Raw genomic sequence first — 72,089 nt, forward strand, 5'->3', positions numbered from 1 at the left:
TATTAACGTGCTTCTTCCAGATATGGCTTTATGTTTGTGCTATTTGTTGTAGAGTATGACAAGTAAAGATGCTGACTAAAATCTAAAATGCTACAGAGAAAATTAAAACCATCTAAGTATTCAATAAGTGCCCTTTCAACTTGATGAGTTGCCAAGAGGAGCTAGCTGGCAAAACCATGACTAAACATCTTGTGACAGAATTGTCTCACTTTCTGAAGCTAACATTTATCACCAATAAGGTTTTGTTGCAGCAAAGAGTATTTTCTTGCCAGTTTCTCTCTCTCCTTCTCAGCAGTCTAGTCTGCCAAAAAAAAAAACCTAATTGATGTTTCATTTGTTATCTCAGGGCTGTTGAAAAACCGATAGGTTACTTCACTTACTGATAGAATGTCAGGGCTCTGTTTCTTTTTGCAGATGGGACTTGCTTCTGTAGGCAAACAGATTTCAAAATATGAAAATTCTCTGAGAGAGGATACTTCCTTTTTCCACATAGCTCTATTGCCAAGGTAACCTGGCCACAGAGTACTTCAAAGAGATTGGATGGTGCTGTTGTTTAGGAAAAAAAAGCACAATCAATAAGGATATCTAAGCATGAAGTGGTGAGAATGTATTGCTTTATGGAAAAACAATTTTCATTTTGATACATTGAGAAATGAATGTAAAATAAAAACCCTCAGGGCTGACTTAATGAGATCTCTTAATGCCTGTGAGATCATTAGACTCAATTAGGTGTTTGACTGGCAGTTACACTTAGCCCTTCAGAGATGTCATGTTAACATACTGGATTACAAATACGGGTGAAGTTACCTCATATTGCTTCATGACGAACAGTTCAGCTGCCTCAGAGCTTTCAGACAACAGGAAAGGATTCAAAGACTCATTTTACTTTAAAAAGAATTTTCCAACAACAAGCAGACAAAATGCTGATGGAAAATCTCTGACTTGTGGAAAAGACACAGAATTTTGCAAAACTTCCTGTAGGGACCAGGGCCCAAGGAATCAGATTGCTCATCTGGTTTGCTCACCCCAGGCAGATAAGTACATGTGTGTCTCATGACAGTTGGTGTGAAAACTGCTGCAATGTTTTTTCAAAGAAAAAAAAAAATCTCAAAACTTGGAAGAGAAATTATTTTTTGTCCCTATTTTTTGAAGAGACATCCAGATTTTGGGTTAAAATGGCATATTTGGTAAGAAACTTTATATAATTTTATTTGTTTGGGAAGCTGGCTGTCCCACCAACCAAAAAATATCTGAAATGTTCCTTTCTATCCAATGGGTTGTTCCCTGGCATGAGAATTTTTGACAGAGTCTGTCTTAGGCTGTTACCATTTGGCCAGTGCAAGTGTCTCCTTGACTGGTAACAAATGAGTTCTTGTCAAACACAAACAGGCTAATGATTCCATTTATTTGAAGTCTGTTTTAGAGAAGCCACTATGAAATCCAGAAAGAAAACAGCAATACAGCTGTCAGTGCCTTGAATGAAAATTACGTGAATGAACTTTGACTGTATTTCAAGGAATCAGCCATTGAAACTGCAGAACTATGAGATGAAATGTTTGTGCCAAATGCATAAGACTTTTTTTTTTTAACTGAATCTTTTATCTGTCTCAGAACCTTCATAGCCATGTTAAAGATCTTTAAATAACTATTAAATACTTCTATTATACCAGCAAAGTAATGTTGAACTTTTGATTGTCCAAAGCATTTAGATAATGAACACATTGATTCACCAAAAAGGAATATGGCGGGGGAGAGATTCTCAGTTCTGAATTACAAATCCTTCCATTTAAAACACAGCAACAAAAAGAGCACTCACAATCTGTACATTGGAAATGGCTTAGTTGATACATTTTGTATTGCTTTTGTTTTGACTTAATGGGAATGCTGTTAAGGGCAAAGTCTCAGTGCCATAGGAGCTGCCTAAATAGATGCAGAGAAGCTCTTAGGAGGGAGGGGGAGAGAAAGGAGAGAGGAGGTGGAAGGCAGGCAGGTGAGCAGGTGTCAGAACCCAGGAAATTCCTCTGGCTGCCCTGGAGGACTTGAAACCCTGCCTGGGGGCTCAGATACCATGGCACAGACCTCAAGACCCCTGTGCCTTTGATCTTGACCCATGGAAAAAACTACCAACCTTTATATGAAGAATTACAAGTCAAGAGAGTTTAGGTAGAATAACAGTTAGTTTGTCATGGGGTGAAAAATAGATTTTTGGGGTTTTTAGAACAGAGGTTCAGGAGGAAAGATGGAGGAATCTGGGCGTGTCCAGCCTTTCTCTTTCTTCTTATTGGCCTCCATCTTCCGCTGTGATGTTGGCACTTTTGGATTGGTTAGGATAGAAACTCACTGTCTAACATAGGTGATAGGTATTGGGAAGTTATGGTAAATAATGTACAGGCAGTTTTTAGTATAAAAAGATAACACTGTCCCGGACGGGCAGTGTGCCTCAACCCGACCTGCCAGACAGACCTCGGCGGGTCGGAGAAAGAATGTTATGGGTAAGAAATAATAAATAACCTTGAGAATGAGAACAAAGGAATCCTGACTCTTTCTTCAACTGCTGGCCTGGGAAAAAGAAGCTTGTACATATCTCAGAGTCACTCTGACCAGCAGAGATTCTGAGAAGCAGGCAGGACCCAGCTGTCTCTGCTCCCCAGAAGAGCATGGACTGTGCGCTGCTGATCGAAACCCCGCGCATCCAAGTGGAAACTTCCTATTAAGCTCCAGGGGCACTGTAGCTGGCCTTGTGTTCAAAATTGTGACCAAATTATGGACCCAGTGCATTCAGTCTGCTAACAGCAGTATGCTCTCATCAAAGAAGAGCCACAAGAATGAATAAAGCCCTCAAAACACGCGTTATGGTCAGACTCCAGTGGGCACAATCTGTTTACCCTAACAAAGACAGGGCTACGGGGGGACTTAATCACAGTTTGTAACTAAGTACATGGGGAACAGCAATGTCATAATTAAGAGCTCATCAGCTTTGCACATGAATGCATAAGGAGAGCTGATGTCTGGAAATGGGATATATTTAGACTAGAAATCAGGTACAAATATTTGGCAGTGAGGTTATTTAACCTTCGGAAGGACTTACTGTTACCAAAAAGTGTGGTGAACTTTTAATCCTTGCAATTTGTTTTTTAACACAGATCTAATATAATTCAGGGCATCTCTATTGGCTGGGCTTTGCAGGACATCAGGCTAATGAACAGGAATGTCCCAAATACTAGGTAGGAACCTATGCTGGTGGAAGCACAGAGAATTCTGCCTCTGTAAAAATCAAGAAACAGATTCACGTGCCTGAACATAGATTTTGGCTAGAGGTAGTTGGGAATTTTTCACTAAAATTATATCCTGCTGTGAAGTGTAATTTCCAAGGCAGGAAAAAATGTAGGATAACATTTTTTAGGTGTCATATTTTTCTGATGGAGAATTAAAATGAAAATTGCTATTTTATTTTATGTTAGTTGACCTGAATATGAGTATTGATTTTGTTTTGACAGTGATCTAAACTATTTTCCTTCAGATCAATATTAAATAAATATAATATAAAATAGCATTTTGCCATAGATAAATTTTACTTTTCTAGAACTTGCATTCTTTTATGAGCTGAGTTTTTGGTCAAACACATATTCAGTAATACATTTTTTTGAGTCATATGACTCACCTTAGGTAATATGTGCTGTTGATGGATTAATCTGGTCCTAATGCCTGTCTGTCAGCCTGCAATGGAAGTAGAAGACACCTGGATTGAGAGAATAGGAAGATGAAATTTAATGCTGAAATGCAACATCTAAATTTCTAAGAAATTTAGATTTTTTAACTGATTATGTAAAAATGGGACCTCTTGACATTTCTGAATGCATTTCATTTCTTGGAGTTAGTTAATGCTCTTATTCTGCATCAGAATGATCCCAAGCTTTGCAGAGGCTTGACTTTGCATTTTGCCCAGTTTTTGTTTTCAGATTAATTTTTGAAGCTTCATCATAGAAGACTGGAGCTCATGGCAATACCAGGTCTACTATGGTTATGCTTTTTCTTCATTAAAAAACAACTTTTCTGGATGGAAGGGATACTGATTCTATATTAAGACATATAAAGGCTGAAAAAATAGGTGAACTTGAAGGTTGAGCTGCCATAATCAAATCACAAAAATTCTTAAACACCTTGTTTCATCTGCCCTACAGTATTTCCTCCGAAAAAAACCAGTCAGCTTTCAGTATTAACTCTTTCTACTCCAATTGAAAATTCAAACAATTTAATTTAAAATGCCTTCATTTCATTTTCCTTGAAAATATTGTAGGCACCTGCAGGCTTGGCAGTCTCCCCAGGAATCAAGACAGAGTTTATTGGGTTTTTGGGAACACAGAACACTAAGAGTTATTGGGTTTTCACAAAGCACTTCTGGGATAGAGACTGGTGTGAAGTGTAGTGACTCTGATGGTGGATAGAAAGATGAAGAGAGAGAAAAGAAAAAGTGTTGTTGGATAACTGTTGTGGCAACCAAGCCTCACACAGCCACTTGCTCACTCCCCAGCCATGGGACTGGGCAGAGAACTTGAAGAGTAAAAGTGAGATTACTCGTGGGTTGAGATAAAGGTACTTTAATTGGGAAAGCAAAAGACATGCACTCCAACAACAAGAAACAAGGAATTAACTCCCTGCTTCCCATGGCAGGCAGGTGCTCAGCCATCTCCAGGAGAGAAGGGCCCCATCACAGACAATGTTTACTTGAGAAGACAAACACCATGACTCCAAATGTCACCCCCTTCTTCTTCTTCACCCCACTTTTTATACACAGCATGATGCCACATGGTCTGGAATATCCCCGTGGTCAGCTGGGGTCACCTGTCCTAGCTGTGTCTCTTCCCAAATTCCCATTCACCCCCAGCCCTCTCAGCATGTGGCAGTAAAAAAGCAGAAAAGGCCTTGGCTCTGTGCAAGCCCTGCCAGCAATAACAAAAACATCCCTGTGTTATCAGCCCTGTGCTCAGCACAAACACAACACAGAGCCCTGCAGCAGCCACTGGGAAGAAAATTAACCCTGCCCCAGCCAAAACCAACACTCTGTGTCACAATATTACGCCAAAGAGCAGTAATGATGGGGGAAGAGATGGCATAAGGAAAAGTATTATTAGAATTAAAAAGAGAAAATGTCTGTTTTGAAATAAATTAGCATCTTTAATATCTGTTTCCTGGAGGATAATATTCCTTGGTTTTCTTTTATTTATCTCTCTCTATTTCTACTTCTTTCAACTTTTTTGATGATTTCAACTAAACTTAAAATGGACAAGAATTTAAAAAATGAATTTTCAGAAACATCACCAATTGTATGAAATTTCTATAGACTGGTATTCACAGAAGTGGCTTTTGTGAGAACAGTTCTAATCTGAAGAAAATTCTAAGCTTTTAATTTTTTTTTTTTACTTGATCAGTGTGACAAATTTTTAATTATTTTGTGAAGGAAAGCATTCTGATTTTTTAAATTATTATTTTATATTACCTTCCTTATCATGAATATGTAAAATGTAAAATTAATGTTGAAGTCCCAGTGTTTATTTCTTTTCTTTTTTCAATTTTAGGAAAGATCAGTGCTAGGGTGCATTTTGGAACATTTTGAATTAGTTATTGCTCTTGTTCAAAAGGTTTTTCTTTATATTCCTAAAGATCTAATCAGTCTTTAATTCCATTCCAAACCTTATTTTAAAAACTATGTGTTTGAGGTTCCAACAGAAAACAATGCACAGAATGCAAAAATAGAACAATTCAGTGTGGAGCAAAAGCATATCAATCAGCTTATTTGACAGGTTACAATTTGCAATATATCTGGTCATATCCTTAGTCTTATTTTTCCTAAGAAACTGTAAACTATAATATCGTGTCTTGTGGTTGTTTGGTAAGGAACTCAGGTCACTACTTTTCATTCATTTAGGGTTATTTTTTCTTTGTGGTTGAACTATTGAAGTAAAGAATATTAATTATGAATTCCACTGTTTCTTCTGCTTGTGAATCATTCATGAATTACTTCTGATTTCTGTGAATGCCATTTTTATTTGTCAGTAATCTCTGAATGTTTTCAATGAATAACTTACCCCTTAAGGCTGTTTTTGAGGACTGTTTGCCTTGAGATTATTCATTATTGATGCTGAACTATGAGAAATATGACATAGTTTAAGCAACTTGTCTGGAAGACCAGCATATTTTAATTATGGAAAAAACAGACACAACCTTCCCACATAAGGAAAAAAAAAAAAAACCAAAAAAAAGAAAAGCACCAAAAAAAGTTGAATCTGGTAAAATGCTTCAGTCCAATAGACTTTTTTGCAGAATGGTGAACAGAGCGTGCATCTGGTCTCAGAACATTTTCTGTGAGGAATTGGTAACTTTATAGCAAACAAAATCTCATCTTATTGATCAAATAAATTTTTATAAATCATCTATCATGGTACAATTTTTTAATGGGAGTATGTCAATTTTGTAAATATATTTTTATAATTGTGTTCATGCAATCTCTTTTGTATGATGGTGTTGATTTAAGACTCCACTGAGGTCCCCTTTGGTGTTTACATTTGCTTCCTTCTGTTGATTTGTGCCTAATTATTCATTCAAATGTGCATTATTCAAATGATGGCCTATTGCTTTCATTTCTGCTTTACTTTCTTCCTTTGGAGTTAATAGCACCATGACAGTTTTCCCAGTGAAGGAGTTAGGCATGTTTAATTCTCTTGCGTCAGAATGTCACTTCACTGTCCTCATCCTATCTCTCCAAATGCAAAACAAAAGCAGCAGCAGCTCTAAAGATCCAAACTTTAATTTCTTAACTACAGAAAATAATGTGACTTCAGATGCAATCTGCTCAGCAGAGGAGAGATTGAGATTATTTCCTGCTATGTGGTTTAAAATGTTAAATATATTGAAAAGAAAAAAAACAAAACAAATACCATTTTGAAATTCATAACTAGTTTTAGCGGTAAAACCTGTTGCATACGGTGTCTGCTTCAGGGTATTGCACAGCCTCCTGAGATGTGACCCAGTGATTTTTAAAACCTCTGAGGGCTCTAGCAGGTTCAGACTGCATGCTATTATCTACCAAGCTCTGCCAAGATACATACACAGAGAGAGCTTGCATCCAAGAACAAATCTTTGACTGTTGACACTAGAAAACAACTCTCCAAAAGATTAAAAGACCTAGGCACTTTCTAGACATGCAAAGCATTTCCTAGATATCAAATATTTTGAAAATGTTTTGAAGCATGTTCTTTCTGTGATTTATTATTTGTTGAAGAATTGTATTGGAAATACCTATTGTGTTGTGGGAGATAAATAACTTTCAAGTTATATGAAAAAGGGTGATTTTTTTGGTAAAAATTGAATCACAGTGTATATGGATTTTTCAAAAGTCCTGATCATTTACAGTTCCACCAGAGATCAATGAAAGCTGTAACTGCTCAGTACCTCTGTAAAGTCAGACCCTTCAGGAATCAGGATAGTAATGGCAATTATGCTATCAAGGATAAAATTACCACACCTACAAATTCTTTTGTTTCACTGTTATATTCTGAAAAGTGATTTAAAAAAAAATTATGTCTTGGGGATTTCCATTTTTCTGCAACTCAGTGACTTTGTAGTTTAGTTGTTCTGTTCAAGGAAAGATCACATTGCTACTAAACCAGACACCTGAAAATTAATCCATCCTTTCACCTTTTTCTTTCACAGGTACTATCAATAGAAGTTTTGGGGAATCAGGTTCTGTCTCCTAGTTGTACCCATTATCAATGGCCTGTTACAAGGGAAAAGAAATAAAGGGCTGTAGTTAATGGCACAATAAACATGACACTTTGGTACCAAAAAAAAAAAAAACAAAAAAAAAAAAAAAAAAAAAAAAAACCAAAAAAAAAAAAACCCAAACAAACAAAAAAACCCCTCTTTACTAAAGATGTAAGCAAGGTTCATAATTGTTACATCGTGTACTTGTGGTGTAATTGTACCATCCTATCCAGAACTGATGGGGCAACAGCAAAACCATTCAGTCTAATCCTGGGTGTTGTGGTTCACCAGAGATTTGAGTTAGGAGAAGATGATCTGGGGAAAAGTGAAGAAAAACATTAATTGGGACATATTGAAGGAAATGGGTTATTTAGTTGCTGCACATTGGAGCAGCTGCCAGGAGGACCGTGCAGGTGGGGCCAATCCTATCTGGAGAGAGGAATTTTACCAGATCAACTTTTTGGGTCCTTTCCAGCCCAGTATTGACTGATTTTATGCTTACTGTAGAAAAGCCTTCCATGGATAAATGTTGGAAAGGAGATTCAACACAGGCAGGAGGAGCAAAATCTGCTCCTTATCTGAACCTGACTTCCTATCCACTCTTGCTACCCTGAACTTGCTGGTCCTGAGCAAGAACATTTTCTCCCTCTGCTTCATTTTCTCATGAGAAGTTTTTAAATGTCCTGGCTATATCCTTGACCTGTTTATAATTTGTTTTCTATTAAAAAAAATAGAAATAACCCCTAAATTTATGCAAGAGAACTAGTTTCTATAATGCTCTGAAGTGTTAACAGCGGCTCTGTTCAGATGGTTCTGTTTCAAACCAGTTCTGACAGAGCTGTGCAGTGTTTAGTCACTTGCAGACTGTGAAGAAAAACAATTGTGTGTGAAAACAGACTTTCTGGCAACAGTGGAATATCCTTAGTAAAAGAAAACAAAAGGGGGCTTCCTGTCCCAATAGGTTTCAGACTAATTCTTATTCTGAACAGGGATGTAATGCTGAAGTTCTCAAAAATGTTTCTAAATTACTAACCTGGACAGGGGAAAGGACTTGGTCAGCAGAATTTTGTCTTAACTTCCTAGGAACTCAGAGCACAGTATCTTTTTGACATCAAGCTTCCAAGTGCTTCGGTATTTCAAGGCAGTCCTTTTGAACTAGAATATCTCTACAGTAAAAATAATAATAAAGAAACAGCTTTTAGGAGTGAGGATCCTTGTACAAACTAGATTCTTTGCTTGCAAAAAGTTTCAGTTTTCATGAGCCAACAAAAAGTTTATTGAACTCTCTGACTTTGTACCTAATCCTGGAAAGTTGTTTCAATGAAATAGTAGACTCTAACACAAGCTGATGTACAGGCGCCCTCTTGACAACGCATGGATTTGTCACCTCATTCATTTCAGTGGATGTCTTGCCAGCAGGATGTTGATTTCCAGATTTTTGTTGCAAATTACAGCTCTCCAATGTCAGCTTTAACCCTGCCTCTGTCCTTTAGTATTATCTCTCTCCTTTTTAATTAGGTGGTGCAATTTATTCCTCTTAAATCAGGGTGATGTGGTAAAAGGTCCTTACTCGGTGGCAAAATGCTGTTAGTAGAATTGCATTTGATTCCCAATAAATTGTGTTGTCCTTTCCTTGTCATGGTCCATCCCACAATAGTTCAGACAACATCTCTGCTGACTTCATGCTTTGTTATGACAGCTTGTTTATCCCTCTCAGAGACAAACATCAACCTTTTTCCCATCCCTAGCTATTCCTTGGCATTTTCAAATTTAGATGGCAGCTGTGTTAAAATACACACAGAACCTTTTTGTGCTATTATCAGAGAGACCTCTCCCTCTCTGTAATCATACTTGTTAAATCAGGTTAATCACTCTTGCCCCTGGGCTTGGCCTGCAATTCTTTGCATATTTGGTTCATCTCAGGGAGCATGCAAATGTTACAGGAAATCTCATTCCCAACTAGCATTAATACAGAACATTGTTTTACTGCCCTGTGTACAGGCCACTCAAATTTCTTATTTAATCAACTGATAAGAAGAAAGGGAACAGGAGATACAGGCACATTTTTTCACCACAAAGAATGCATTAAGCAAAATATCCCAGCAACAGATGACTTAGAAATAGTATGGAAATGTGATTCTGCAAATGGTCTATCTGTTTTGATGAGGCTGTCCTGAAGAAGCTGGAATTAGGATGAAGCCAAATAGCAGCAAGTACTCAACATTAAAAAAAAAAAAAAAAAAAAAAAAAAAAAAGAAAAATTTTTCCAGTATTTCCCATCCCATTGTATGACAGGCTGTGTCATTATATTGCTATCATGTTGAATATAAAGGCAATATAATTTAATACACAGTGACTTGGGAGGAGGGAGGAAATGGAGAACCATGCTGTGAGTCCTAAACAAAACCATTTTTGTTGCTCAGAATTGAAATAGATACTGTGAAGTTACTAGAAATAATTCATGGAGTTTAAAAACATGTGAAAACTTGTTGGATTTGGACTTCATGGCTTGCTAGCTTGGGAATGCAAAAAAAATTATTTATGTGTAACCACTACATTTCTGCCAGTTTGCTTAGAAGACTGGATGTAATTCCTCCGATTACAAAGTGAGATTGCTAAGAGAAAGTCTTGGTGAGTTCCATTGTGATAGATATTGGGATAGTGAAACAAATGCAACTGTAGCCCATATAAATGTCAAAATAAATGAATAAACCCTTGCCAGTGGAAGTTATAATGCTGTTAAACAAATGAGATTAAATCCTGAAAGCAACTAACATAAAAAATCTGCAGTTCCAATCAAAATAAGGAAACTGCCACTGAAACTATTGGAGCAGTCTGAAAATGCTTTTAGGGAATGTTGAAGCTGCCTCTTATTCTAGACCTGTATGTGAATTGTTCTAAAATGCACCATCTGGTACAATAATATGCCTTGTTTCATTGTTCGGCACCTTTAGTTCCTGTAATTGTTATACCAGGACCAACCTAGATAGATGAAGCAAAGGACAATCCATTCTCTCTGTCCCTGGAGCCTGGCAGGGACATTGCATAGGCCTATCTGAAATAGCTCCCAATCATTAGCTTTTATCAGCTCCAGGAGAGACTTACCAAAAAGCAAATTATTGTGGATTGAATCATCAATGCCTTCATTTAATGGAAGAAAACCAGCTGTGCACAGATCATGAAGAGAAGATTTCTGGTTAGCAGTGTGTGTTGAAGAAGATTGCATCCATGCTTTTTTTAAACATCTTCCCACAACTTGTGGCCAAGTGTTTATAGGAGGCATGTTGCTTTCTAAGATGTTTTCATTTTTTTCCTAGCCCAACAATCTGTTATCATGCAATGAATCTGTTGTATTCCAATCTTATAAATTCTTGGGGAGAGGGCCAAATGCACCAGTCTTACATTGATGTAACTCTTATCTAGAAAAGCACTTCTAGATTTAGTCCATAAGTGAGGGAGGACTGGGGAGGCAGAAATATTTGTTTTTTAACAATCCCCTAACTGGTATAACTAGAATTGTGAAATTTTAAAAGTCGGAGGACAAGTGAAGTATAAAACATGCTCTCCTATTTCATTCTTTCCTTCTCTATTATTTACTCAAACCTAGGTGGTCTTAATGTGATAAGACACATGCTACTTTTTCATTGGAATTCCACCATGGACTAGCTTCAAATTAAGCCCAAATACTGAGATCTTCAGGCATGTTAGAATTTAAGCCAATTGTTTAAAAAAATGTCTGGAAAGCTGCAATTACCTAGGCTCCAATAGGGTTCAGGTGCCTAACTGGAAAGATGGAAGTTGTGATGCTGAAGATTGTGGGAGTGTGCTTGCCTTCTATCAGTCTTCCACCAATTTTTGGAGATTTTATCCACCATCCAGGCTGCTCTGGCAACTCAGGTTTTCAAAACTGGGTTAGACAACCCTCCAGATACAATCAGTTCAAAGAAGGTGCACATAGTTTTGGCAAGGAGCCCTTTAGGACAGATGTGTTTAGAAACAGAAAGCTGGATCATTTTGAAATTCTCATATTAAAAAAAAAAAAAAAATCTGTGGCTATCTGAGATTTTTGGGATGCAAGCAGGTGCTTTGAGAGTGCCTTTTGAACTTGAGTTATAATATAAGTACCTCCCACATTGTATCCTGGAAATGGCTCATATCAAACATGTGACGGAATCAGACCCTATGTAACTGAAAAACTAAGAAGTATAAAAGCATTGAGGGTTAATGTTACAGCAACTTCAATTAATGATCCAAGACAATTATGCTGAGTTACAAACCAGTATAAAGAAGACGCAAAACAGCCGTTCTATGCAGTTGTATATAGTAGTGTTATTTAACATGTGACCCAGCAGCATATATTATCTAGTGCAGATGTTTTCAATTGAAATAAGCCCATAAAACTTGCCATCTCTTGGCAAAACTGGTAGAATGTTATTTCTGCAAGAAAAATGAATTCTGCACAGACGTTTCATCTGTCACAGCCATGATCCATAAAACTGGAAAAGTTTTCTCTGAAAACCCGCCTAACTGAAAAGGAATGAGAACAAAGTGCATTTTTTACCTTTATCTTTTATTTCTAAATGTCTCTGACATAGCAACATATACAGGTGTAGGATTTCTTTATATAGTAAGAGATCAAATACTGTCAATTTTGTTGTAACTCTTTTTAAATAAAACTTCCTCTGAAAAATTATGTGACTATAAATACCGGAGCTTTGTTCCTCACCTGTGAGAACCAACTTGATGTGTAATTAGTGTGAGGTTATATAAAAGGCAAATTATTCACTAAATTATTATTAAGTTTTTAATTTGCTCCATGTTTTCTCTCTGGCTGCCTGTTCCATAATCTCACCCATTATGGAGTGGATCACTCATAAAAGTGGCTGCATTTCTGAGTGGGTAGTGCTCTACATCAAAATTATTTTCATGCCATGGGATCTCAAATTAAGTAGAGGTTTAAATGCTGAAGAGTCATTTCCAATTATAGGTAGGAATACTATGTACTTGAAATGACTGATTATATTTTAGTAGGCAATTGTCTTACTATAAAATAACAGTAGTGAGCTATTTAAGTACATCACTAGTTAAATATCAGGAATCTTCTGCACTTAATTATTTTGTTTTATCCCACTGAAATGGTAAGCATCTGTGTTACAATGCAGCCAGCTCCTTTTCAGTAATAGGGATGTTTCAATGTGCTAACTGTTAAATTCCTGCATTTGTGAGGATTTAAATTAAGATGTCTGAGAGCATAGAGACAATCATTGAAGGAAAAAAAAAATAGAGGAGAGATTCTAATGACTAAACAGATACCTGTGAGTGTGCAAGGAAAGGCAGGGAATGTCTGTATATCACAATGCAATGCATTGTGTTCTCTTGCTAATGCTGGTGACCCCAGCCTGAATTGCCACACTGCAATTCAGTGTGGCAATTCAGGCTGGGGTGTGTATGAAAATGTCAGTGCTCAGCCCAGTGTCTCCCACCTTGCTTTTTATTTGGACTTTTGTTTGGCTGGCTGTCACTATGGGAAGTGCACATCAGACTGCAACAGGAAATTTCAAACCTCTAATTGCACTGTAGCTTGACTACCTTGGGAAGTTATCAATTAGATGTTGATCCAGACTGGCATAAAACTAATTATTAATGTGATGGTGGCAGTGTCCTGGCAGTTTGGAACAATTGAGACAATTTTTAGTTTAAATTCTTGGATGAGCTGTGGAAGTGTGAAACATGTGGGGGCTTGTAGGAGAAAGATAGTTGAATGGTTATTTTTATTTTAGATATAACAGAGCTCCTCTATCTAAGCTTGTGCTGTAGCTCTCTGCCTTAGGTCAGGAATAGGTACTGAAGTAAGCAGTGTTAGAAGTCCTTATGCACAGCAATGTTACATAAATATGAGTAAGAACTGCAGGTCAGGTTGAAAATTCCCATGGATCTGTGTCTGCCATTGCTCTCACCTCCAAATGTGTGACAAGAATTTAGATGTGCCACGTCCTTGAGTTGCAGAGAAAAAAAAGAGTCAGTGTGAAGCCAGGCAAATCTAGAGACACTACAAAAACTAAAGTCTTCTTGGCTTGTTTACTTTAGGCTGAGAGATAAATCCAAAGATTCTTAATTCTGGAGTGTTCCTACTTGATGTTGCCATTTTTATTGTGCAATGGGTTGTCAGAGTTATCTATATTCATTTACCTGCATTCAAAGTCCCCTGATTGAAAGAGAAAGCATATATTAAGACACCTATTTTGGGATAAGATCTGAGGAGGATGAATGCTCACCTTTCCTCCATTAAAGAAAAAAGGGATGGGTACATTTTTGGTGAAAGGACTGCAAAACGTAAGCAAGACTCAAGCCTCCTTTTCTAGTACTAGTGACCTTCATATGTGTTGGTTTTGAAGGACAAATTTGTAGTGTGCAGTTCCCTTTCTTTGCAGTGGGAATAATATAGCTTTTTCTACCTAACAGACTTGTTTGGATAATTGCTGAGATGCCACATTGATGTGTCACCTCAGAGAAATCATTACAAATAATTTAAAAAGCCTGAAGATACATTATTCCTATCTGAGAAACAGCAATTAGTTTAAAAATATTAGGGCTTATCAGCTCAATGCCTTGTAAAACTTTCTCTGTTACAGGCATACTCAGATGATATTTTTCATAAGGTATTTGCAATAATATCCACTGAAGAGCAGAGCTGCTCTTCTAGGGCAGGCATGAATAGCCAAGATTGTCACACAAATTTCTTCCCTCACCACCTTCTTTGGGATGCAACATTTTGCCAAGGGTAAATCAAGAACATTTGATCATTTGCAGTTTTCCATATTAAATGTGCTACCACTGACACTGGAGCTGTTGACTTTTAGTGCAAGGATTTAACAATAATTTCCCTTCCCCTGGAGTTAACTCGAACAGCTAACAAATTGCTTAATGAAATGTTGTCAGGATATATGCAGTTATGCATCTCAGTGTGAGGGAAAAGAACAAAATAAATCACTTACCTTGCTAGCTTCCATGTCCGTATCTAGGCTGATGGGCAGAAAGCTGACCTGGATTTTCTGATAAATAGAATGCTTGCTGAGTTAGTTTGTTGGGGAGTATTTTGTGGGGGGAAAGGGTTACTATATTAAAATTTAAAAAAAAAAAAATATTTTAATTTGCATGTGGGGTATTGATAAGAGCAGTATGTCCTGTGTGTGGATTTTAAGGGCTTGTTCTGGGAATGAGATCCAGCATTGTGTATTTCTCCTGTAGTGTTTTTGGCCACTGGAGTTCAGCCACTGCAATGCATCTGTCTAGTTGCCCACAAGCTCATTTGATGGCCACACTTCCATGTGTCATCTATCCTGCAGTTCTACCCCACTGACAGCTTTAGCAGGGACAAGAGGGGACTGCCCCTGTGTTCTGAGCTGAACTGCACTTCGTCTTGTGCACGTGTTAGGGGCCAGGACACGTTGCAGGAAATTTCTCACTGGAAAAGTGAGTTTCCACCCTGAAGGGAGATTGCCTGTAGTGGTGTTTTCTTTCTGGGGGCTTCTGATCAAGGCTAGCAGCTGCTCAAGCACTCTGCTCCCACCATCAGGGGAGCAAAAGCCCTGTCACTTAAAGGTGACAGAGACCTTTGCCAGGGCATCCTCCCAATGGATTGTGCTGGCATTTTCCAGATTTCCTACAAAAAATACATTTGTGAGTCAACACAACTCCTTTTTTGACATAAAGAAATAAGACAAACTCCAGAGTGTGGCTTCTACTGGGTTAGGAACATTTTTGCTCATCTTTTGAACTCACAACACACATCTGAATTTTTCTCCAGATTTTTTTTCTGCTACTGGAAGGACATTTCAGACAGCATGCAGACTCCCATGGGGAGAAAATAAAAGACACTATGGTGTGGGAAGGAGAGCAATGAGAAGCTTAAATCTGCTCTCAGTGAGGTACACATATCCCATTTCTCTTTACTTCTGCTCCTTCTCCTTTCATTTTTAGGTTTTTTTTTTTGGTTGGGGGATATGACTTTTTTGATAGCAGAGCTTATTTTCCTTTTGGTGTTTCCCATTACTCCACTTTCACATTCCCAATCTGTTTTGTTGTTAAATGATTAAGTGATTATCAAATGGGCAAAGGATTTTTCTGCACTTTTGTTGCCATGGTGACTAGATATGAGGGCCAGAGAAGGAATGGAAGTTGAACATCAGAAATAAAATTGAATCAAACTATTTTTGCTATTAGAAAACTTTGTCCACAATTCACTTTTCTCCAATGAAGTTACTTTTATGCAAAGGAAAACAAACTCTTTCAGTGAAAAAGGGGAGGAAAAGAAAACTTTTATCTTCCTTACTCCATCATTTTATTGAAGAATTTTTAATTTTTTTTTAGTTACCACATTGGGACCACGTTGATACTCGGTTCTTATGGAATCAGATTCCTGTGTCCCTTTTCATTTTGTGTTTGCAAGGGGATTTCCTCCAGCACGCACAGACTTGTACTGGGAAATTCAGTATTAGGGTCCTGGGCTGTGAATTTTCTGCAAAAAAAGCTAACCAGCAGTGTTTGCTGTCATAGAAGAGGGGAAGAGAGAAGAAGTCAGAAGAGAGGCATTGCAAGAGGTGCTTCACTGCCTCTCTATAGTGCTTTTCCCCTTCTCCTTGTTTCCTGTTATGTGTACTTTGGAGATGGGGAGAGCAGCCATGGCATGGGGATTTTCTTTCTTTATCTTCTATCAGAAATTATGAGCAAAATCCCTTCAATGAGATTTTGCTCCACCTCAGAAAGGTTTTGATTCAGGCCACAAACGTCTTTGAACCACAGAAAGACTCAGAGCCAACAGAGAACTCAGTTCTTGAACTCCTCAGCCCTGAAAGACCTTTATTCCATTTTAGGGTTGTACTTAAATGTCACTGTCCTCACAGTCTGTACAGAATAAAATCTCATGCCCAATCACCTCCACACTCTCTTCCCAGGTCAGATTTCTATGCCTAGAAAAGAGTCAAGGCTTCAGCACAGGTAGGCTTGCAAGGCTGTGGGAAGGTATATCAATCCCAGCTTGAAGGTTAAGTATTATTGGTAGGCACAAAACTCTCTCAGGTGTCTAGGAGGGAGATAACAACAAAGAGCAGAGCAACTTGCTCATTCTTCCAAGTAATCCTCCTTTTTAATACTGATGGAAGTTCAGGACTGGACAATTATTTACCCATTCACTTAGTCTGGGTGATGTCGTTATCAGGCATGCAATGTTGGAATAGTTGTGATGGGAACTAAATTAGTTGCTCACTCTTTCCAGCATGAGGAATTGATGTGTTGAATAACACCCAAGGGAATGTGATGCTTTTTAAGGTTAGAACCAGGCAGTTAAAGTGATTTTTGGATTATCTAACTGACAGGAGTGAGGGATGATAATATTTCTCTTCCCATGGAAACCTTATTTTTCTTTCTGGACTCCTGATTCCCTAACTGACCAAATACTGAAAATTTTTGAAGTTGAGGCAAGAGTAATCAAATGTGTTGTTATTGTTACATGTCATTAAGTCGTCCAAACTTGTTTGAACATTAAAACTCTGCCCCACTGCACTATTGGACTCCAGGCAGTGGGAATTATTTACCTGTATCAGGGAAATGTTCTCCATCTGCCATTCCTGGGCAGATGCCTCATTCTAGGAGGCACTGATTCCCCTTTGTGCATGTCAGGCTGTGAAAGCAAATCCTGTCTGGGTGTGTACTCTAACCTGAGCCTTACCTGACCAATTTTTCATTTCCTGGGCTGAACATGTAAGTTTTTTATTCTAACATCCAGGACAGAAGGTTTATATCTTGGCAGGGCATGACTTTAGCTGGTGCTTTGCTTTGTATCTTCCAGTAGTAAATTATTTACATTTTTTCTGTGAGTCATTCTCTTTGCTTGCTGGGATAGTTTTAGCTAGATTCATCAGAAGCATTGTTTTTTGTTGTTGTTGTTGTTGTTGTTGTTGTTCCTTACTAGTTAAAGTGAAAGACAAGAATTATTGCCTCCTGTCATGAATATAAACCTAAAAGCCTCAATGGGCATTGTTTTGGTTAACGTGGTTTGCCTAAAATATGGGTGAGTTTATGTTAGACTCTGTATACACTTTTTCCACATCACTGGTTCCTCATTGCTTCAATAATAATATCAACTGTCATGAAAGAGACCAAAAAACATCTTTAATGTATTCTGGTGAGGTATTTTTGTGGCTGCATTGAGCTCTGAAGTAGGTGCACTCTTACTTCTGGAAGAAATGAGCAATCTCATAAAACAGCAAAGAAGGAAATAGGCACAAGTACTCGAGCCATCTCTTTCACATACTTGAGATTTTACTTTATTCTGGGTATTGCTGTTTGAAACACAATAGTGTTTTCTTGCCTACAGTTTCCTTTTGTTGTTTTCTTTTCATGGGTTTATACTGATCCATGCAAAGTCTGACTGACTTTGTGCACATAGAAGTGAAGACCTGCCGTATAACACTCTGATCTGCTGCAGTGACTGAGTTGAAATGATGATGTTTTAGTACCCAACAGTTGCACTTGAAAATGTGATTGTGTTGCAGGCTGTCAGACTTTAAGTGTACAGATGGGCGCCTGATGTTAAGGCTGGTCCAGTTTCAGTTTGAACAGGCAAATATGTGCCTTCCTTAAACAGAGTCTGCCTGGTGGATGCTGAAGGTCCTGTGTCTGAGCTGCACAGAATCTCTAAAATGCTTCAAAACCATGGAGCCCACCACATAGGAATTAGCTCTCCATCTGTGTAACAGTCACTAGCAGACTGGTGACTTTAATCACTCCCTCTCCTCCGCCTTTCACTGAAGAATCGTCTGGAGCTGGAGTTCACTAAAGAAATTCAGAACTAAAAGCATGTTGCCACAGGGCTTGACACACTAGATTTCAAAGAGCCACACTGTACATCTTTACTGCCTTTCTTTTTGCAGGTCAAGTCAGCTACAGAACACTGCCTAAAGTGACAGTGATGAATTATGTAGAATTGCTGTTAGTGGGAAATGGAGTGGCTGTAATGTCATATGTGAGCATCATAAAAACATGGACCAATTCACCAATGACAGATGTGGTGATGAATGTGTGGAATGAAAGTAAATGTTGTCGTGGATAAGCAATCAGTGATTTGCAACAATAAAATTTTGTGATGTGAGCCCTTCTATTGGGCTAATAATCTAATCAGCCCTTGATTACCTTGTCTTACCTATGGCCCAAAAGCCTTGGGCCTGTTGATCTTTCTTCTGCTGCTGTAAGCCCTGTGCATGCCAGGCCAGACTATTTATACTTGGCACTCAGCTGTCCTCATAATTACCATGTCATCTCACGGCTAGAAAAAGCCAAAATTTCCAGTGTGGTGTGTCTCACCTATACAGACTAAATGATCCTCTCACTCTCTAAAGATACAAGTTAGTAGGGACAGTTACTGTAATCAGGGTAAGAACAGGTTTTCAGATTTTTTTAGGAGCTTGCTAAATGGTTCCCAGAGCAATGACTCTTTTATCTTTAAATGGATTGATGATAAGGTAGACAGTAAGCCACAAGTAGTCCTGAGGTCTGAGAACTGGCTCTTGCTTGAGAACAGTTTGGAAGCCTTGAGGTTAATTTTTCCAGGCAATAGTTCTCAATCTGTGTCTTTGGAGTTGTCTTTCGTAGGCTTTTTTTTTTTTTTTTTTAATAACAAAAAAAAAAAAAAAAACCACAACAACAAAAAAAACCACTAAAGAGACTTGGACATGTGATGCACCTTATCCATTATTTTTTCTGTGACACTCTCCAGTGTTTCCAAAGAAGGAGGCAGAAGGTCTGTCTTTAATTATTTGTTGATATGCTTATATTTTCTTTCACACCCTTCTCCCTACCCCAAATGCCAGCTATGTCTGTGGTTCAGAATATCTTCTGCCTTTATTATGTTTAAGAATTTAATGAATTAGGAAATAGGAATATTATTGCATTGTACTCAGATGTAATTCTAGTTAGGGCAGGAAGAATCATTGTTACTGAGATGAAGGAAGACTACTTCAAATAAATGAAGAGTAAAGAGTGAAATATTTTTGCAAGAATATTTTGCAGCAACATTCATTCTTCTCTTCTCCTTTTCAGTCCCCCAATTTCTTTTTCTATGATCCTCATCTGCTTTAAATGACATCCCTTTTTCATTTATTCTGTTCTTTCATGTCTAAATTTTCCTAGTTTTTCTCTGTTATTTATCAAGTGATATTGGAGTTTGCATGCTTTGCAACACCTGCCCTGTGCAGACTGGAGACTGGCAGTACTACAGAAAAAGCAGCTGCTCAGCAGAACTGTAGTGATGGATAAAGGTTGGAGGTGTAGGGAATTTTCTGTAAGCCCAGAGGCAGGACATAATCTCTTGTACATCACTGTCTCCTAATGCCAGACCACGGTGTTTTGTGTAGTTGCTGCTAGGTCATTCTCTGTTTTAGGCAGAGCACTTATGGGCACAATCATTATATTAAAAAACAAACTTCACAATAGCTGAGCGTCATATTATTTGAAAAATAGGTTGCACTTACATGGGTTAGTGAATGTAGGACTTGGAGGCAAGTGTGTGAGCAGTTTTTGTTCACCCAGGGTTATCGTGAGCCCTATGGATGTTTGCCACGGGCTGGAGCTGCAGTCTGTCACAGCCCTGCTGGATAAATTGTACATGACAACTGCAGAGATGGGCTTGGGAACTGAACTGGGGAGAGGCCTGACACACAACCAGCCCTGAACAAACTGCTTCCGACTCCCGACAGTGCTCCGCATTGGAATGAGGAGCTTACAGCCAAAAAGGGATACTACAGAGAAAAGCTGAAAATAGAGGAGGCTGTTACAGCAGAGGTAGGAAAGAACAGTGGAAATAAAAGGTCATGCAGACCAATGCAGAATAATGAAAGCTGGCACTTCCCAGTCACAACCCATTCTCTCCTAGTCACTCAGTGACCTGAAAATAATACAGATTCACGGTCTTTTCTCTCCTGTCAGTGTGGTCAGTGACCTTACAACAATATCCTGTAGTCCATTAAAACAAACCCATTAAAAAAAACATTACCGGTCCCACCCCCTGAAATTAAAGCAGGGTGGGAGAGAGTCATAAATAAAAGCTCTTCTAAAGTAAATTAGCTATCTTGGTATTTGGATGAGAAGGCAGGAAATAATGAGTGACATACCAATCTGTCAGAGGTATAAACTAAATGAGATGCTGAAGTTACAAAATGAACATGGTTGGCTGCATTTGGGATTAGATTTTTTTCCCCCCACTGAAGTATTTTTTTATTCTGGGCCTTTTAGAATATAACCCAAACAATTTTCTATTGTTCATTATAGTTAGTTTCTCTGATAAAATTTAAACTCTTGGGGACAGTCTGGAGTTGTTTACAGTTGACTGATTAATCTCTTGATGCTAATACTAAGGTCATTAAGTAAACATTCCAGGGAGATGCTTAGATTTGATAAGAAAAAGTATCCAAGAATGTGCCTGGAGGAGGATTAAAATGTACATTGTTAGAGTTTTGACTAATTTAAGCTTATACTTTCTGAAATTCTTACTGTGTCGAGGCAAATATTACATCAATGCCAGAAAGTTGGACATGGCAGATGTATGGGGGAGGGGCTTCAAATGTTCTTCTGGGCCTGTGTTTCAAAACTTCTCTGAATCAGTGTGAACCTGGGTGTCTGCAGGGTAATCTCAAATAACAAGAATTTATAAGTAACTAATTAATAATAAAGGATAATATGGGGTTTCAAGCATAGGTTAATTGGACCTGACCAGTGGATGGGATGGGATGAGATGGGATGGGATGGGATGGGATGGGATGGGATGGGATGGGATGGGATGGGATGGGATGGGATGGGATGGGATGGGATGGGATGGGATGGGATGGGATGGGATGGGATGGGATGGGATGGGATGGGATTTGCTGCTGAAATTCAGGCAAGCTGCTTTTGATGTATGTTTTTCCTGCAAGCACCATTTTTTCCTCTCCCTTTTCAAGGACCATTTTTTCCTCTCCCTGCTCTTTTACTTCCCAGACCCTACTCAACAACATCTTCAAAATATCATGTCTGCCTTTGGCAAAGAAGAAAGTGCATCTTATTATGAAATTAGTTTTTGATGCTGTGACTGGTTTGGGAAGAGGTGATCCGATAGTGGGGCCTTTCCAAGACAGAATACATAATAATAGAAGCAGACCAAAGATATGGGATGCTTTTTATGGGAATGCACATATGGATACCTATAGTTTGTTTCCAGACCAATTCTTGAACAAAATGAACAGTTGACTGATCTTTCCTTTCCTTCTTGAGTTTCCAAGTTTCTGCAAAGTTACATGTTTAACTGGTGTAATTGTGTTCACCCAGGTGCTTCCATTTTCCTCACAGAATCCTTACAATATTTTAAAATATTGTGGTTTACTCATTTAGAAGTATTGAAGCTCAGATACACAAATCACCTCTTTATTGCAGTGTCTTCACACATTTAATGTCACTCTGGATTTTGTAAGTGAACTTGCCAAACTTTGAAGTATTTGCATTCGTGCAGAGCATATGGAATAATGCTGCTGTGGATTAGGGTAAGAGTAGGAAGGAATTTGTAGCATTGTTTCAGGAGTGTAAACTAGAAAGCCCATGGGTTTTGAGCAAAGCATTTGTTCAGGTCAGACTGGACATTTCTTTTTAAGCTCAAACTCCAAAGCGAACATATCAGTGTGTCTGTTTGGGATGTAGTTTTGATACTACTTCTGTTATGGGTCAGGAAGCAGGGTTTGTTCCTATCAGAATAGTGCACAGAGCAGGTAGAAAATTGTAAGTGTTGCTTTGCCCCTCGGCATAGGGAACATCAGAGAAGTCTGCAGTGGTTAGAAATGACATTTTGAACCTTTTGGTCTGAGCTCAGTAACATCAGCAGTGAGGAGTTCTGAATTTCACAGTGAAAAAGTTACTGAAATAATTTGTGCCTGCAAATAAGCAGAGCAGAAAATAATAATAATAATAATAATAATAATAATAATAATAATAATAATAATAATAATAATAATAATAATAATAATAATAATAATAATAATAATAATAATAATAATAATAATAATAATAATATTTTCTCTGACTTCTCACTAGCAGTTGCAAGTGCAATTAAATTTAACACACGGAAGGGAAAAAATACTTTGGTTTGCTTATTTTTAGAAAAGAGTTAAAACTCTGTAATACTACGCTGTAATTGTAGGGACTGGTGTTCTGTTCAAAAAGAAAAAAGCTGAAGGACATATAACCTCCCTGAACACTACTAACAAAAAACTATTAAAAATAAATCATTGAGAAGATTGAGGGGACTGGAGGGATTACTCTATGATGTAAAGTTAGGGTGAGTAGCTGCAGTTTGCTTTGGCAATGGCAGACTTGAAGATGGAGAACAAACAAACATTGAAGAGTGTATCCATGATTTAAAGAATTTCTTGGCATAGTAGGGGGAGGGATGGAGTCAACTCAAGTGAAAGTTCAGGTGGTATGTCTTCAAAAAACTTCCTGATATTGACATTTATGAGTCTAACAATATCTCAAGGGATGTAGTTAAACTTTATCCCTTGAAATATTCAAAAAGAGACTTGAGAAGAATTAAACATATGGCATATTTCTACAGGAAAAGAAAATATACAAGGTCTTTTCCACATATAAAGATTATGTGGTTTTGTGAATTTCAGGATATATTCCTATCAGGTTCTGAAAGATAAGTGCATTTGAGCCTTGCCAGAACTTGGATTCAAATATACGGTATTAAAGAAACTTTGGAGTCCTCTGGGCAATAGGGTTCCTTCCTCAGAAGCAGTATATAGAAGCAGCTTCCCAAAACACTCTTTTATAGTGGAGGACAGAAGCACCATCACAGTCCTACCTATCACCTCAAGTAAGATAAAAGTGCCCTCTAATTTCGTGGGATTTGGCATTGTCGTTTTTTTTCTTCTCCCTCCACAAATAAAGAACTCTTTCTGAACTGGGTGGAGCAGGGGAGGGGGAAGGAGGAAATATGGGGGCTTTTTTCTTCTATTCTTTTTTCCTCAATCTTTTTGTTTCATTTGGGACAGTAGGGAAGAAAAAATTTTGTAAAATCTTGTTGTTACCTACAATGTGCCTGAGTGTACTAAAAGTAGGGAAAATTCCAATCGCATAGGGTTTTTTTTTCCTTGCAAGGGTTTTAACTTTTTGTGTTTTAACTTAACGAGTTTCTCTGAGAAACTAGAAACTTTGTCAAATTCCCCCATTGCCAAGGATTCAGTTTTAACCTAAAAGTAAGGAGACATTTACTGTCTCCATTTACTGGAGACGTTTGTGGACATCAGACGTTAAAGTCTATGTATTGACAGGTTCAGTGTATTTCAGTTGGGACAGAGCCTTATGGGGTGCCTTCACTTGCCCATGCTGTGGCATGGCTGTTGATGCTACCTGCAGGCCCTGCAAGGCCCCTGACACCAGTGGGGCCACTGCTGTGAGTAGTGCCAATCCTCACAGTCCTGCTGCTTCAGCCACTGGGATGGGTATGCTAGTTGGGCAGCACGAGTCCAACTTAGACAAGTCAACTGCAGAAAGAAGGCAAATAGTACAAAATACCAACGGATATGTGGTAATAGGCACCCATATTTCCAAACTAAATGTTCTGGCTGGAATTTTTATGATTAAAGGTCAGGGTGAAGGCTACCTGGTGTGCACCTCATTCTGTGGTTTACTCCTGCCATGAACTACAGCTTTTACTGCATAAACTCAGCCCTAGGAAGACCCAGGGAATGCAGCCTTAACATAACCCTGTTTTAATAAGGTTTCCACATGGAGGCTGTCTGGGGAAGGTGTAATCAGCAGTCACACTGTGTAGCCTCTTGCCCCTTTAGGAACTTGTGCTAAGCTTTCATCCTGGCTGCTGGTAAGGCACTGCTCAGTGTGAGAGAGCAGCTAAAAGATCTAAAGTGCTTTATCTTTTCACTGCTTAGGAAATATTTTTTTTTCCTTTCTTTTGAATCCTACTGAATGTGGGCACCCTAAAACATTTGAAGAACTTTGTATGAACCCATTCCACTGAGGTCTAGTTGCGACAAAGGAAAATTACTGTTCAAAAAAGTGTATTTTCTTCCACAGCTTTAATGATTGTGAGCAGATTACTTGTTAGAGGAGACATTCTGGCAAGGTTGGATGAATTTTTGAAAGTGCATCATTGGTTAATCTGTTACTCCAAAAATGGACAAGAAAGTTATACCTATCAATACAAATAGCTCCATAAGGGAAGAGATCAGCAACTAGCAATTTCCTAACTGTAAATTTTTGCCCTAATTGACCCAGATATTTCTGTGACATCCAGATTGTAAAAAAACTGTGCCTGCTGAAATACATCTTAGTTCTTGAACATTCCCTAAAGTGAAAAGTACCTTTTGGAATAAGACCTTAATTGTGGGAATAGGTTCTACATGCAAAGCATTGTATTATTGGCATACTTTACTTATATGTCTTTTCATTAAATTTTATACCAATGACTGTTATCTACTGAGGAGTGTAACCTTCCCTGCACAGAAAAACAGTCTGGAGTATTGTCTCACCTTTAGAAATGTCTTAGACCCCCCCCCAAAAAAGCGTGCATAACATGTTATGTAGACACATACATGTGGTCACAGTGGCTGCTTCATTAATCCATAAAATCTGGTCACCAATCAAGATGTGCCCAGGTTCGTTTTTACTCAGCTTTCAGCCATTGTGCCTTGACAGGTTTGGTTTTTTCTGAAGTCATGCAGTCTGTGCATGTGTGCGTGGGCGTGGGTGTGAGAGAGAAAATGCAAAGCACCCGGCAGACATTAGTCACTTTGTGCCGTAGTGCGTTGGAAGGTGCTCAAGTTCCAGGTTGTAAAAACATCGTGGTGCAGTCTGTAGAGTGGGGGCCCAAGAGGTTCAGTACTGCAGCTGCTGGTTTGATAGCTGAAGCACTTTTTCAGTTCTGTCTATCTTTTCTCCTTTTTGCCCTGCGTACCTCCATGTGCATGTGACAGCAGAGACCACCTTTGTTGCAATAGGTAAAGCCACAAGCTTTCCAGGCAGCAGATAGAAATCCTAGTCAATAGGACCAGCATTTTTCCAGCATGCTCTTTAATTCACTGGGAACAGAGAGCAAAAAGGAGAGGGATTCAGCAGAATTAAGGCCAGACAGACAGGTCACACATATTTGACGCTTCCATATAGGGAACACAAGGGCATAAAGGAGCAGAGAGATCAGGATCCTAGTCCCTCTGTGATAAACAGAATTTTTCTGAATGTGACCACCAAAAAAAAAGTGAAGCTTTGCAGAGGACATTCCCTCTCTGTGCTTTCCTGATTATGCAGGTTTTAAGTGTTGTTAATTCAAATGGAATATGTCATGCAGTTCTGCAGCTGGATAGCTGATCCACTTAAAGCCCTGGGGTGCAACTCAACCACCCTTGTTACTTTCTCTCTTAGCCTGCCCTTTAGGTGTGCTCTAGATTCCTCCCTACCTTGAAAGCTGATATTGCAAAACCCCTGTAGGTAGCATCTGCAGCAGATGGAGTTCCTATCCTGGGTGGAATATACAGATGGGTGCAGATCAGCCTATCATGCCTACAAATTACATTTTATCCCTTTGTGTGGTGTGTACATCTGCGAATTTTTGGTAAGACTCCTTTACGCCATGTAGGAATGTCACTGAGGTTACAAAATTATATTTCCTGTATATTCTTTTCTAGGTGCATATTGTTTAGGCAAGAACAAGAGTGAGACCATGTATGACAATGAGGTGAAACAAATTCACTTGGATAGCATTGAGGATGTTCTATTTAGATTAAATAAAACAAAGAATGAATTATGTCACCTGTGTTATAAACATCTTCATCCTTTATGCAGAATTGGTATGAGTGGAATGCTACACTGGCAGTGTTTTAGCAGATTTTTCACCTTTACACTTATTTCTCTGTGCTTGCTTTTGCACTCACCTTTTGCAGAAGCGTTATAATTATGTGTTTCATTAATAATGCCTGTCTGAGATTCTTAACATTTAGGATAATTCCTCATATTGAAAAAACATGTACTATGATACATAATGTATGAACACAACAAAAAGATCTTTCCTACCCAAAGAATAATGTATAGGTATTCACATCACTTCACAAAATCATCTTCCCTTTACTGGCAGTGGATAGTAAAGGTTAGAAGTACACAGATATAAATCATGATCTATTATCTCTGGGTGACATGGAGATCAAAACAACATGGGATATTTTGAATGATGATAGCAACTTTGGAGGACTCAGCCAAATTTGTTCTACATGCTCTAAATTCTAGCCTGGTGATGTTAACTCAAGAGCATAGCCAGGGTGGAGTTGGGAGCCTGCCATTAAACATTGATTTTCCCAGTATCTCACAATTACAACAACATCTGTGCTAAATAACTTTTACTGATTGTCTGTGAAGAGTTCATGGACAATGCATCTTACTCAAAGGTCTCCTTTCTTACGTGTGCATGAGGGAGTTGTAATGATTGTGCAGTAGGATATTCTGTGAGAGGGATTGAGATTGAAATTTCTTGAGGCTTTCCTTTTAATGACATCTTTGTGGATATACCTACATTTTCCTATCTGTACCAGTGTATTTTGCCTAGGTCTCTAAAAGTGTTTCCTCGCCTGTAAGATTTAAAAGTAGTTGATAAGTAATTTATTTTTTACCTTCATAAATTCTCAATATATTTAAAAAAACCTACCAAGCAACAGCAACAAAAGAATGAGTGTGTGATGAAGTAATAAAATATACTCCTACTGGTTGAGCAAAGAGAAGCCCGGTGACATAATGGGTTCTATAGAAGGGGTTGCTAAACTGACTCTTCCCTATCTCATATTTTGGGTATGGTGCCATGTAATACTGAAGGGAAATGAAACTGATATAGTCTGGAAAGCAAAAAACATCTCCCATTTTTTTTTTAGAGCGGAGGCTACATCCAAGCTTCCCAAAATGCTTTATAAGTGCTCATTAATTAATCAGCCTGTGCAGCACCCCTGTGAGATGGATACATGTTGTTGTCTGCATCATCTCATACCTGCAGGGAGCTGAGCTTGCCCTGGGTGATGCAACAAGCCAGCAATGTGGGTGAGGTGGGAACACAGATCACCAAAGCTTCAATTTCCATGCTGGCCAGCATTATTTTGGACTTCATGATTCAGCCAGAAGCTTGGGCTCTGCCTTACAGTACCACAGTGCAGGCCCCAGGAAACAGATTTAAAGACTGAAGGAACAAAAAGCAGGGACGGAGAGGAAAACATTTTTCTCTCACGAGAATGTATCACTCACAATGCAATGCTGAGCACCCTATGCTTTCAAAGATCCCCCAGATTTGGGAAGGAGGAAGAGTAGGAAGTTGCACCCCTTCTGCAGTGCTGAGGATTCAGGCAGAATATTGTCATATAAGCAACCTGAATTGCCTGTAAGAGGCCCAGCATAGGCATAAAAGTCTGAGGAGACAGTTCCAAAAACAGTGCAGGATACAAGAATGAACTCATTGAGAAAGAATATCCTGAGTCTTTTCCCCCTTCAGTTAATAGTTTTCTAGAACAGTACCAAGCCTTATGTTCTTTTCAGATCTTTATTTTACTTACTGCTTATGTTTTGAAAAATTGCCTAGAGGCTGCATTTCTAAATCTAAAATCATAAACTACCCAGGGATCATTCTGCCTTGACTGCATGATCTGTAATGCCAAAATCATCCAGAACTTTCTGTACTACTTTGTGGTTCTCTAGTCATTAAGCTATCCTGAGGAAGCTGCCTTTCTGAAGTATCTCAGAAATAACACAAGAGAAAAAGCAAGGGTTAGCATATCCCTTTCATGCAGTACCCTGGCAACTTCCTGTATTTTCATAGAAGACAAAGACTGATAAAGCCATGATATTTTTAAAGGCATCATCTCAATTTTCTCTATATTGTGTTTTAAAATCCAGTGTTATCTTAAACAGAGATAGTTTTATACTTAATCTTGAAACACACAGAATCTGTAATTCCAGTAAACCCCTTTATTTGCTTACAAGGTTCCCACCCTGTTAACTTTGACTGTCAGACAGGTTTATTTTTAAAGGAAACTTCAAATGAATTTGTGTCTCAAAAGCAATGAAGTTTCCTTGTGATAAATTGAAGGTAAAATTCGGTAAATTGTGGATCAGCTGTTTTTCAAACCCCCAACTGTGAACCACAGGATATTTATAGTTCTCAAAAAAGAGCTATTAAATGGATTTTAAAGTTTATTTTCCATTCATTGGTTTATAATATATTTATATTTAGCATTTCAGCTAGTATGTAGGCTTCCAAACAACTTTGTCAATTGGAAATTTCCGGATGCTCTTATAACATCAAATATTATAAGCTAAGTGGAATATTACAAGACTATTCAATCAGGCTGACTATCATGCACAACATAATTCTCTTGAAATCCACTGTTCAATCAATGCAATTGAAATGGTTCTCCCTTCAAAACAAATATAATTTTGATTATTTCTGCTTTTCCCTTACTGTTCATTCTTTGTAAGTCTATTGCATCTCTCTGTGCAAATCTCTCTTCAGCCTTTATGATCATTAGGTGATTAACTGTGACTCTCTTTGATAAGGGATGCATAATACCAGTTTTCATTAATAATAACTGACTCTTACAAGCCATTCTACTCACCAGTGAAAGAATATTAACATAAAGCATGACAACTGCATACAGGGAACATGAAGGTGAAACTCAAGATTTGCCATATATTGCTACAACTGCAGAGGAAATTAGAGGGGCAAAAAGCACTTCACTGAAGTGGGATCTGTCTGACAGGTCACAAAACCACAGTCACAAAATATTACAAGGATTTTCATAACCAAGTGAAGTTAGTACATTATTAAGGCAATTTCTTCAACTGTGGAGAGAGGAAGGTATTTATATCTGGAGGATATTGTTCCCTCCAACCAAAGCGGGAGAGAAACTGCCAGGTTGCACAGGAGTCTTGTGGACCATCCATGTTTACATCACAGCAAGGCCACATTTCCTTCCTCTGCATGTAATTTGAAGAGTAGGATGTGCCCTGGAGTGGCCTGCCAGAGGGACTGGGGATGAGTATGATCAACCCACCCAGGTTATCACTGAGTTTGAACCTTGCTACAATGCTCATACTGCAGCTGAAACCTATGAGTCTTGGTCATGGAAGTACACAGTGGTAGGTCAATGTACCTGACTCATGTCCACTGTGGGTACCTGCCCCATCCTCCATCCCCCTGCCCTTTAGCAGAAGTTAACCCTGCCATCCTCTCTTGGGTCTTAACTCAATGGCACTTGACATACCTGATATTTACTTAACCTATTCTGTTGGCTGTGCAAATAACTTCTCTTTCTCTAGCTTCCAGTAGATATTCTTTATCTACTGGAAGATACTTTAGTTATATTCAGCCCATTTCATATGAATCATGCTACAGGTTCAGTTCTTTCCCAAGACACTCTCTGCACCAGCATATTTACAGGCAGTTGTCTTTTCAGCATTCCCACCTGCTGGTGCATTCCTGTTAGCCCTTTGTTCGAGCCATGGTGTTTGTGCATTTCTTCTGCAGAACTCTGATAATATGTATTTGGGAAATGTGCCTCACAGTTAATCAAAATCTTTCATGAGCAGTAACCATGACTCCCATTGCCATGGTTGTTTTGTATGTACAGCAATAGTCATGGACTTTCTTTACCTTCTTTCTTACAACGATTGTTATAGCCTGTTGTCCTTTTTGCTTATCTAAACAATTGAAACACAAAAGGTACTAAAACCAAACAACTTTCATCTCAGAAAGGTGTTTTAAAATGTGCTTTTTTATTTGAAAAATATTTCTTCTTTGAGCCTGTGCTTCAGATTTTGCATATTATGAATGCTTGAGAGAAGGGCAAAACAAGCTGTACATTGCTGTTTCATGTATTGGCAACAAAACTACAAGATAAATCCTGAATGCAGATTTTTTATTATTGATGACAGTGTAATTGAAAGAGCACAGCTGGATTTTCAGATCTTGTTGCATAGATGTAAATGACTATATAGATTATGAAGCAGTGGAGAGTCAGCTGCTATCTCTTTTTGCATTTCCTGTTGTATTTATGTGTTGCTCTAGGTTTCTCATTTTTTATCCATAACTCTTTCCAGTTTATTTCTGGTATTAGAGGTGGTGTAGGAAAAAAGATATGAGAACAGGTATCAATGGCAACATCCCTATACAAAGTTTTTCAGAGGCAATCTGAGCACCTTCACTATAAACACCACTGGCAAAGTTGTTTGGCAATGCTGCAGATTACTCCAAGATCAATTACAGAAGATACTGAGGCAAGGAAGGGAATAACCTATACAAAAATAGTTCAATGTGTGATTTTTACAGTTCTGACTTACCTCATCCTTAATTTTTAGGTGTCTTCCTACTTTTCATTAGATTCAACTTGATATTCTCTTTGTTGTGAAAGGCTAATATGTAGGCTTTTGCATCAAGAATATTTCTTGGTGAGGCTTTTCAGAACATAAGTCCTTTTCTCTCTCACCCACATTTATGTGACTCAAAGACAGCTAAAAAGAGTTTTCACTTAGCTAAGAGTTTACTCATGTGTTATGGACTTTTATCTACTTCAGAAATACAGTATGCAGTGAAAAGATGAAACTTTAAGTAGTTTGTTTCTTGTGGTGAGTTAAGAAGTATGCCATGATGTGCTTAAGCATCAGCCAGGTAAAATCCACCTTAGGCTACCTGCAAACCTAACCCATTTTGTTGACATGAGTTTATGAAATACTTTACTAATTCACCTGTTTCTAAAAAGAGAGTAAGTTTCAGAGTGACTTTTGGTGGGTAGCCAAAAGCATGTTCTGAGTTGGACTGAGACTCTCCTTGAGACTGGACTTGCCTGCTGCTCATGTCTACAAAAGCTTTTGTGGCTTTGCTGCCTACAGACTCTGTATGTGTGAGCAAGAGGTGGAGCATCCTTGTTTGTGGCCATTCCTGAAAGCCACGTGGTGCCATGCACCCCCTCCAGCCAACCACAGTGCAGTATCCATGGAAAAAGACAAATACAGGGGAAAGAAATGATCTGGGTGTTTCCCTTCAGGGAGGAGTGTTTAAGGTTAAGTGATGTTTAAGGTTAACTAGGCAGCAAACATTGTTCTAAAATAAGGAAGTGCTGTCTTGGGAATCTCCTTGGTTGCACCATGTGCTGTGTCCGTTATCCCTGTCACTTGTCAGTGCACTGAATGATCATGGATTTTGTGTTGTCTTCAGATGTAAGCTACTGTGGCTCAGGAGCTGTAGCATGAGCAGTTCTGGCATTTCTGCAGCAAAGACTGGGCTGCACAGTGACATGTCACCCCATGTACCTGACCTTCTTATAGACCAGAGCCGAGAGTTTGCCTGAAGCTACCAGTCAGGTCAATATAAAATTGGTTGGGGTTTATTTTCAAACGAGGAAATAAAACCACTGGGATGCAGGGAAAAGAGAAGATCCCCTGACTAAAATCATACTTGCTTTTCCTTCTGCAGGGCTTTGTGGCCCATCATGCCTTGCTGGTTTTCTGCTGGTGTGAGTGGGATGGCACATTGGAGAAAGCTATCCTTTATTCATTCCTTTACAGAATAGAAATGATGCACTTGAGAGACTGAAGACAGTAACGTGGCCAAACTGTCAGTAAATCAGAATGCTCCCTAGAAGGCCATATGCCAGGTGGCGTTGGCCAAATGTATTCCCTGTGCCACCTTACTGACTTCAGTGCAGTTGCTCCAGAGATAGATTTGGCTCTTATTCCTTGGAAAACTGGTGGAAGAGAATGTTTTTATTTAACTTTTGGCAAGGCTTGTGACTGAGCTGTGGTGTGTTTTATGTCCTCTAGCTTTCAACACACACTTTTAATTATTCCTAATAAATTTAAATTGGAGCAAGTATCTTGAAATACTTAACTACAATATAAGTTATAGCTTTGATCTGTGCCAACCATTGGAGGATTTGTCAACCCAGCACTGGAAGTAGGGGATGAAGACCTCTAAAATGAAATTACAGATATTTAACAAAAATAAATAAATTATGTCTGAACATTTTTATGTCTTTAGTGTGTCACATAAATAATTCATCAGATTTTCCTCTGTACAGCTTATATTTTTAAATGCCTTTTCCACAGAGACATCCTGTTATTTGTTTTCACTGCTCATAGGTATAGATGATAGTATATCACCCTGAAATAAGTATTTGCAAATCTCAGCTCAGCAACTAATTGTCAGTAGTTGTAACAGAAGTACTATTTATTGCACACTGCAGAACAGTGAACTTTTGGATTTCTTTTAGTCCTTGTGTCTACTAACTTTTCAGTGGATATAATAATGATGGTGTCTATTTCTTTAGTCTGCAACACCTAAGAAAGAGAGGCAAAATTGACTCTGTCATACAGCAGGAAGACAAAAAATCAAGAGGGCTACCCAGTATGGCTGTACAACCCAGTACGGCTGTACAACCCAGTATGGCTATACAACCCAGTGTGGCTGTACAACCCAATGTGGCTGTACAACCCAGTGTGGCTGTACAACCCAGTGTGGCTGTACAACCCAGCATGGCTGTACAACCCAGTGTGGCTGTACAACCCAGTGTGGCTGTACAACCCAGTGTGGCTGTACAACCCAGCATGGCTGTACTACCCAGTGTGGCTGTACAACCCAATGTGGCTGTACAACTCAGCATGGCTGTACAACCCAGTGTGGCTGTACCCAATATGGCTGTACAACCCAGCATGGCTGTACAACCCAGCGTGGCTGTACAATACATTGTGGCTGTATAACCCATTGTGGCTGTACAACCCAAAGTGGCTCTACAACCCAGCGTGTCTGTACAACCCAGTGTGGCTGTACAACCCAGCGTGGCTGTACAACCCAGTGTGGCTGTACAACCCAATGTGGCTGTACAACCCAGCATGGCTGTACAACCCAGTGTGGCTGTACAATCCATTGTGGCTGTACAACCCAGTGTGGCTGTACAACCCAATGTGGCTGTACAACCCAGCATGGCTGTACAACCCAGCGTGGCTGTACAACCCAGTGTGGCTGTATAACCCAGTGTGGCTGTACAACCCAGTGCGGCTGTACAACCCAGTACATTACCGTAACTCCTAGTCTAGGGTTCTGTTCACTTTTACACAGCCCAGATCTAACAGTCTGATTCAATTTTAATTAACTTTACTTACTGTTTCCAGAAAAAAAAAAAACCCCAAACAAACCACCTAGTAGTGATGGCAGTACTGGAAATCTGATCTGCTGCTCTCCTTAGCTGGAAGAACCATCTCCAGGGCCTCAGTACCCACCAGATTTGTAGGAGTGTGGGTGGGGTCAGTGGGGATAGCTTTTCACCAAGCCTGTCCATGAGAATGTTCTCAACATGTAATGATGGCAAATGCCAAGTTACTACTAACTCAGAGCATATCAGTACTGCTCTAATTCTGTTTGGAATACCAAATTCATCAAGGATGCTCCATAAACACCAGGTCAATGCTGACAGAAGCAAGTGGATTGAACACAACCCTTCAGAACCACTGAGGGAATTTTAAAAATCCCCTAAGGCCATGGATGAAGATAGTTTTACTCAAGACCTGTAATCAACCTCAGTGTTTCTTCTGTAGCCAGGCCTAGCTCCTCACAGCTCGTCTGCCACAGGAACTTGAAGTGTGCTAGAGGGGAGCAGAGTAGCTCCCTGTGCTTGATAGCTGGTGGTATTAGACAGAGCAACCCTGGGCTTGGCAGGAGACAGACACACCCAAGGTGGTGGAGCAGAACAACATGAGGGGTTGTCTCTGCTATTCTCAGCTGCCTTGGCTGGCTCAGCTCAGGGGGAAGAGCAAGTAAGGGCATTCTCCAAAAGTAAAGCTGTTCTCCAAACAAACATGATCAGTTTTGCTGGACCCATTTGTTTCTGCAGCACCTAGAACAGCTTGGCAGTGGTACAGGTGAAAGACTAGTGCAATCTAATTAACTCCCTTAAAGCTTTTGATCTAAAAGACTGCCTCTCCTTTTACCTTGTGCTCCTTCTGTGTGAAAGTAAGATGAGCCTACGAGTAGAAAATTCAGAAATGCTGAAGTTAATAACGTCCATCCTCCAGCATCACTGCTGTTAAATTATGCTGTCATTCTGGTGTATTCACACCAATATCATTCTGCCCCATCATGAGGAGATCTATTTATTATGAGAAAAATCTCTCTCCCGTACACACCAATTATTCTACATAGGATGGATTGGAAGCAGGTCCTATAATTATACCCTAGTCAACCAGTCAAGTCTATAAACAAAATCTTTCACTCTTTTTTTACCTATTTTGCTTCCATCTATTATTCTTCAAATGTTTATAGAAGTTGTGTGTGTGTGTTTTAATTCATCAGCAGTTGTACATTTTTCAAGTACAAATGCCCTAAAACTGCGGTTATTTTTCATGAGGTTTCCAAATTCTCTTCTGTTTTCTTGTCCTGTCAGCCAGAGCAGAATAAGCCATCATTAGAGGCAGAATAAATAATACTGTTAATTAACAATATGGTTGGTGCTTCAGAAACTTGTATTTTTTCTGCTGTTATTATTGGGAAAGAGGTTCAATGGTGAAATACTCAGCTCAGTCTCTCCCTTTTAGTCCCCTTGCAGTCTGTCTGTATGCCTTAGTATGCAATTTTCTTCTGCTCAAATAATTAATTTTACAGAATGAATACCATCTCTATGACTGTAAGGTCTGGTATTTTTCCCCACGCCTAATCTTTTAATTTGCTTGGACTTGGGCTTTTTTGGTTGTTACCTTGTTTCTTTTTTTGATACCATTGCAGCTGGTATATTTACACCAAGGTATGTTTCTTTGTCACCAAATTTGTGTCATATTTGGATATCTTCAAGACATTTCATGTTCACTTGCAAATTTTGCCATTTATCACTTTTGGGACAATTAGATACCAAGGATCTCAGCAAAATAACAAATGTCTTTACAGCTCTTGCTTTGACACAACAAAATCCATTAGAGACTGTGATATTGAACTATATTGACCTGCACATCTGCAGGGGGGATTGCAAGGTCATTGCTGGTAGGAGCCTTCCAGTTCCTTTTTGTTCTCCTGCAAGTAGAAGTTCTAAGCCTGAGAGCTGTGTCAGCTGTTACCTAGTCTGGAGAAGAAATTGCTTTGCCCACCCATAAAACTTTTGGATACCTTAAAAGAAAATATTCGCTTGAAGTTGGGTTCTGCAGAGTCAGGAACTCAGATTCTTATTCTGCATTACTTTTCCATCATTACTACTTTCAAATGTACTGCCTGTTTTGAGGTGAGTTTAGGCTTCTTTTTAGAGCTCTGCCTGTACACTTCAACTCACTAGATAAAGAGTTTGAACCTGAGTCTCTTACAGAGCCATTTGAGTGCTATGAATGACAATAATAACTGTCTCCCCTTAAAAAAAAACAAAAACAAAACCAGAACAAAACAAAAAAAAACCACCCCAAAAAAACCCCACCTTAAAACGTTAGTGTTATTACATATCCCTTTTACAGCATAGGTTGTACTTAGGTCAATTCTTGCCTTGAATTGAGTGAAAACATGACCAAACTTTACATATCCCAGGAAATACTCTCAAGCTTATTTCTAGAACATTTCCTCATTGGTGTTTAGACCAATCTCCTTCCCATTGTTTCTTAGGGGGAGATCAAGATACAATTTGGCACAAAAGCTGCACAAAACAAGTTGGAAGTTTTTTCTCCAGCGCCAGCAATGCGGAGACCAATGCTTGCACCCATTTACAAGTAATCATGTAGGAAGAAATCATTCTGGAATGCTGGGGACCAAAATTAAGCAGAGTAAATTCAGGGTATAGCTTGATGGTAGAGCAAAGACCCGTAAACCTGGCAGGCTGTAGGACTCAAAACATTAAATGCCCAGGATAAGAAGCTTGAGTTCCTAGGCAGTGTTGTAAGTGAAAAGTAATCACTTTCTTCAGAAGGCAATGCATCACTTTGTACAGCCTGGAAACAGGAGTTATGAGAGTCCAGGGCACAGAAAGGTTCAAGCATGGCATCTTGCAACCCATCAGCTGTTCTCGCCCACTCTTGTTTTTCTGCCTTTAAACACTGAGCTGTTAACCTTTCAGTGAGGTAGGCACTATTGTAGCTTTTCATCTTGTATATTTATTCCAATAATGCTCTTATTTAATATATTTTCCACACTTGGATGGTTCTGCTAACACCTTCTCAGAATAATTCCCACTCTGCATTTGTCAAGGCAACTTGTGCTAAAGTAATGCAATGACCAACGAGGCTTATAAATAGCAGAAACTAGAACAATTATTCAGGTAGTAAAGTTAGAGCCATAATATGGTTGTAGAAAAAAAATTTCCTGTTCTGTGGCCTCAGAAAGTTTTCTACTGTGTCTTTATAAAAATAAAATATCCCCCTGTACACCCAGAGCTTTTGAACAGCAAGTTCTCATATACACTTCAGAAATATCCACAAATTTTAATTCATGCCCAAAAACTTACAAATTCTAATAATCAGTGCTGTGTCCTTCTTTGACTGGAAAAATCTTTTCTTTTGTCTCATTAATCTGAATATGTTAATGGAAATGGTCACACTTTCCAGCACAATGTTTAGGAACAGGTCTATTTTCTCAGGACTGCCATTGGTGTGCCTTAGCAGTGAAAACTAGAATGTCTTTCTTGGCCTGCTGTTTTAACCTTATTTTTTACTAGACTATTTGTGATTTCTTTTTATCAACATTTGTATATTGATTTTGAGGTAGACAAGGATGAGACCAGTGAGTCTCATCCTTGAAGTGTTGAAGTGTTTTGTACTGTTTCCCAACCATGTCTAGTATTTGCCTATACATCTGATTACCTGGGGTTTTTTCCCAAAAGAGAGAAAGTGTTTTGCAAATTCTTTGGGAAAACAAACATAAAAACAAACAAACAAAAAGTGGCAATTGAATCAAAGCTCTAGGATTATACCTCAGAAAATAGTACTAAGGTCATGATACTGTCAGCTGTGTGTTTGGCACTGTACCTCTCCTGAACTTTCCCCAACAGATGAAGAAATTTTGATGGAAGCAGTTTGAAGAAACTGTGATGGAAGCAGTCACAACTAAACCAGTGGTGGTATTGATGTTATTTTCTGGTAGCTCTTTTTGTCCTGACCAAAGCAATAGACACATTGATACTGTGATCAGAAAGTGCTATAAGCCAAGGAAAGGAATGGAATTTTGCTTAGAAAATTAAATAAAAATTAAGATGATTTTGCTTAGATGGGCTAGCAAGGCCTAAATAAACTAAACAAAATTAAACATGTTTATATTGTCAAGGTAGCTTTTTAAATCTTTATTTTAATTCTGCTGAAACAAATATACTTTTCTTTCTGCCATTGACTGAAACAGCGCAAAACCTCATTTGTATAGGTGTGTCTTGGCTAGGGTTATTTTCAGACACATGTACACTGTGTTGATAATGTGGCTGATTGTGCTTTTTCCCTGTAGCAGGACTTCCCTCCTCTTGGTGACTGCAGTGAAACTTCTGCCCAAAGGCAGAAGGTGTGGTTGTGAGCTATGAGAATCTGATATGCTGCCTTCTTTCAGCAGGCATTCACACAGTGAATGTGGACACTGGTAGCAGCAGGGAAACCTGCCATGAGTCAGGTTTTCAATACATGCAGAATTCAGAGTCACAGCAGCTACCTGGGCAGCTGTCTTGCTGAACGAGGTTACTGGGGAGGGGATTGTAGGACAAGTGCTCTGTGCAGTTTCCAGCAGTATTAGGTCATGTTTTACAAACTCTCCTTCTTGTTTTCCAGCGCTTTAATGGAAGGCTACAAAATCACACAAATTATTTTCAAGAGAGAGCCCTTAAATGCAGCAAGTTGACAAAGGGCAATATCTCTGAATACACGTCACAAATGAGGCAGACCAATTAAAACCCTACAACAAGGGAAAGGTGGAGATTTTGGAGACTTTCAAAGGTCAGGAACGGCTGATTCTGGATGGAAAGTGCTAGAAAACTTGTATGTGTTTTCAGACATCTTGGCCAGGTTATGGAAACTTATTTTAAGTTCCTAAACATATTTGGGCAAGAGAATTAAAATGCTTTGCTTTTCCCAAAGGCACTGAATATCCCCTGCAGAGATCAGTTCAATTTGTCCTTCCTTGGTATAACAGGGCATATTTAGTTCAGGTTCCCCATGGGGGGATGGCATTAACCTCTCAGATCAGACTGTATTACTCACTTTCCCTGGGCCACATGCACCAAACATGACATTGGACTGATCCAACACTGAGCACTCTTCCCAGCAACTGAATATCCTGAGCCAGAAGGAACCCTCTAGGATAATCAAAGAGATAAGTTCAAGCTGTGCAGGGGGAGGTTCATGTTGGACATCAGGAAGAATTTTCATTGTCAAACTTTGGGACAGGCTGCCCAGCAAAGTGTTGGAGTCCCCATCCCTGGGAGTATTCAAAAAATGAGTGGATGTGGCACATAATGCCATAGGTTTTTTTTATGTGGTGTTTGGCTAAAGGTTGGACTCTGATCTCAGATTCTTTTTCCAGCCTTAATGATTCTATGATTAAATTAATGTTTTATATTTTAAAAAAATAGCATTTTCTCACTGAGTCTTTTAGAATTGGGGTTCTGCAAATTTCATATTTCAGTGGGAAAAAAATCTATTACTTTGTGATTACAAAAATGTGAAAATCTTGTAAATGTAGGGTTCTACTTATTCATCAATTTGTAATCATTTTTCCTCTTCATTGTCTTTAAAGTCTTTCACAGATCTCATTGTCATTTAATTAGCTGCTCTCTCCCTCTCTTGTAGTTATAATTAGTGAAATATATAAATATTGCTGCTTTAGTTCCTGTTAGTTGTTTTCCAGTAAGTTTAGTATATGAGAAATAGCTGAGTGAAGAGATGAGTAAGATTTAAAAGCCTGAAAGAATAATTACAAGTGGATAAAGTGAACTTGAAATTGTTTGTTTTGCTCCAGATAATCTGCAGAATGATAATCCTCTGGTTTTATAATATTTATTACTTCTCATACAGTAAAAACTGTGATGTTTACAGTTCTTTGGAACAAGATTTATAGAGATGAATGATGAACCATGCAGAATACCATCTTCACTATTTATTGGACTGCCAAATTAAAGGAAACTAAAATAAGACTATGATTGTTCAGCAAGGGTAGGTGCTAAATATAAAAAGAAGGAACAAAATCCAGTCCCACTCCGCTTATACCTCAGGGATTAATTATACTGGAAATCAACACAAATGTAGGAAAGAATCAGCTTTCTTTTGGCTTGTAACAGCTTGTCTATGTGATGCAAATGGTGACAATGTCAGCTCTGCTGTCACTGGGGCATCTAACAAGGAAATAAGAGACTCTGTAAGCGGGAAACAAAGACAACCTGGCATTCACCCTTTTACTGAGGCATACTGGTTCTCTTTAATTTTTACATAGCCACAGAAACCAAGCTGAATAATGATCTAGGAAATCACAGGTTATGCAGTACAGAAAATAAAGCAATCTCCTTCTATATCTGTAGGTCTTTGGGATGCCCTTTTGTGCACACACCCACCCCCTAGCCAATACCTCTAATGAGTGTGTCCATCCATGCAAAGCATTTGATAGAAAGGAACTTCAAGATCATTTTCCATTCCATTCCCCTTGCAACAACTCTCTGCCAGTGTGATTCCCCAGGGCTAAGCAGAAACATACAACAATTAATCCCAGAAGTGGCTTGATGGACATTATGGATTGATAGAAAATCCCTGGATGACACAGAGCCCAAGTGGTCACACACCCAAGTTCTCAGTCCTATTTAACAGTGAGACAGTAGGGTTTTCTCTCAAAACCAGTGTCACCTGGTGATTTCTGAGACTCAGGGGAACCTTCATGCTTCCTTCTACCTGAGAATGAACAGAATGTGCACTGCTACCACATCTCCAAGTTCCCCTTTCTCTCTAAAGAGACAGTCAGTGAGGGATTTCAAAACCTTGAGGAAAGTCAGTGTTATTTGTCTCTCAATAGGAGACAAATAACAGCATATCCCTAGCATGGGTTTTTGCTTTGATAATCAAGAGTATAATTAATGAGGAAGTTTTGTTCTTGTCTTACAGTGCTACTTTATTGCTACTTTAACCCTTAACAAAAAGATTCATTTTTCTTCAGGAATTCTGAATTTTCCTGAGGTGCTATTCCAGCTGACTGCAAAGGGATAGACAGGAAGAGAGTTTGTGAAAAATAGCATGGGCAGAGATATATTTAACATCCATGCACTACCTGGGTCATCTGTAATTCTTAGATGGAGTAATTTTGTGACTAATATCTGCCATGTTCAATCCTTCCAATTTGTGTAAACTTGGGTTATCTCAGAGCCTTGCATCACATGGCAAGAAATATGTCCATAGTCATAGTGTAAGAAAATATCTCAGTTTGGTTGTTTTTAATCAATTTTGGGTTTAGAGGAAGGCAGTAGGTACTGAGGTTTTAACTCTCTTGCTCATTCTTTGTACATTTCATCACTGTTATCCTAAAACAAGAGACACTGTTTTCCAAGAATGGCCAATTCACATTCAGCACCTGTTCACAGGTGTTAACACAACAGCTCCTCGTTCATCTCCAATTACACCCTGGGGCAGAAGTGGCTGTGGTCAGCCAGACATCTACATTGTGGCTGACTTCACCTGAGCTAGTGACCACCCTGCTTCACTAGGCAATCCGTGGAGAGAAAGAGGCTGGCCAGGAGCTCGCCTCAACCTATGCAGGCACCTGAATTAGGAGGAGCTGCACTAAAAGCTGTGCTGTAAAAGCAGTGAGCTGTCTCTGACAGAGACCTATATTGTAGGCATATAAAACCTGATCAAATTATTCCACCCTAGAATTCTGTAGTTCAGTGTTGCCTCAAACTTTTGAGTTGCTTGAATTTAATTAAAAAGCCTCCCATGGGCTTGGCTGAATCCTTTGTGTTGTACTTTCTGTCCCTGAGTCCCATGCCAGAGAGTCTCTTGTGAATGCCCAGACAGATTTTTCTTTGACTGAGTTTGAATTGTTTACCCAAGTCAGATGTGTAACATGTATTTTTCCAAATCACTACACAAGTATTTGCTATAAAATAAGATTTATTTTACATACCTTAAGTTTAAGGTCTCTCTGTTGCTGGGGTCAGTTGTCTCTTTTCTTTTTCTTAACTAGAGATAAGCCCTGGAAGGCTTATTCCCCATACTTATACCAAAGTCTGGGCAATTGCTGAAATGGATTCAGACTTCTTACTGAAGGATCAAGCTTTAAAGCTCAGACAAGTTGCCCATTTGCTGTTATTTTTTAGATGGGAGTATTTTCTTATTTTGTTTGAGATAGAAAAATCTGTGTGCTTATAGTAAGACCTGCTTTTGGTCCCAAACAAAACCAGGAAATGCAGAGACAAGTAAAGCTAAAATAAAATCACCAGTGCCATTGTTACTAATTGGTATCCTTGTTACCAAGCTCAGCAGAGATGCCAGAAAATTAATGTATATATACAAGGGCACAGTGGTAGACTTGAGCCCATAATTTACAATGAATAATTTATTCAATTAATTTAGCCTGCTTTTCTTCTTAGAAAACAGATTACAGATTTCTTAAATTTATTCATTATTCAGAAGTGTTCAATAAAAAATACTTATTGTTTTCACTGATTACAAATATAGTAGTGCTGAATTGGGTTGTTAAGTTTGAAATGAGAACTTGAAGTAGAACACTTTCTTTCACTTTTTTTCTCCTCCCACTAATTGGATGGACAAGTGAGTACTTAGGGCCCACACATGTGCCAGTGGGAATTTAAAGTTTCCTGTCAGCAGATATACAACATACACAGTTTTAAAGTTACTTTCCAAGAAAAAAAATTCACCTTTTTTTAACCTTTTTTTTTTAGCAAGGAAGGGTAAAAACCAGGGGAGACCTGGCACCCTAACACTAAGGGTAGCTTTGCTCTAGTGTTATAAATGTTACAGAAACATATTCTTTAAAAAGAATTTTTAAAAAATGTAGATTGTATTTTATTTAGAACAGCAAGTATGTGACTTTCTTGAGGGGACAGCTACCCAAGAAACACAACATCCAAGCTTTGTTGTAATTATTTATGGGATGTTTTTATCTTGACTATCAAACCGGGCATTTTTGTTTACTCTCCTCAGGCTTCTCCTTTCCCCATTCTTTTAAAGTTTATAAATGTTTTGGAGTTATTTTAAGATTTATTTGAAACTTAAGGTTGCTGGTTTAGCAAATTAGCCTCTGCCACACTCTAGCAAACGCCCGCAGTTCCAGCAAAAGGAAAGTTCCATGAGAAAAGACGAGAAAGGAGATGAAGAAGTTGCAGTTGTCTGCCCTGCAGTTCTCAGCCACAGATGAATGTCACACTACAGGTCGTGTTCACTGGTGGGGCAGTGTCACACCTGTAAAAATACACACCAGCTACTGATCCTCCTCCTCAGGGAGAATGAGCCCTGTGAGGACAAGAGCAGCTGAGCGTGAGGCCCTGGGCACTCAGCTTCCCCCTCCAACAGCTGCTCCAGCTGCTCCCACAGCTTTTGGGTACAGAACCCACAGGAAGGGCTCTCTGACAGGATTTCAGTAGACCCCAAACCCTCACAACCCCCATGCCTTCCCAAAGATGCCTCTCCTCCTCCTGCTGTATTTCCAGCTCTGCTGTGGGAGCCCAGCTGGGGGGGAAGGCACGCTCTGCTGCATCCCTCCTGCTCCCAGCTATGCTGAATGGCTCTTGGTATCCCACCACTACAGCATCATTCTGCAGCCCAGCAGGCAGGCAGAACTCGCAGCCATGGCAATAGGGACAGCTGGGTCATTACACACAAACCAGCCGTTCTGTTGGTGTTTACTGTGGTTTTTAAGCAAATTCTTTTTGCTGTATTGGTGCCTTTTTGTGTGTGAGGCGGGGTCAAAGCAGGACTATTCTTCGCAGCAGTGAATAATATCAAGTCGGTAATACAAAGTGATCATTGGAAGGTTTTCTTTGGTTTTTCTCACTCAGTCATTACGATTTGCTCAAACTGGTTCTTTTACAGGCTGCACTTGGCCAGTCAAGAAGCTGAAATTAATACTGTGACCCGTGTTTAGTAAAAGCAATTGGAAATTCAAAGCTTGGCTCTGCACAAGGAACAGCGTGCAGGCAATGCAGCAGACAGGTGATGAATCTCACTGAACACTAGTGAATAATGAATACATTTTTAGGAGACTCATGGCCTCTTAGTGGACATCAACAAGAATCATAAGACATTGCTAAGAACATTTCGCATGTATGTGCCTAGAACTAAAAGCAGATCTTGACTTAAATAATGAGATCTTCAAACTAGATTAATGCTTATTTGCTAGGAGCACTGCAAAGAAAGGATCACCTTTCTATCTTTCACCCTGGAGTTTTTTAAGTGAATGCCAGCCTGCAAAGCTATAAAATAATGGATAGTCACCCTACTCAGATATTTGATCATCAAATGTAGAACCTCTGCTAGAGGAAGAGATCAAATGTAAGAAGAAAGAGAAGGGACCATAAGGCAAAGGCTACCAGCAGTCACATCAGACTCTGAAATTACATCCAAATTTTATTAAAGAGAAGAAAATAATAAAATATTAAAAAGGCAGTGCAAATGAACTTGTAAGAATTACTTGGCACCTCTAAGAAAAGCTAAAGAGAATTCTTGAATAGTCTCTGTTGGGTGCAGGACTACTTAAAGATATTCTGCCCAAGAAAAGCTTGACTTTATTTTATTTTTTCCTTTTTGTTCCCTTTCTTTCCTTTTCTTAGTTTTTAAGAATGATCTGAGTACTTTAAAACACGATTGTAATAGACGCATTTTGTGAACAGTAATTCATAAGGCTTTTCTTTTGGTGCTGTAATTTTTGGTCAAAGAGCATGGCTGCTTTTGGAAGACAAAAAGCCATCAGACCAGCAGAGCTTGCTTCAGATACAGCTTCTAGCTTTCCTTCCCTTTACCATTCCATCTTTGATTCAAAATTAAAAGGTATCAGACCATGAAAGAATGGTACCATGTTCAACTTAAAATTTTTATAATTTTTCTCCCATGTGACATAGGTATCCTCATTCAACAGAGCCAGGGAAGTCTGAATGCCATCTGTTCCATGTGAGTTCACACCAGGTAGAAGGAGCAAAGACACATGTGACAGCACAAAATAGTGCATCATTTTACCTGTAGGTGTCATGGGTTCATGTGTGATATTTTTGGATTGTTAATAGAGAAATACAATATCTATTGGAAGAACTCAAATAATGCCCACACATTGCACTACTTTTGCCAATATCTAGCCCACTTGGGCAGGATGCTGCAATTAAAACAGTCCTGTACTCTGCCCAGTGAGTGTAAGTGTCCACAGCATGAGATGGGTAGTAAATAAAAGATTCTTTGCTTTCAAGGAATTTACTACTGTTACCAAAAGTGAAGTACCTAGCACAATGATCTTCCAGTACTCTGGAAGTATAATATTCTCCTAGGAAATTAGTGCAAAAGAACTGATTTGCTGAAATTTTCCATTTTTAGTACCATCCCCATGCTCAAAGGCTTGAGTCAAAGCCCATTGAAATTTTTCCAAGGGTAGAATGGGAATGCTAGGAATATTTCCAAGTTCACCTGGGACATCTTCTCTCTTTGCATTTCATGAGTTTTCTCTGACTCTCTGTTAAGTTTTTAAGATTTACAATTTTGGACTCAGATTGAAGAACAAAAAGGATGCAACAGTTTGGGGGTGGGCACCCTGTGAAGTCTGCGGGAGTTTTGGGGCATGGACATTGGATGAGTCCATACGTAGTAAATCACTTTATTGTGAATTATTATTTTCCCCCAAAGTCTTGACCTGCAATTAATAATATTTTGCACAAGTGACTTATTAAGAAAAAAAAAAAAGGTTCTATTCATTTCTTGTTTGCTAGTTTGCATATTCCTATTTCTTCTACAGGGAGTTCAGAGCATTCACATTGCAAGTCGTGCAGCTCAAAATTCTCAAGAATTAGTATCATCACTAATGGATGTTTGGACAGATTCTTTGCTGCTTCATTTCTTGTGCTCAAATATATTTACAAGAAACATCTATTTTTGCTTCAGTCTTCTCATTGCAGCTTCCTTGCCAGTCACACGTACATATGTAACAAAAATGTCTTTTTCATGTCCCCTGAGTGGTACCATATGCTGACAAAACCTTATTAAATTCACAAGTTAGATTTCATTGGCTATTTGCCCTTCAATTTAAAAGAGACTTGTTAATAAATACTCCTCAGCACCACTACTTCAATCTGTTCCCCCTCTCCCAAGGAAGCCTCAGATCAGCTGTTTTCAACAATTCTATGATTTCTGAGTTAATTACCAGGCAAAATCTCACAGATTGATGCAAAAATCTCTTTTCTCAGGCACATTTTTCTTCTTTTTGTTTGCCCCTGCTGGCTTTCCTCTGTAAACAGCCTGCAGTGACTCTTTGCAGTCCAGATTCCGCTGCTCTTTTAGGAGCTTTAAGGCACAAGTGCCCAGAGCTGGCAAAGCCTGACATTTAAAAGGTCTTGACATCGTTCAGGAGATTTTCCCCCGGTGTGGGACAAGAGCAAGCGCTCTGGATAATGGGGCCATTGTGCCCTGTCTCTTCCATGTGGGCTCTGGTCCGTGTTACTGCAGCCCCCTCCTGACAGCTCGGCTTCAAAGGGCACGAGTTCAGGCCGGGTGTCATTAGGGCTGAGTCCCGCTATAACTTCATAGAGAATTGAAATCTCCATCAATAGCACGCAGATGTGTGGGCTGAAGCAGAAGCAGAGCTGCCAGTGAGGCAGTGCAGCTTCCAGGGCCCAGCGGTGTGCGGGTATCCTGTGTGACAGATCCTTTCCCTCGGCCGCTCCTCGGAAGTTTGTTTGGTCACACATTCCTGTGGGCTGCTCAGACACAGTGGGCTGCAGCTACAGCTGGCTCTGTCCTCTCTTTGCCACTTCTTCCACACCCCTCCGTTGCTCACTAGTTTTCCTTCACTTCTCATCTGATTGCTTTCTTTGTCTCCTCATCCAGCTTTGCACGCTGCCCCTCCTGGCTGGAACAGCTTCTCCCTTCATACATGCCAAATTCCTTTTCTCCTCACAAATGTCTCAAGATGTGGCTGCTCAGCGCAGCATCCAGCTCAAGTGCCACTAGTGCCATGCCTGCCTATGTCAGCACTGCACTGCCCTTGCCAGTTTAGTAGGGAGGGAAACCATCATTTCTTTATCTTGCCCCACATAAAGATCTCTGTCTTAACACACAGGGCATTCATTAATTTTTTTCTTTTACTCAGTACATGATTATAGAGTGCTGCTCACATTACTGAATTTGTGATTAAGAAGCTCAGATTCAGTCCCTAGCACATGAAGCAGCAATGACTGCACCCTATAGGAAAACTTCAAGCATCTCACACTGCAACAAAATCTGTTATATCCTGAAGTGCTCTGAGGCAGAATAGCTGGTGTTAGCTGGAGCTGCCACACAGGTTTGGAAAGGTCTCTTTCCAGCCTTTTTATTTTAGGACTTCTTGATTTGTCATTTTCACATTAAAACATCATATTCATCAATCCCAGCCCTGATGCTTGCTAAGAACCATCAGAGCAATCTGTTATGAGAAATAGAGTATGAAAAAGTAACTGATACTTGTGGTGTTGGATGCACATAGGTTACCTGCCACTGAGTACTTTGTTCACAACTTTGTCACTACAAAGCGTGCTATGACATCTAGAGATGCATCAGCTCAGAACTGAAATCAGTAGGATGAGAGAATACAAAAAGAAGATGTAATCCCAGGCTCTGAGAAATCAAAGCTTCTGCAGCTTCAGTAGGAGCATGACATTCAGTTGCTTCTGTTGCAACTTATGACAGAAACAGTGCAAATAGCCACATTATAAGACAAACAGAAAGGAAACATAAATAGTAAGTGCTGTAGTGAATTTGCATTTGTTGCTTTACCAAAACAACAACAAAATATACCTGTGCCACTTGTTTGTGTCTGCCTGCTTTTTGAAGCAATTTCCCATATCTTTTATGCCACTAGGGATAACCATAATGAAGGTATGGGTGGGGTTGACGGTTGTAAAGATGCAGTGATAGTGGACAACAGAGACCAAAATATGATTGGCTAAATATGATCACAGGTGACTGGCTAAAAGAGGCTTGCGTCTGATGGTGTTCTGGAGGTTGAGTCTATGAGCTGCTGAAAGTCTGAGCTAAGAGATGAGCATCCACAGGGTTCACCAAATCATTTTTTGGGTTCAGATCATTAGCTTGGTGCTTATGAAGTTTCTGCTTTTGCTCTTTCTGGCAGCTTGTGTTGGGGAAGGAGAGAGGAAGTGAGACACAGGAACATCAGAAGGCCTGAAAAACGCATCAGTTAACTTCCTTGACAGCAAGACCTTTTGCAATTTAGGAAACAAACATTGGCATACAGTCTTTTGCAGGGATTTGTTGTGCATCCTGGGATGTTCTCCAAGGGATAGCATGCTGTGTGGGGGCAGGCAGTGCTGGATGACATCCAGGACTTTCTCCCTCCTCCCCTCCCGCAGCTGGAGCTGTAGGCAGGCTGTGCAGCAGGTGCGCTACGCTGCATCGCTGTTGAATCAGGCTGCTTTCCTTCTTAATGAATCTTGTTAGTGGAGTGGTTTATTTTACTTTATCTTTTCATGAGGAGGAACACTTGACTTGGTGTTATGAAGCAACATGTCATTAATCCATCTGATTGCTGGAACCTGCTCAGGGAAATGAGCCTACTTGGGAATAGTTAGAGTAACAGTCTATAGCTGGCTGTTGGAATGTGTGCACACACATACAAAGGCCTGTTTATCCCAGCTGCAGGGACTGGTGGGCATCTGAGCTACAGGTGTCTCTTCTCTTCAGACTAATTGATCTGGTGTACAGTATAGGGAGTTTTATTTTCATGTTCATGCACCAATCTGAGATGTCACACTGTACTTAGACACTGTCGCCTAAGGATCACTGAGCATGTTTAAATAATAATTACATTTTGCAGCACCTTTTGTGAGGTTGGATTATTTTTTGGGGTGTAACTTTTCCTATTTAAACAAATATATAGGCTGAAATTAAGGGGTTTACTGGAGGTCATGTCAAGAATCACTGAGGGGAGAAAAACCAAAACACTTGTCCTTGAATCCTTTCTGTAACTATTAAGTATTTCCTAGTTGCAGTATAGGCAGCCTGGAGAGATTCAGGCATGACAAGTTATGTAGTAGTCTAAAAGCACAGAAGACAATTTCTGCCTGCCAAAGATTTCTTTCTTACAGTTCTTCTAAAGTTTAAGCTAAATCCATTAAGTTTAATTAATTAATTTAAGTAATTTAGCTTCATTAATTCCTAAACTAAATATTGATTTCAGAATTTTAAAGTCATCTTGAGAGTAATTTTAGCTTGATTCATGTCTACTTTTGTACAAATATTGGCTGCAATAGTATTATGGAAAAGTGTGTAAGTATTCCAGAGGTATTTCTAGATGACCTTATTACAACTGCAGATTTTGAAACATTTCTGTAAAATACTGACGTTCTGGGGAAAAAGCTTTTCCTCTCTCATTAGGCAAAATTCCTGTTGTCTTTAATAGGAATTTTGACTGAGTAAAGATCACAGATGATCTTTAAAGATCCTGGAGATCACAGGATTTTGTGGCCCATTTTTAATGGTGAAAGATTTTTCATCAGCAACAATGGTGCTCACCCTTTTTGTGGTTTTTTTTTAAATTTCTTTTTTTGTTAATTCTCTTTGTTGAAAGTGAAAGAAGTGCCTGATACAGCTTCTCCTGTAGACTTGGTTACTCATGGAGATAAATGGATATCTAAGAGAAAAAAGAAAAGAGAAAGAACCTAATTCACTTGGGTTTTTGAGTTTTTTTTCTCAAAATCTGCAGTATTATACTGCATCATTGATATTATTGAAAAGCTGAAAAAAACAAACAAACCCCCAGAAGTCCAAACCCTTCTGGTATTCAAATACTAGAGTGAATCAGGCCCCTGTAAAAAAAAAATATTCTTTAAATGAAGGTGTTCCATTTCACCAAAAGCAGAAATATTTTCATCCATTTCATTGTTTTTCTTAGCATGAAGATGTCTGTCATCTAAAGGACAAAATATCCAAAAGCTTATTGAACATAGCCAGGAATTTCCATTGCTAGTGTTCTTGAAATACAGCAGACCTACTCTTGAGAGGGTCTGAGTGCCCACGGTTTCCTAGTCAGGTAAGGAGTTTATTAGGTACATTTCCCCTCTCCCACGGGGCCATAGTCAATTAATTCCCTTCTGGTTGTCATGAGATAAAACCACCTTAGCCTGTGGGTCAGGTGTGGTGCTGGCCAGCCTCTGTGGCATTGCTTTTTTGCCTGGCCATGGAAATCATTCTTGACATTGCCAAGATATTTTCTACAATACTGTATCTCCATAGAAATTAGGGTGTTTTTCTCCATCAGAAACTAAATACTTGTAGTGTTGCTCAACAGAATGAAAGCAAACTTACATGAGTGCTATGAAACATAGCCTGTGTTTTCATGAAATTAGGGTTACAAGGTAGTTTATCACTAGCTTCATCTCGAGCAACTGCTCTTCTCTAATCTTTGAAATTCAAATAAACATTTCAGTCACCAGAAATCTGCCTTATTGTAAACAAACCAGTGCCTATTCATCCTGAAGATTATCTCTTTTTCAGTTACTTCTACAGATAAACTCTGCATGCAATTTGAATGTGGAACTACTTCTAAAGTATGTGATTATGAATGTTAAACTGAAGGAAATGCTTTGTGTGTTTTTGGAGGGCATATACTCTTGCAGACCCACAAAACACGGTGTTTTAGCTGCACACACCATATTTCTCTGCTCAAAGCACCTTCTCAGCACCCATTATACAGCTATACATCACAGAGGCTTACATCCAAAGGCACTGCACAATTATTAGAGTGTGTATGGATTGCCTGAGCTTCTCCATGTTCGATGGGTGATAAGCAAACAGTATAGCTTGATTTTCTCAAAGGTGTCAGAATCACACAAAATATTCTCCCCAGTCCACTGGGTATCCATCCTCTGAGTTTAAGAAGTAAGAAATTACAATAATAAAGAAAAGAATTAGGTTGTGGCATGGCAACCTTCCAAGCAGTTATGATAAACCAGCATTCTTCGCTGCTTGGGAAGTTAAACAGAATTGTGCATTGTTCTAAAGCAGCTGAGGAGTTGTTCCCCAGGCTGTCTCTTACAATACTATTTTAAGGAGGTATAATACAATCTAGTATTGCTTTCATTTAAATTAGCCTAAAATGCAAAAGCATGTACTGATTAATTTTCCAGAGCTGCAGCTAAAAAGTAAACATTGCCAAGGTGAAGGCAAAATGGCAGTTTGGAGAAAAGTACTTTTGTAAAGGAGAAATCTTTAGTCTGAATAATTCTTTGTTATAAACTAGAAACAAAATAATTTTGAATGACTTACTTTAAGCAACTGATTTATTGTTGCTGCATATTCATTTCAAAGTCATTGTTCATTGTCTTTGTTCTTCATTGTGGGAAATGAATGGTAAACACTTCAGTGCAATGCCACCACATTGGAAAAGAAATAATGCTTTACCTCTGAGACATCTTGGCCTAAAAGCTCGTGCTTGTTTCCAGCATGGTCCTGCATAGAGTGGAGTTTGAAGGACAAACAGGACTATTCACTCCAATCATTTTGGGACCAAACTCTGGGGTTTAGCTTTGTGGAGGATAGGAGCACGGTGCACCATGCTTGCTGGGCCAGGTCCTGTCAGGAATCTCATATAAGGTGTTTTGTGGGAGATCACAGGAATCTGACTGAATTCCAGAAATTTTAGTATATACAAATTGTACATATATTATATATATTGTACATATGATGTTTAGGAAGTGTTTAGGACTTTTGCAAATTAAAACATCCCTTGAAGTATACTGTATCCCTTTTGTCCCTATCCTTTAGATGCAGCAGGATGCAAATCAGTTGCTATAGAGACTATTTATAGAGATTATTTAAAATGGAGGAATGGCAGGGGAGAACAACATAAACCTGAAAGCTGGTGGGCAATTTTTAGGTAACAGGGACTCAGTGACAATCCACTGAACAGTCCAAAATAAAGGAGGAGGCCACTAACCTTCCTGCATGTTGTGAAGCTTTCATTCTTCCTACCAGAGCCACATGATGTTGAGAGGACATCATGTGGCTCTGACTTTTAGTAGTGAGAATTACCCACCTGATGAACCATAGCAGGGGAAGAAAGAACAAGTACTTCCCCAGGACTTCAATTATGCCTTAGGCCAGTGGGGATGATGATCATTTTGTTGTGGGTTGAAAATATAACATATTTTCATTCTTGCCAGAAAAAGGGGTAAAGATCTTCAGTGCCTTTTGAAAAAGGATGACTGAATTCCTTGCATCTCTTTGAATCCCCTTCTTAGCTAACATTATTGGAAAGATACAGACACTTGAACTCTTGATATTTTCCGTGAGTCTGCCTTTGCTTCAGTACAAATTGTACCTAATCCAAAGGCTTTCCAAGTTGATACAGAGCATGCCCGTAACAGCTTCAGTGGACTTTAGAGCAAGGTATTTATATGTCTTAGACTTTAGCATACATTAGGTATTATTTTTCTCCTTAACATCCAGTGTTCATTAGTGAATACTAGTGTTCTGCTGGTGATGGTTGGGTTTATTTCTCTTTGAAAGACATATTCAGGAACCTTTCCCGTTTCAAATGAAAGGAAAGCTGATCCATTTTCATGTTTAAATTTACAATATTCTTAAGTATTAGGTTATGTCTTCAGGATCCTTTGATTTCTACCTCCCTCTTTTTCCAAGCTCCTACAGGATGCTCATCACTTTCTAACTTGATAATTATACCTTGAATTATTCCCAACCAAGCTTTTAGCTACAAAAGCAATTAGTATGATCAACATTGCAAAGGAACGTTCCTTTCTTCTCTCTTGCATATTTCATTGTTGTAATTCTAAGGATTTGTATTTGCTCCACTGAAAATTTGTTGGTGTGACAAGAATCATATATGTAAGGAAGGAGTGTAAATTTTTGTCAAGGAGGGAGGGGGAAAGGATTTCAGGAATTGTTCTCTAATTATATCTGTTGCAGTGAATTACTTAATATTGATTTCTGTCTTCAGAACTACATTTTTATGGACTGGCATGTAGAGACATAAGGCCCATTTATACAACACTTATGTTTTCCCTCAATAATAGGAACAGCATTATTATTGACTTGATGATTTTTGCTTTCAAGTGCTTTTATTCTTCTCATTGCTTAGCTGCCATTCATTGGTTTCCTGCTGGTCCCTGATGTGAAAAAAAATAGAAGAGAAAATTATAATTGGAGACCGATTTGGTATCCAAAGCAGCCTCACAGGACTCCCTTTAATAACACATGGGTATTATGTGTTGAATATTTCATATCATAGGTCTGGATAGTACAGATTATTGTTCCCTATTTTTCACTGTATCAGAGCATCATGGTCTGAGAGAACATTTTGTAGTAAGTGAAATTATGAGTGTTTGGGTTGTAGGCATGCACTTGCTGTCATCCTGATTTTGGCACCTGGAATTTAGTGAAAATCTGCATGTAGTTAATAATTCACAGGTGAAGGTGATGACTAGTGCTTTTCAAACAGAAGGAAGGCAGCTATGCTGCAGAGGTGTGCTGGGAGGATGCTTGCAGTGAAGCCAAAGAAAATTTTGGAGCCATTGTTCAAAGCAAAAGGCACTGACAGAGAGATGCCTCTAATGTAGTAAGTTTCATTTTCTATAAGATGAACTGAAGCTGGGCACATAAAACAGAGAAAAGAAAAGTGTTTAGATCACTAAAAGACTGAAGAGTTGTCTTAAAAGGATTAAAAGACTAGCAGGATAGTCTAAGAAGGATCTGGTTACTCTTTATCATCCTGAAGCAAAGTGCAAGCCACCAAAGGGAAAAGACAAAGTAGACAGAGGACAAGGTGGCATCATTTGGCTGTTATGGGGTTCAGCTGTCTGTCTCTGCTCCCACACTCTGTCTTTGTGTAGGATGGTTCTTTGCATGCTGGGCTTCAAAGGACGAGTCTGGGCTCTTTAGCTTTTTGGTTTTTCAGAATTGTTTATTATTTCTTATCTACAAAGTTCCTTCTCTGCCTGACTGGGATCCAACCAGCAAGGCAGCCAAAGGCACTCTGACCACCCACGAGGCAGTCGCGTCTTTTTATGGTAAAAACTACGTACATCATATTTACCTTTCATTCCCAATACCTATCACCCTCATTACCAAGTGCACCTTCACCACAGACCAATCCACCAGTGCCAACACCACCACAGAAGATGGATGACAAGAAGAAGAAAGAAGAACCTTGTGACATGCCCTGTTTACTCCATCTTGTCTCCATAACCCCCCTGTACCAAAACCCCAAAATCTGTGATTTACCCTATAATTATGTCTTCCCTTCACCATTCACACCCGAGTGATTCTCACAGGTTTCATTTCCTCATACACAGGTGGCACATCCCTAGATGGATCAAAATCAAGCCAAGTGCTTCTGGCAACATTCCAAGATCTCCGAGCCCCCCAAGGGTTCTCTCGGTAGCTCTGGACATCAGGAGTGATGTGCTGAGTTCCCACAGGCTGTGAATCATGGTTTAGGCTTGGAATCAGGTGTAGGAAATAGAGTACTGGAAGCTGAGGCCTGAATGCATTTCTGTGAGATACTCACTGCATCTCAGTAAGAGCCAAGAATGGGTTACGTGATCTGGCTTGCTCAGTGGAGAGGAGGCTGGCCTCAGGAAGCAGCACCATGAATCCTGTTTGCCAAACACTTACTAACTGTAATTTCCATGAAAAACATTATCACATGCATTTCAGCTTTGGCTAAGGTCAGGTCTGTTTCACATCATTGTGAAGAGCAGACACAGGAAAGCATCTTGGACAGGATTCTCTCTAAAGGCCCAATGATAACAATAACAACAAAACCAAAGAAGCCTGTACAGACCTCTCTAAAGCAGTCTGTACACACTTGTGTCTCTCCAGCTTATGTTTAAACACAGATATATTTAAGTCATTAAACAACTAGCTGAGCCCACATTAAGTTGCTGTGACTCTTATGTTAGATGTGTTTTATTTTCATGGAACTATCCATAGTTCCTACTTTAATTGCTTTGTTTCCCATGTTGCCTTGTAGCTATACTGCCTATAAAATAATATTTTCATTTTCTCTGTTAAAACATTCCTTCTCTACCCCTTAAATTATGGCTATGACATGCAAAGAGGCAAATCCCTGTTTTATTTTCAGAATTTAATGCAAAGCCAGCTCTGTAAAAAATATACAGTCAGATAGTCCACAGCCTTGGGTGCATGAAAGGCAAAATAAACTGAAGTTGTTTTTTCTTTTTTTTCTTAGGTCTTTGTTGGCCTTGTTTCTTTCATGCATAAAGAGCTTACCACATTCATTCATGCTTTTGTCACCTTCAGACTTGTTAATGCAACTTTGTGGCTACATAAGACAACCACTGTGAAATTTCATCTGGTTTTAAATGCATATAAATATTTCACATGTGGAGCATATTAAACTGATGTTTTGGGAGTTTTGCTGGCTTAAGAATTTTTTGCTTGCATGTATTCATTTCTTCCTTTTCCATGGATATTTTTGGTTGGGAGTTTTCTAGGAAAAAAACTAATTTTCGGAGGAAAAAGCCCTCCAGAAATAACCAAACTTTTCTTTCTTCCTGTACTCTGAAATCTCCAGTCAAAAACACTTTTTGAAGGATCTCATGTTCTTCCCATCCCTTTGCTCTCTCTCTGCTGCTATTTCCTCATCCATCCACAGATATGAAAGCCCTTAGAAGATTTTTCAGCAATCTCAGAGCTCAAGACTCCCTCACAAAGCATTCTGCCAGCTAGCTGTAAGTTGTGCTGGACTTTCCAGATCACAGTGAATAGAGATTGATAGAGGACTTTGAACAGGGAGGCTGGATCAGAGTTGGAGAAACCTCTTAAGCAAGCAACAGCCCTGCCATCAGAAGTTGATGTTGCTTTTCTATAACCGAGACAAACACTTGTATTTTGCACAGTAAGAGTTTCACAAAGCCTTCTATTTTGGTGTGTGCTGTCATGTAAGGTTCACGAGAAGTCATCAAACCACGTTCTCTGTCAGACCATGTCACTTACATTCTCTCCATGTTAATTGTCCCACCTATAAAATCCAGCTAATAACACACCCTGCAGATTTCTAGCACCCATCAGGAAAGCTGCAGGTGTTGTTTGGGTTAGGCTGACACTGACTTTATTGAGGAGAAAAGGAGCCTAAGACATGGGAAAGGTATTTAATTCACTGAGGGAGGAAGCAGAGAGGAGAAGATGGCTCAGGGGTCAACTTGAGAAGTCTAAATTTGTGAGAGCTAGAGAAGGAGAAGAGAAAGGAAGACCTTTCCCCTCGTTGCCTTCTGTGTAACCTCTCTGAAAAGCCATGGCAGCATCTGTCTCATAGTTCCTGATTGGTATGAGGTGAAGGGAGTGGCTTCTTGCTAGTCTTCTAGTTTCCAGGAAATAATGGTGACTTCTATTTAATGAAAATATTCCCTAGGAAATAAACAGAACAGTAAGACAGAACCTGAGCCCAAGTGAAGACTGCTGGTTATGAATGTTGAGAAACTGTCACATTTTCAGGCAGAAATCTCTACCCCAAGCTCTACAGTTCTGCTGCAAGCTGCAAATTTGTGTCCTGATTCTCAGGCATTGTGATTCTAGTGCTACTTGCCTGACTTTCACTTGCATTTTTTCCGAGCTTGTGACTCCTTGGCTCTGGAGTAGGACAATGAGTTTACTCTGTAGACCTCGATTGGCCTCCAAAAGCTGATTATCTTTTTTACAGAAGCAAGACTTCTGTGCTTGGATCAAGTGTGCTTTAGGATATTCTGACCTACAGTCCAATTATAACCAAATTTGATGTGGGTAGAATATAGGAACATAATTACAACAATTAGTTATATGAAAATAGGTGTGTGAGCACAGGAAAAAAACATGCCTTTGACAAGTGAGAAAGAGGAAACAGAAAGTGTTCAATCCTTAACTGACATCCAAAAATCCATCCACTCAGGAAAAAGCCTGTAGAGAAGCTACAGCTGCAAGGAAAACTTCAGGTGGCTCTTTCATCTTCCCTACAGCCAAATCCAATTAGCCATGAGCCATAAATTTACAGGAAATGAGGCTCATTAGTCTTCCTGTCTGGGGAACTACTTGATTTTCAGTGTTTAGCACTATAAGTACTAACCTGTGGCAGAAGTGGGTGTAGAATTTAGGCTCCTGCCCACCTTGGCTGTTATAGCAGTTAAACTTGGAAACCACAGATTCAGCAGAGCTGCATGATGAGATCAGATCAGCCTTCATACAAAATACAGTTTTCAGATGACCCTACAGACAATTCTAACACAGCTATCAACAGTGCGCTGAAATCTTTGTCCATTTCTAAGAGATTCAAAGGTCACAGCCATGAGATCGTGGGAATTTCATTTGGGTAGCACTTAAGGCACATATTAAAGTCTAAATTATACTATTTTGGTGATCACTTTTCAATACACTTTCAGCCTGACATCTGTTTAAAACCCTACCTTTGGATGCCTCTGTCAGTTTAAGACATAAGTATTGTCATATATGACTTGCATAATGCAAAATGTGGCAAAGAATCCTCATTTCTGACTGACTAAAAAAATGCTATCCTAAATTTTAAGGTAATGTCAGGCTATATTCTCCATGTGTAGAATGAATTGCCTTAAAGTGATATTACATTTACCTTATGCATGCAAGCTTGCTGGGAAAGTCTGAAAAACATCCCTGTTTCCCTAATATTATCCAGTAACAGTGTGGTGTAATTACTCTTTGATGCAGTCTTGCCTTACAATTTCTTCTTAATTGTTTTTAAATTGGTCTGCTTGCTTTTGAAATACCTACCAGTGAAGAGGGTTAGTGCTTGCCCACCCTAGACCTGCTACGTGATGAAGTGCTTTTCTTCACTGGCCTCCTAATGCTCAAATATTAAGAGCACGAGTCTGTTTCCAGAGGGGAATAAAATATAATGGTATGGCAGGTGATGAGGCTTGCATCTACAGCTCTAAGATGAATATGATACTGTTTAATTCATACTTAAGTCTGAAAGCATTTGGAACGATCGGTACATTAATGAAATGATAATTTCATGCAAAATGTCTGACCATTATTTTTCCTGAAAGAGGCCACAGTATTGGCCACATATCTTTATAGGGCTCTTTGAGAATGAATTATTGGCAACTCTCTTTATGTTTGAATTACATTCCTCTGATCCCAAGTGAAAAACAAGCCTAAAGAATTATTACAATAAGCCATCATTTTCCATAGCAGAATGCAGCGTAACTTGTACTGAAACATCTAACATGCAGAGCCCTTTTTCAATGCACTTTACATACCAATTTCATTAGCAGGTGGAATAGGGCAACTATGCTAAATGAGTCAGGATTTATCCGTTCAATCTCTTCTTTATCTGATATTTTGCAACCTCAGTGCAACACTTTAACCTCATGATTCAACTGTAATGATCTTGTACATTCCTCAGAGATATGCTTAATCTTTTTACTTAGATAAGTTCTTGGCTTAACATTACAGTATCAGACAGGTTGAACAGAAGGAGAATGCATTTAACCTAAATGGCATATCAGGAGGAGTTCCTTTTTGCCCTAATATTAAACAAAATGGTTAGCACAATTAATAGCCAGCTAGCAGAGATGCAAAATATGCTCATGCAGAGCAACACAAGCCTAGCCCCTCTGTCTGATGAAGCAAATGTTATCACTTTATCTAGAAAGGGTTTAGACTCACCAAATCACCTTAAAAAATAAAATACAAAACAATGCTACTGGGCTTTAATTGCATCCCTGTGTGGCATTGCAGAAGGTGATGAAACAGGGAGTCACAGTCAAGGTCTCACATATTCAGAACTCCTTCTCTGGCCTCTAGGTATCAGAACAAGTGGTCTGATTTCCAAAGCACCAAATGCTGCCAGTTTCCTGCAGAACAGGCACTGTTCAAGGCTATTTGTGTCACTGCTTGTGTTAGGATGGCTCTTACAGAAGTATAAATTAGGCTGAATATTCTGATAGCCTAGAGAGAAGTGTCCAGGAATAGAAGAGTGTATGAAAAAACCCACTCACTAAATTGTGCTTCTTGAAGAAAAGCCTCGTGTCTGTTACCTGTTGTGACCCAACCGGCCTCTGCTTACAAATCCTGAGAATGGGTATCAGTGAAGGTGGAAAAAGTGTTGTCTGGGCTTTAGATTCTTTCACTCTTATCTGGACTACTTCTAAAAAAAGGTGATTTTTTATTAATTCACTTCAGAAAATAGATATGTCAGGGTCTGCACCAAAGTGCAATCCTTGAGGCACACGTTGAAACCAAAGGGCTGAACACTTGAAATGCCTCTTATTGTAATCAGAACTGAGACTATGATGGAAAATTATCCTTCATCCCCTCATGAACTACTCTGAAAAAAATTAAAAAATGTTCTTATCATTGGCTGAGTCTTATTTTTCCTGAAATCAGGTGTGCTGTGCTTTTTACACGAGCTAAGGCTAAATGTAATGATAATTTAAAAAAAAATCAATGACATAAAAATGTTTTGGCAATGAAAAAATCAGTCTCGAATGTAGGAATATCAAGGGAAATAATTTATGTGTTTCAGAATGTGTTTAATTATATATTAAGCCGATTAAATTAGTCGTTCAGTGCAACAAAAAAGATAGGGAGGAAATGCTTCATAAGGTGGATGAAATGCAATAGTTTATAAATTAGTAAGTATCATCAGTATTTTGTTACAATTGAAAGCTTTTGTTCCACTGAAACCAGTTATGGTTTTGCCGTTGACTCTAAAGGGATGAAGTGCAAATCCTTCCTGTTTAATATGAAGGTGGAAGGTTAGTAGGAAACAAAGAGCAGCAAATGGGGCAAATGCATGAATCTGTAGGCATGTTTTGCCTTCCCATGATTTCCATCAAGGGAAGAATTTTAGAGAACCTTTTTTTGAAAAATAATTAGAAGAAGACAGAACATTGGGCAGAATGGTTTTAGTGAATCAACTGCTCCTTGGAAAACAGGAGTGGGAAGGAACAACCAGCTCAGCTGCTGAATGGGGTTTGGTCTTTAGTTCCAGCTGCTATTCTCCTCCTCTTGCTTCCTGCATTCCTACATGTAGTATTCAGTGTGGGAAGCTGCATGTAGGGATACTGTGTACTCATGAAGGAATTTGGGGAGTTTGAATCAAAGCTTTGGAGATTTGAAAAAACAAATTTTCCTGCACATTGCCTCTGAAAGACCTATGGTAGTAGTTTGCTGGGACCTCAGTTCTTCCAAGCCAATGAACTTCTAGGAGAGGTGAATCTGAAAAATTACCTTTCTGATGGATTTTTCTGATATCCATCCTTCTCTCTGTGCATCCTGTAAATTTTCTGAATGTTTTAGCTTCTTCCTCTTTTCTTCCCTGCTTTTTCCTTCCTTTTCCCCTGCTGCAAACTCTGTTCCCCAATAAATTTTCCCCATAGGACAAGAAAAATGGAAGCTTTTGTTTTGTTTTCTCCTAGTAGAAACCCTTCAACAGAAATCAATACTTTTCCTGCTAAGGGAAGCCCACAGGAATGTGGTGTTTCAGCACTAGCTGAACAGAATGCAGCAAGGGAATTGAGATAGCCATATATGTGAGCAAACCTGCTCACCTGCTTGCATTGCTGGCTTGTATGGGGTCTGCTGCAAAGGAAAAAATTATGAGAATTAATTATTTCTCAAATATTTACATTTATAATATTTATATTAATATATTTATAAGGAATTGCTAACAGTTCCTCAAAACATTCCTAGTGCAAAGGTCAAAAGTGAATGGTGTTACCAATTGAGAGATGGTTTAATTAAGTTATACAGTTACCCTATAAGTGCAGGAGTATAAAATTAAAAAATTTATGCTTTCATATTTGGCAGCTTTTATCCACATTACTTTTCCTGACCAACTAAATGGAGCACAGCTCCAGGCTGTGTGTTTTGGATTCCCCTCACTGGCCTACGTTCCAGCAAAGTACAAATCACAAAGGTTCTATTGGTGTCAGCAAAATACTGATATTCTATTCCAGTGTGAGGATCTGGCCTCTAATGAGTCAATGATGATATGAAAGCTGTAAATGGAGAGCAAGTAATTTAAAAATTAAAGATACTTTAACCAAAGCCTGGAACTATGCCTAAAATAATAATTTCCATCCTGTGTTTGAACTTAGACATTCATGAGTTATTTCGTGTTATTCAAAGCTTTATAGTTACATTCATTGCTGTGATAACCCCTCCTATAATGCACACTACAAGTGACATAGATCACAATCACATCAAAGTAGGTTGGACTTCAGAGGGGATAGACAAGAGGATAATTTGCACTTATGTAGTTTCTTTCATCCAGGGAGTTCAAAAAGCCTGTATTCATTAGGTCTAAACACCAGTCCTTATGGTCAGGTAAGTATAAGTACCAAACCCAATTTACAGACAAATAAATTAAAAGGCAAAGCAAAATAGAGGCAGCAAAATGCCCTCACACAGAGTGACAGGAGGCACCCCAGTGGCCAAACCCATCCACATCCATTAACTGTCATGGTCTACCCTTTGTCCTAGCCCAAATTATTGCCATTGAAGTAGAGAAGCTTACTTCTAACACTTGGCTGACACTATTTGGACCATTCCCAGGGAATACTGTGGGCAAACCATTTCCCCGTTCTGTGGGCATTTAATCCAAAAGTGCAGATTTTTGTGGCAGATTATTTGTCAAATTGTCCTTGCACTGTTCTGCACATGGGACAAATTTTAAACAGCTACATCAGGCACTGAACAGATCAGGTCAATATCTTTGTCAGAAATATGAATACTAGTGTTACACTAGATGGTTACCAAAGACCTAAAAAGCAAAAAAGGACCCCTGCACCTCTGACCTCACCAGAGGACATGACTTTGGGGATGGTTTGATGTGAGTGGCTGGGTTAGAAACGCCTGCATTCCACACATGCTTTTTTGGGGAAGAAAAACAGAAGGAACTCTTCAATCCATTGTTTTAACAGGTATGGAATCATGTGTCTGCTAAGCAACCCACGAACTCACAAACTAAAAATAAGTGCCTGAATGTACGTGCAGAAAGGAGATTTTTATACTAATTTATAGCACTCAGAAGGGCAGGTTCCCTAAGCCTATAAGAGGAGAAAGGTTAGAGTAGTAAAAAAAGTCAGAGAAAGCAGTAGCCATTAAATCTCTGGGACAGTTTCTGTAAAGAAACTCACTAAGATATTTTCCTTAACTGTGTAATAGAAAGGGCTGAGAAGACAGGAAAAAGTTACTGAGCCTTTCACCTCAAGGTCAATGATTGCATCTGTTTTCAAAGTAAATACTAAACACACCATTACCTCTGACAGCTGCTGGTAGTTCTTTGCTAAATAATCTAGAGTAGGTCTCAAGTTTCTGATAAATAAATATCTAGGTAAGCAGCTATTTGATGCTGTTAACCCATCTGGACAGAAGAGAATCACAGAATCATTTAGGTAGGGAAAGACCTCTAAAATCATCATGTCCAACTATCAGCCCAGCACTGCTGAGTCCATCACTAAACTGTGTCCCCTAGTGCCACATCTACACATCTTTTAAATATCTCCAGGGACGGTGATTCCACTACTCCACAGGACAGCTTATTCCAGTGTGACACAACCCTTTCTATGAAAAAAAAATTCCTGATAACCAAACTACACCTCCCCTGTCACAACCCGAGGCTGTTTTCTCTGCTTCTCCTTTTCTGGAAATTGACACTAAAACTTGGTTTAAATGGTGGTCTAACAGCATAGAGGGAGGTTGCACCATCACTGCAACTGTCCAGCTTCTTTGGGCTTCCAGGGAAGGTCTGGATTTCCAGTGCACCTTACCTTAATCTGAGACCCCTTCAAAAAAAAGTTTTGTGTTGCAGAGTGAGATTGGCCTCTTCAGTGGGTGACAGTGTTTTTCAGGATCTCTTTGAAAGAAAATAGTTGAAAATTGGAGAATAGAGAGATAAGCTTTAAATTTACAGGAAAGAAGGGTCTTTCTTTTCTTCTTTCTGAAAAACATTCTTAGTAAAATACACAGGTTTGTTGGTAGCAATCTCCCATATCCAAATTTTCCATATAGGAATTTTCTTGAAAAATTATGTTATGCTTATTGAATAAGGAGCAGTTTATTTTTCAGTTTAATTGACAGTATCAAGGATAATGAAGTTTTAAAAAATGTGACATCCACCATGGCAAATTCTGCAAAATGGAACAGTAGAATAAAATGTGAAGTCATTGCTGTCTCTATGTATAAATGGGTAGTGATCACAGTTTTATGTCAGTGCAGTTTCACGGACACCGAATCAAGCAGAGGTAAGTTTAGGTCCAAAAAATGAATTGTTTTTTCCTCCTGCTGGCTTACATTCAAGCTGACATGGAAGTCATTGCTTTATCTCTGAACTGACACTACCATGAATGAAAACAGAATCATAGCTACAGCCTGTACTCACACTTGTATCCATGCAGTCAGGTTAGTTGGAATTTATTTTCAGAGCTGAACTTGGCCAGATTTTAAGATGGCATAAATCAGTGCAACACTGTGCTGTGTCTCCAGCTGAGGATCTGCTCCATACAGTTAAATTAGTCAAGATAGGATGCCTAAACTAGGTGCTAAGAGGAGTACAAGTCTGTTGAAAACTGGAAAAAAAATACATGTGTATGAATGACTAAAACCCCTATGTAACTTAAAAGAGAGTTGATCACTAGTTTATATGTAAATCTATGTACTTGTAAAATGTCAGAAAAACTTGATGTATTCTCTCTTCATAATTCAGTTTCAAAGTACTGTCATGACTGTCACTCAGTGGAAATGCCTTTTCCCACCAAAACTTCAGGTTTTTTTCTTAAACAATATTCAAATTAGATGCAAGAGTTGAAATAATATTGTAAGGCAATGGTTATTTTATCCACATTTTATCTCCTAGCTATAAATTTATACACTGGATTATACAACTCCCAATAGATCTTGGTATAAGAGACCTCAATAAATCTCAAGCCATTCAATACAGAGGAAATTTATTTGTTATTTGTGTCATGTTTTATTAGTGCCCTGCAGTTCAATCTTGACACTGGAGAGATAGCTACCTTCGCCAGCAAGCAAGAAAAAAATCTTTACAGCTTTAATTTATGGTAACAACATATTTATTATTTTTTACTGTGCATCTTATTTCACAGATTCAGGTACTCCAGCATATTTGTCTGAACACACCTCTTCAAATTCCGTGACCTACTTATATTTTATGCCACTGATATAGGCTTCATAAATCAACAGCATTTAACTAGGGTATGCATGGAGAAAATAGCATGCAAAAGATTTTATTTTCCCACATTGGAAGTAAAAGCCACACAGTAACGAGATGGATGGGTAAATATACAGAAATTCCCTTTCCTTTTCAATCTCTGGATACCACAGCTGTGCGGTACATTGTGCCAAACGCTACCACTGTTTCTGCTGCTGTTGTGTCTCAAAATTGCTTTGTAATTCATGAGCTATGTAGTCATCTCTAGCTCTTGGAATAAAAAAGGTAGATTCAGTCTCTTGATATCTATAATGGATATGAGAGTATTCATCCTCTTATTCTCGCTCTCTAATGGAAAATAGAATAGAAAAGAGACCTGGCTTCTAGCTTGTGTAAAAAAAGCGTTATCTCACCATTATCATATAAACAGAATGCTGCAGAGGAGGGCTGGGAGGACATAGACGTGGAATACATTTCCAGGTTTGAAAAGGGGAGAAGAGTCAAACAGTACTTGCAGCCTTTGTAACCAACCGGGTGGTGATATGTAAGTAAATTTGTGTTGGAAATGGGTAAACAACAAAAACCAGGCCAGCAACTGGTCCTGTCTGCCGTTCTGGCCCCTCTGGTCAGCCTCATGGTCATAAGGCAAATTACTCCATTTAGCATGTCCAAATTCCAAGCTGCAAAAGTCTCTGAAACAGGAACGTTATCCACATCATGTGACAATGTGTTGCCAGTTTCATGTAGTATCCCCAGAGGAAGCTTCTGTCATCATAGTGAGACTTTCAGGTTCTTTTTAAATTATGTGGACAAGTAGTTCTTTTTCTTTTCCACTGCTTCCCATGGAGGAAAACCATGGTCTGATTGCATGATTAGCATCTTACCTACCTAGGTCTAACCTACCTTCAGCTCTTTCACCATAGCCTTGGGCAAGTCCCTTCATCTCACAGTGACAATCCTGAGCTCAGCTTTTAGCAGTAAACTCTTCTTCCTGAAAGGAAAATCCTGAGGAATGTCCCATGTTGTCACCAGGATAACTGGGTCATGTGATCAAAAGATCACTGTGGTTTTAGCTATTTCAAATTTAGAGAGAATGTTACAGCCAACTTCCAAACTCACTTCAAGAACATTTGTCCATTTTGATTTCACAAAATCTAGCCCTCTGTCAATTATGCTGTAGTGTCATTATTTCTAAAAGGAAGCTTTGAAGATGTTTTTACAAATTTTTCTTAAGTTTTACTTTGCAAGGACCTTTGATTTTTTGAAATGTGCCTTGAAATGTATGTCAAAAGTTTTGCTATTGAATCAACATTGAATTGAAAAGTTTTAAAATTGCAGATGAAGGGAAAAAATGAGGAAAATGAAGAATTTTGTCCCCATTTGGAAGGGAAAAACATAATCAAAACCCAGGAGAGAAAATCTCATTTTTAAGAACACCTTATAAATACCTATTTTCTCTCATATTGGTTCAGTCTGTATCTGTTAGGTATTTTTATTTCAAGTATGTGATGTTTGCCTCACTGCAAAGGATTTTAACCAGGATAACAGAACATGTTAAGAGTATAATCTCACACAGCATATGACAATGTTTTCAGTGAAACTCCATCTATCCTTGGGAGAGAACCATCTGACCAGAAGTTAATTTCAGACCTCTATGCATAAGGCCAAATGCTGAGAGGTGCTGGGTGTGCTGCTGGCATTTGTGGTGATGGCCACCAAAGTCACTGTACTCACTGACTGTACATCGTGCCTCCAAGTCTGGCCCTGAGCTCTGATCTGGAGATAAATTCTGTCCACAGACCTTTATTGCAGTATAGGGGAAACCTAATCTCTTCATCTCATTCCATCAACACTACTGAAAATAACATAAAATAAAATCTGAGCTCTAACACAGGAAAATAGCTTTTCCAGCCAGGCTAGACTGGCTGATCATTTCAGTTACTTGGCCTGAATTATAGAAATACTAAGTGATAGGAGATATATCTTTTCTGAATACATCCCCCATTGTAGTTCTAATGGCAGATTTTTGGTTTGGATGGGTTTTTTTTGTTCATATGTGATTATTTTCTGTTAAAATGCAAACTTTTCATGTTTGTATTTTAAACAGAACTTTGGAAAACTTGTTTTAGTTCATGTTTATAGCTCTGCTTTTCTTTTACCCTGAAAGTTTCATGTTTGTTTAAGGTTAAACACAGATAACATTGTTAGTCTGGTAAACTTTTCGCTCCATTTCCAAGGGTGGTGTTTGACCTCCAAGAGCTTCCTTTGTACCCCTATCAACAAGTTTTGTAATCAAAATACCATGGACCACCATCCCAGAAAATTGCTGACAGTCAGGGACAGGAGAAAATTTTGTCTTGATACTTGCTGTTAATTCTACGGGCCACAAAGTCATTTTGCATACAATTTTCTGCTTCTCTGCAAAAGTTGGGAACTCAGACTAGTCCCTCAGTGTTGGGTGTACATGAGATGGGGAAGGAATATGTTATTGTGCAGAGCATGAGGGCTCCTGTTTTCTGCCAGGCTGCTTTGTCTTGTCTGTGTTATGGTTTCCAGCAGCTTTCCCCACAGAGCTTCATCTTCTCTTTGCATCTCTACACTTGCCACGGTGACCTTGCTTTTTTCTTTTCTAGCATCATGAGCACTGTTTATTTCTTACCTGTTTCCTGTGTTTCTCTCAGACATTTTTCTTCTCTGCCTTCGATTCCTTTTCAGATAGTTTAAAACACAGTTTAAAAAGTTTCCCACATTTACTTTGTTTTCTGACCACTTTTCTCTTTTCCTAGATTTTATTTCAGAAAGGAATCCTGTTCACGACAGCTCTTGTGCATTTTTGGAAGTCACTTGAATCTCAGTGAATATGTGCCTATTTACTGCCTTAGTCTCTCACTCTCCTTTGCTTTTAATTTTGTTACATTTCTATTGTTCATCTTGTTAGCAATATTTTTAAGGGGGAAAAAAAATATAGTGACTTGAATTGGGCTTATGGATGCCTACATTCCTTTCTTGTTCTGTAAGGCTAGAGAGAAAACTTAAGCATCAGGTAGTGGGGCTTGAGTGCCTCCTGTTTCTGGCTGAGGTAGATATTTGGGTGAAGTAGAAGGACCTAATCAGAAATCAGAGCTATCTGCTGTGCTCCTAGTGAGACACAGACAAACTCTAAATGCACAGATATCTACATAAGAAGCTTTTTAATTCTTGGGTTAGGAGTTCAAATCCATCCACCCTGCCATTTGCTAAAACTCATTACTATCTGATGGCCACTTTGGACTTATTTGAAATTAGTGAGAGTGAGCAAGGGATAGAGGAATAGAATTTAGAGGGGGAAGGTAAAAGATCAGGGGATCATCCTCTATCGCTTCACATGTGACCCCTTTGCCTTCCACTGAGAGAACTTGCATTCTTGTCAGCAGCCTCAGCTAAGGAGGCAGAACTATGGAGACCAAAGTGCAGACCAAGACCAATTTCTTACTGCCCTACAAGGATGAGCTGCTGAGGCAGGGCTCTAACACCTGACAAGGCCCCAAGGACCAGCTTTTCCTGGCACAGGCTGGTCGAATGCTGTTGGGCTTCAGGCTGCAGCGCTGTAACGTGCCACATTTTAAAACATCCTTTGATGTTTTATCTGTCTCATCAGAACAATTAGCTCCTGGATGCTCTCCATACAACAAAGAAAATTAATTAGGAAGAGTCAGATGCTGTGATACAGAGCGGTGTCTGGGAGATTGCAGGGTCTCAGGTGGGTTTTGGTGTTGCAGCAGCTGAACTGGAGACTGTTGTAATGTGCAGCAGGGTAAAGCTGGACATGGAGATTTTATTGAAAGAGAGAAAGTCACCTTAGAAAAGCTCTGCATTTCCACTAAAAATGCTAAATGTTTTTTTTCTCTGAGCAGAGACATAAAGGGTATCCATGTGGGACAAGCAGCCACCTTGAGACCCTTTCATGAATATTACAGTACATGAAAAACAAGGAAAAGACCACACTTGCATGTTTTCAATTCCTAGATATACCCTAGCTGGAAATCAAAGTGGAGCAGCTCTGCTCTTACTTCCCCTGTTATATTTCTAAATGGATTTTCCCTGTAAGGCACTGAGATGCTAAACTTTGATCATAATCATCTGACTTTGAAACCACCAATACCAAGAGATGTTTCTTTTCTGTGATGGGTACAATCAACTGACATGAAAAGAATGCATTTAATGTGATTGAGAGAAACAGAATTTTGATCCAAAGAATTTGAAGTCTGGGCCTTCTGTTAGTAAAATTTTAAGTACAGTAGTATTTTCTACATGCCTGACAGATAATTAGAGGATTTTTCTCTCTTCCTGTTTTTGTTAAATTTTATTTTTAGGGTGGGGTGTTCTTTGGTTAATTTTTTTTTCATGAATCCCCCAAAGTGGTGCAAGTTTCTTCAATCTCCAAACCGGACCATGGAGTTCCAAACCAGGTGGTGCTCCTGTTCTGGCAGCAGCTGAGGGAACAGGACTGTTGGGGGAGCTCTGAATGGCAGCGACATTCCTTAGAGAATCTGCAGTCCTGCATGGCATCCTGGCAGGCAGAAATGGGAGCCTGACTGGCAGCAGACAAGGCAGACACAGCTACAGCTTCACAGGGAACAGTGTCCTGGGAAAAGGAATACAGGTGACAAAGCGGGAAATGGTTCAAAAAAGTATCATGAGAGGAGGTAGCTCCTCTAAGTAGTATCATTAACTTCAAAGGAAAGGCAGATAAGTACAATAAAGACAGACAACTAATGTTCATAATACAATTTTTAAAAGTTTTCTCAAGGATTGAAGTAGCTCTTTTAATGCATAACCAAATTTTTTGTTGAGTGGATGTGACCTGCACACTAATTTTCTCCCATGAAAGTCAGAATATTTTAAAAATAGTATTTCAGTAGTATTTCATCTGGAATATTCCTTTGTTCTCTTGTTGAAGGCTAGGAAAAAAATGTGAAACAGTTTTTGAAAGTTAAGACAAAGGGGCAAAATACATAGAAGGCTGAAAGATTTATCAAGTGGTATGTTGCAATTTTCCCTAAGAAGCATAGGCAAAAGTGAAATGAAGGGAAAAAAGAGCTGTGAACCATGATGAAGATGATTAAAGAGGGTACAGAGTAACTGTCACAGCAAATATCAAGCAACATTAATAACTTCATAGCAAATCAGAAGACTGACTCCTGCCTTCCCAAGAAGCAAGAGCTTTTATTGCTGCCCAGGATAAATGGAACTAATCCCAGGGGCAGGTACTAGTCTTTGTCTGTCAGAGAGACTCCAGTGTCAATCTGGAGCAGAACAAGAAATTTTAATGGGGTTAATATGGGGCAAGCTGCCCATATGGTAGCTTGCCCAGTTGGGGCAAGCTACCCAGTTGGTAGCTTGCCCCATTATTTAATTATTTAATGGGGCAAGCTACAAACTGAGAAAAAAATTGGTTCCAATATTTTGAGAACCTACAGCTACATAGGAAAAACTGTTTTCCATGGGGATCTTACACCTTCAAATAAATAAAAAAATACATTTTCTTAATGCCCTTTCTTGTGTATAAAGGAGATTAATTTTCCTGTTTACAGAAAAAGAAAGCAATGAGTGCTTGCTGCAAAGAGGTAATTTTTTTAGTCAAGCACTTGACATTTTTTTTTCCCTAAAAGCACAGCAAACTTCATCTCATGCAAATTCTCAAAAAATTATGCTTTGGACCACAGAGTGGACTTTTGCCCATCTTTGCCTTCAGTCTAAGCAAATATCTCTTTCCAGAGACACAGAGATGACTTTGTTGGTGTGGCTGGAACTCCCTAGCCAGTATTTTAGGAAAATTTTCTTTCCATCAGATTTGCTATGTCCAACTGATTCCTGAGTCTTAGTTAAGAAAACCTTCAACACTAGACATGAGCAAGTGAGTAAAATTACTTCTTTACAGGAGTTAAGCAAATTATCTTAAACATTTTGGTGCCAGCATGGTGTAACCAGTTTGTAAATGGACATAACAGACACTCCTGCAAGCCTGGATATCTGTGTCTACATCCAGAAGCCAACGCTGCTCTGAGGTGTGTCAGGTTTTTTATTGCACACAGTTAGAGCTTCTTACACATTGTAAAGTCTCCCAGGAGGCTACAATTTGATATCACATGTGGTATGAAACTGTAATCCCCCATGTTTCTGTAGCACCCTTTAGGAAGGGGTGCACTGGAATAGCTCCTGTGAATATTAAAAGATTAACCACAAGGAAGCTCTTACTGGAAGTAGTGATGCTTGTTTTCAATCTCCTTTTCATATCAGAGAAATTTCCTCTGACACAGGTCAACCTGGAATTATTCCATTTTTGTTCCCACTTCACATTAACAAGTGCATCTGTTCACTTGTTTAAATGTCCCCCTACTCTGGCCTGGCCATTCCTCTTTTGTCTCTTTTTAAACAAAATTATTAATGTAGAAATGCCAGAAAACAACATTAGCAAACCTTTCTGCATTTTTCATGAATTTCCACAAAGCTAACATGAGTAGAATTTTGTCACTTTCCTGAAAAACACAACCTACCTTCTTATTTCCCGGTCACAATTATGATTTTCAGATCATAGCTCTGCTATTCTGCTCTTCTTGCCTCTGCCTCTTGTGTGTAATCTGAGAGCTAAACACTCATTTCACATTTAAAGCTGTTTCTGAGTTTTCTTTCTAGATATAAAGACAAGAGGGAAATTCATGCTGAGATATTATGCCTTCACTATGGGATTTATACTCTGTATTTTTAAAATATGGCTCCCATATAGTCCAGTAGCCTTCCTCTTCCCTTGAACTAACAAGTGAGTCTGTCAATGTAACAATCAAATACAAGTCTCTTTCTTTCTTTCTTTCTTTCTTTCTTTCTTTCTTTCTTTCTTTCTTTCTTTCTTTCTTTCTTTCTTCTTTCTTTCTCTTTCTTTCTTTATTCTTCTTCTTTCTTTCTTTTCTCTTCTTTCTTTCTTTCTTTCTTTCTTTCTTTCTTTCTTTCTTTCTTTCTTTCTTTCTTTCTTTCTTTCTTTCTTTCTTTTTCTTCTGTGCTTTTAATGAAATGTGTCATTCTATGAGAAGGAAAAATGGATTTGCTTTGTTTTTTTCTTTTTTTTTAATGCACTCTTTCACTCTCTTCACTATGTGAATCATAATAAAATTTGTGGAGTTCCCAGTAAAACCAGACATTTGAATTAACTGCTGGTAAGAAATGAGCCTGTACAGGTTGTCCTGGCTTTGCAAAAAGGAGGTTTTACAGTTTCCCAGCATGTCTCTGCTTTGAGGAGTTCAGCCACTTCTGTGTCTGTGTATAATGATTACTTAGACATGATAAGGGTGGTGAAAGGGGAGGATGTTCTTCATTAGAACAAAAAGCTGGTAATAGCAGAGGAAAAGGGACTATCTGAGATAAAAGCCTGGCTACATGAGAGATCAGATGGGTTACTCATGTGTAATTACTCACTTGAGTCCATATGGCCATGGTGTATCATACCATTCTCACTCAGCAGGCTAGTGGCATTTTCTTGGTGTCTTTCCTGTTATTAACCATATCTGCCTCATCAATCCAAAGACTTGATACTTTACTCCTAGAATCAATATTTTTAGTGTTCTGAATATCTTGTTCTGCATTCTGAGCCATCCCAGCATTTCAGTAGCTGCGACAGAAATTGGGAGTAAAGGAGCCCAAAGGACTTTTTGTAAGTGATACAGAATTTTCACTTGATGGAAGATCACATGTCCCCCTGTAAATGAGATCTGGGAGTCTATGATAAAGTCTCCAAATGGCACTTTGCACTGCTTTGTCCCCATGGGACGTCCAGAAATGTTACGCTAGTGGTACTTATTTAGAAGTGTTTTAGCAGATAAGTCCTGTTAACTCCTGTGTCCTTTAGGTTCCCAAGAGTTAGATCACACTTGAAAATGGGACTTGGCATTCT

The sequence above is a fragment of the Serinus canaria genome, chromosome 1, assembly GCF_022539315.1.
Source record: "Serinus canaria isolate serCan28SL12 chromosome 1, serCan2020, whole genome shotgun sequence".
Classification (NCBI taxonomy): domain Eukaryota; kingdom Metazoa; phylum Chordata; class Aves; order Passeriformes; family Fringillidae; genus Serinus; species Serinus canaria.